We start from the raw sequence: 72,089 nt of genomic DNA on the forward strand, positions 1-72,089 counted from the left end.
ATTAGGTTTTATGATGAGATAAGTTTATAGTATGGAATGGAGTAATGGTTTACGTCACAGATCACATTAAGTTCAATGATATTTTCATCACTTTTAAATACCTATCAGTGAAGTTCATTTGCAAAGAATTAAACGAAAGTAGACCGTTTTAGATGGTTTACCTAATATTAATTAATTATTTTGTCTGTAAAATAATGAATTTATTTATGTTATTTATAAAATAATAAATATTTTTTTATTTGCTGGTAATCTTGACATAGTTCTAATTATTGTAAGAATCAAAAACTGCATGTTTCCGAATCTGCAACTACTACCCGACCAAGCTAAGTTTGCATCGCATCTTAACAAGAACAGTTGTTCTAATGTTTAAAATTCAACATAATAGAAGAAAATTCGTAAGACGCGTATCGGCGACCAAGATCGACCGTAGTGACGCGACAGGGCGATCGCGGGAAGGTGAGCTGGAAAGCGGGCGGGATTTCGCATTCCAGTGAGGTGCAAACTTAGCTTGGTCGGGATATAATGCATTTGGTTTAAGAAATTAAAATATGATAACCAAAGTATCAGCAAGATGCCCGTACACTCGCTGTGGTATTACGTAAAGGCAGAACACTCAATTGTATTCATACAGTAGCAGTAAGGACTGTTCGATCCATTGTTATGCCTCCATATGAAATCGTAGCATTACGTGCGCGAGCGCGACTACTCTGGGATAGTTTTTTCAGAATATGTATACGCCTGACTGATACAAAATTCTTGTATCCACTGAAAAAACTAATAGTTACTAAGTTTTCTGCACATGTTTTATATGTATATAACAATATCTTACATGCTAATGTTTATTTCTTGACTTTATCCGAGGCAATGGTAATGTTTTTTCTATCTCGTTCGCTGGAATCTGTTTACTCCACGCTGTCCGGAATCTAGCCCAATTTTCGCTCATGAATAATGTGCTTCTGGTAGGCTAGGTACTTGTGGTAGCAGCGCAAGCGTGGACACGTGCACTATTATTTTGTTATGTATTGTTTACTGAGCTTCTAAGTTTTATTTCACAGATATTTCGTATGGTATGGCAACCTAATTTATTGTAAGCAAATCTGTAAATCTGGTACTTAATAATTTTGTAATTTCAAGCGTTTACATTTTTTGGAGTTGCTAGTACACAGTAAGCATTCAGAATGATATTTGTTTAAAATGCAGTAACAGATAACTGTCCTTTAGTGAAATCAGTGGAGGAGCCCATTATGATTTCTCACAATGAATTGCTGTCATGGGACACGATTGGCGGTGTCAAAAACTGATTGATATTTTAATATACCCATATTACCTTACCATGTATCACGTATTTTGGTAGAAAAACATAGGTAAGCATCACCTTGTTTTAAGAAGAAATAAAATGCTTAAGTATATTTTTTTTTAAATATGTATGTACATATTTGCCATGATTGATTTATGTTTGAAAATCTCAACAAAAATAGAATGTTCGATAAAAGGATAGGTATTTATTATGTGATCATGTTTTTTTACCTTATTATTTAACATAGATTCATGGTTAAGATTTTAAATCTGTTACTTAAATGTTAAAAACTCGGTCATGGCAGGTGATCATAAGTTTATTAGACATTGTGGAAAGTGCCTTTAAAATTAGAATGAATAAAGTTTATACCAACATAGCTTTTTATGTTAAATTAATGCTATTTATAAATATCAATAATATTAACTGTTTGATGGATTATTATGGGTTTTTCATTTATTTATTTTTTATCTCCTATAGTCTTTTGCACAAAAAACTGCGATGACGATGACATTTAAACTGACAAGATTTCATATTTCTAAGACTATAGTTTCATTCGTTCTCTGTATTCTGTTTGGAAAAAGAAAGACGCTAATAATTTTAAAATTTCACTACGATTATTAATTAATTTATTTCATTTTTTTAAGATGTGCTTATTCCAAAGGGCATAACTCAAAAACTACCACACAATAGAAGATCTATTACTTTTTCTAGTCTCTATTTAAAAAAACCGGCCAAGAGCGAGTCGGACACGCCCGAAATAGGGTTCCGTAGCCATTACGTAAATTAAGTAATATTTTTCTAAGGATTTCGTATTTTATACGGAATCTTCCACGTTTAGGCTGCTATCTTAAACTACTAATAATTCTCAAGCAAACTTAGCCGTTATAGTTTTCCTTACTACAATCCTGAATTTTTTCTAATTTTTCCACCCATCGGTTTACATTTTAGAGGGGGGGGGGACGCTCGATTTTAACCTTTAAAGTTGAATATTTTGCAAACAAATCACTGAATCGAAAAATCGTCTTAGCAAACCAGCTGCATCTTTTCGACTGTCCGATATAGAAACTACCCCAACTACTATCAACCTTATAAACACCTAGTGTTTGGGAGGGTACGATATCCTTGGGCACAGAGTACATATATAACCTTGGGTGTCCTAATATGCCTCGCGACTTTGGCCACCCAAAGATGTCGTTCCCTTCCAAACACCAGGTGTTAATAAGGTTGATTGTAGTTGTGGTACTTCCTATATCGGACAGACGAAAAGAGCAGTAGCTGAGAGATTCAAGGAACATATTTCAGCTGTTAAAAATCGCCAAGTGAATAAGTCAGCCATAGCCGAACATTTATTAGAGTCAGGACCAAACCACTGGATTGAGCTTCACAATCCCAAAATCCTCTCCAAGGAACGTCATTTGTACTCAAGAATGCTACGTGAAGCGGTTGAAATCAAAAAGTACAGAAATTTCAACAGGGACGATGCATATAAGGTTTCGTCTTGGAAACTTGTTATAAATAAGTGTCGGCATCATGATGACTGTTGATGAAGGACGATCCGACGTTGTTAGTCTTGTGTGTCGGTGTGATGGGGTAACAAATAAGTATGACCAAGTGCGGGTAGTTCGAGATACGAGTGCCGGTACTTTTTGTGATCAAGTGCGGGTAGTTCGAAGGGATCGCGCTGCTAGGCAGACTTGACACCCTACACTTCAGTCTACTCGTGACCACGGCCACTGTAATGTGGTTGAAACGTCGAGGTAAATATTACTTGTGTGTTTTAGCGTTATAAGTCCCGTTTGTGGTATTTTGACTATGATTTAGACGAAATACGGTATACAGATACTTTGACTCCCGGACATAGGATAGTTTTTATTCCGGGAAATTACAGTTCCCGCGGGGTACACCAATTTAAATACTTTTTAAAAGCAAACATCACATATAATCGTAATTTCCATAAGATAAAAACACAATTAAGTCATTGCCGTTCGCATATAATCATTACCATTAACACAAAACAAATGGCTATGATGACGATGGTTATGATGAACATGACTTCATATATATATTTTTTTAAATGAATACTAATCCTGAAAGAGCACCGCCAGCGATTTTTATTGTATTATTCATAAAATACACCGGCCTAAATAGTTAATAAATATGTAATATTGGTATTTTCCTTGTTTTCTTTGTTGTTGGTAATGATGCAAAAGTGTGACAAAGCGTCCACAAGCAAATGTAAATCCGAAATTTGATAATTCTGCGTGGGGAAAAATGCGCGGCCTCTCGATCTCGGTAGGTAGTAAGAACATTCGATAAATTTAACTTTGACGGTGCTGCAACGGTGCTGACGAATTTCCGTGACAAATTTATTTTATTCATTATTATTATGTTTCATCAAATTAAATTACTTATTTCATAATTTATTTTGTTATTCTATATCATGTGTACTTTAGAAATATGAAAAGAAACACGGAAACTACGCAGTGAATTTTTAATAAATGAGTCAGGAAGTTAACTGTTCAACTTTTTTTGTAATTGGCGATGACGTTTGTGCGTGTCTTTTGTAATAATTAATTTAATATTTGTCATAGACTATTTATAATACATGCAACTTAAGTAAAAACATGTGAGAAACGTCATGCAAAGTGAAAAAATAACGCAGCCGTGATATTGAATTTATTATTAGCTTAGATGAATGATTGGTCTCGCGCGCTCGCTCGACTAGATACCGCCGGCGTACTTGTCAAATGCGGCAACAAATAGTACGCCGAAATCGGCGTACCTGAGCCCGAGGCGAGTCAGTCACATTACTTTACTCTTTGAGTCAGTCGCGTTGCAAACTGTGCGTAATGTGCATGTCCCGAATTTTTGTTAAATTTTGGTCATAAACCGAAGTAAAATGCCAGTTTTCGCAGTGAAACTGTTTATAAATAATACTACAAGAAATAAGAAGGACACTGGGATTACATAACATCAGTAAATATCGTATAATTTCGAAATTACAAAATAAAATAACATGAACCCTAAACGCCATTCTGTGTTGCCGCGTACACAAGAATCAAATTCCCCGTGGTTTAGATTTTAATAAATTGAATTTTATTGTTATCATCATTAAATGATGATAAATTTTAATAACTTATTTTATTTGTATCTAACGTAATTATTATATATACATAACCTAGTTCTATATTATTTAATGTTAATCTTTGTGATATTATACACTGAAGGTGTATAAATTGTTACCAGACACTTTTTAATTAAGGGGTGAATGTGTCTTAAAATTAAAAATGTTTTTCGTCTTCCCAGTCAAAAGCCCGATCAGCTGATTTACTTAGGTATTACGGGAAACGAAAAAATTTTTTTTTCGTATTTCTACCCATTTTCCTGAAATGTTAACTTTTTACCCGACTGCCCGAAGGAGGGTTATGTTTTTCAAGCGTATGTATGTAAGTAGGTATGTATGTATGCATGTACCTATGTATGTATATTTTGTAAACAATTATTTTTATTTTAGTCTTAATTAACCTGTACATTATATTAGGTTTTACTATAGGTGCAACGTGTTAAGTACGCAAAACTTCTTAGTTGGTGACTCAGTCCATGAATTTTCAGTAATAATTTGTAAATATTGAATGTCCTTAAATATATATTTTTTTAAATTAAAAGTGAGGCCTGATCATTGATATACCTACATCATACCTACCATTTTTTTAAAGAAGAAACCTACGCCTAACCTATACACAAACATATTAATACATTCACTCTTAATTACTTCTTAATTTCTAAGTATTTCCCAAGATACATTTTGTAACCAGTAACTTAATAGACCACAGAATAATTTATTTTCCCAATAATTCGGGTAACAGTGGAGCAGCTGGCAACACAATTCGTCACGCACACTAGCATCCTTGCAAATTGTCTTACACCGTTCTTACGCACACTACAATATTGAGTTGCCGCATTCACGAACGTTTTGTTTTTAGTTAGCGCGGTATCTAGTCGAGCGAGCGCGCTTGACCAATCATTCATCTAAGGTGAAAGGTCATTGTACTTTCTTCGTGCTCCACGACCAGACTAACTGATCTACCCTCACTTTTAGAGCTATGAAACTGTAGTATATTTTAAAATACTACTTACCAATCAAGTCAATCTTCTTCAAATATTTAGTTATGGTCTTACATTTAAAGAAAGAAAGAAAGAAAGAAAGAAAATACATTTATTCACAACACAAGACAACACAATTATTATGTACAAAAAAAAAAAACAACACAAAGGTATGTGTCATTGCGGTTGTGAATCGGACACTGGCTCAGCATAATGCTGAAGCGTTAAAAACACCCGAGCGCTGATTTTCAGCCAGCACCGTCGCTTTATATTTACAGTAATAGAGAGTAAATTTGTCCTATCCCTGAAGAAAATTTCAAAACATTTAAATTACTTTGACACAAATTTGCCTCTGAAAAGAAAATTATTGCGATTGATTACCATAAGCCCAAAGGATTTTATAAAAACAAAAATAAACTAAAAATAAAACACAACTGAGTGAACAATAAGAAATTTATTAGACATAAAATGATGACAAAATGTTGTGAAACTCAAGTGTAAAAAAATACACTTGTTGAAATATACAAAAGCAAACTATTAGGCTATTGACATAAGGACAGACAGCATTGGTTATACACTTCAGTATAATAATTTGTTGTTGTCTCTCCACTGAAACAATGTTATGACTGTGCAACAATTTCAATCATCAAAATTTTGGGACAGCAGGAAGTTTGCTGCCAGGTTTTCATTCTTTTCACAAGCAAAGTAGGCCTGAATAACCATATCTTCTGGAAATCCTAATGCTTTTAATCGTTCAATTGCTTCTTTGTCCTGAGCTGACACAGGGATGATATCATGTGGTGGCTGGGCCACCGGAACATCGGCACTTTCCTCAGCAGCGGCACTAGCACCAGAACTAGGGTTCACAGGTTCATTCAACATTCTTACAAAAGCTTGTTGGTGCTGACTTATAGCCTGTAGTAATGCAGGATTTGTCTGACCTATTTGCTGTAGAACTGCATTTAATAAGTTGGGATTCTGTTGAATAACTGCACGCATTTGCTGAAACTGTGGCTGGTCGCGTAGAAATGCTAAAGGGTCTTCATCAGATCCTTCTTCAACATCTTGTTCCTGGAGCAGCTCTTCAGGAATGCCTGTTATTAAATATTCGACAGCTCTTTCGCGATTGTTGAATGAGGCCCGCAGCGCCTGCTCTACTTGTTGCCGGTTGTAACCCATATCCATAATGCTGGTCACGGTAGCCTCAAAGTCGGGCTCGGTGGCCGCGGCGGGCACCTCGGCGGCATGCTCAGGTTCTGCGGCGGGTGCTGGTTTAGGCGGCTCTTCAGTAGCAGCTTTATCTTTTCCGTCGCCGCTTTCAGTAGACGCACTTTCACCCGCTTCGGGAGCGGAAGTAGATGACGCTTGGACTTCAGACGCTTTAGGTTTCGTTACCATGATAACGATGAATTTCTTTTCGTCTATGTTATAGTTAGTGAGCTTATTATGATCCAGCAAAATCTTTCCTGCGTAGATAAGTCTCTGTTGGTCGGCGGCATAGTCTTTACCTTTTTCGACTTCAATTTTAAGTTTAAGAGCTTTGACGGTTTCTTCGGGATCAATATCTATTTGGAAAGTTTGTTGTTGCAGTGTTTTTAATGTCACCAACATTTTGTTATTTCTGCGTTGTTCTTTAACAACTGGATTAATATTGTAACACTTTTAGCAATGTACCTGACTCGACAAATTATCCAGTAAACATAACCTCTATTAAAATCTTCGTTCGTTTCATTCAGTCAAATTATTGCTAGTCAGTGGCACCAAAAAAAAAATGTCTGGATTGGATTTTAGAAATCAAGTTGCATTCATTTTTGTTCTGTGGCAGCATTATCATTAATGCGGGGGGCTACTACCAAGGAATTTGTATACTACGTACCTGGAAGTGACAAACAAAACTGAACTCTAACCTAGTGGGTATAATACTAATTATAACTTTACAAGATGAAAATCAAAACGATACCGAGGAATTTATTTTATCTATGCTTTATTTTCATGTCCTTGCCACACAATTGCCAACTTCAAAACGTTCTGTAGAAAAGTAGCAATGGAGATAATTACAATTCTTTTATTTCATGGGACACTTGACACCAATTGTCCTAGTCCCAAACTAAGCAAAGCTTGTACTATGGATACTATAGGAAACGGATAAACATACTTAAGTATATAGATAAATAAATACTTAAATACATATTAAACATCCAAGACTCGAGAACAAACATTCGTATTATTCATACAAATATCAGCCCCGGCCGGGAATCGAACCCGGGACCTCAGCTTCATAGTCGTTCTCTAACCACTTGGCCATCCGGTCGGAATCACAGATTACTAGTCGGAATGGTCGGATAGATACCATAGACAAACCTAGATATTTATGGATTTACTTTTCAGGTAAAGGGATTCATCCCTAGAAAAATATGAAGGTCAAATTAAGGTCAAACATATTTTTACTTATACTATTCGTAACTCATGCTACATTTAAGGTAAACGTCCACTTGTCGGTATCGTACGCATCGGACGCATCGCACGCAACGGATCGTAGTATTCTTTGTATAGAAACTCATATAAGTGCGTCCACCTGTCCGCATCGTAAGCATCGCATATTTCTATACAAAGCAACAAATCCGATACGTCCGAAGCGTACGTTGCGGATAAGTGGACGCCTACCTTTAGAGTCTAAATTTTAGACGCTTGCCAAGATTCGGCAAGCTCTCACAAGCACAAGCGTGTAAACGGCCCCGGCTTGCCAGCGCTTGCTGCCGATCCGGGCCGGTGGCGGTTTTTCAACTTAGCAGGGCTACTACAAAACTTGAAGTTCGTTTTTTGCGGTCCCTCTTACACTTATACTATTTAATACGAGAGCGAGAGGGACGGTACGAAACGAACTTCAAGTTTCGAGTTTCGTAGTAGCCCTGCAGATCAATGGAACTTGCGGCAAGCGCTTGCGACGTGTTTACACGTTAGTTCGTGCTTAGTGTCGCTTAGATCACGCCGTACGGAGGATGTGCATATTAAATAAATTTTAGTGACCATTATGAATGCTATTACTTTTTTTTTAATAGCCTATATAGTGTCCCACTGCTGGGCAAAGGCCTCTTTCTCCTTCCACTCGTCTCTGGCTTCGGCAAAATGTTGCCAGTCCGGCTGGAATCGCTCCAAATTGTCCCGCCACCTTCTTTTAGGCATACCTCTGCTCCGGTCCCCGTCGCTTGGAACCCAATCAGTGGTGATTTTGGCCCAACGATCCGGATGCATCCGGCAGACATGTCCTGCCCAGTCCCACTTGAGTTTGGCGGTTTTTGTCCCTACATTAACAATTCGGGTTTTTGAGCGCAGTTCAGTGTTTCTTATTCTATCGGCTCTTCGAACACCTAGGATACTGCGCTTCATAGCCCGCTGGCAAACCTTGAGTTTGGACTTCTGGGCCTCAGTCAAAGACCAGGTCTGAGCACCGTAGGTTAGGATGGGCAGGATGCACATGTCAACGAGCTTGCGTTTTAAGGCTAGTGGAAGTTTACCCTTCATTAGTGCTTTCATGGACCAGTAGCTCCTCCAGGCATTTTCGATACGTTTGTCGACTTCTTTGCCTTGTCTGTTTTCGAAGGAGACTATCTGGCCCAAATAAGTATACTCGTTGACATACTGAATTACATGCTCATCTACCATTACCCTACGTTTGATGCTATTCGTCATCAACTTAGTGTTTGACCGATTCATCGTAAGTCCAACTTCAGGCTTGCTGTGCTTTGTTCTTGAAGCATTTTCTGTAGTTCTCTCGCTGATGTTGAAAAGAGAACGATGTCATCAGCAAAACGAATATTTGTCAACTTTTTGCTTCCGACATCGATTCCCTTGCTTTGCCAAGAGACCGCCAACGCTCTGAACACTTCTTCGAGGCAACTGGTAAACAGTTTGGGGGAAAGTGGGTCACCATGTTTTACTCCTTTTTCCACCGCAAAGGAAGGGCTGGGATTATGAAGTTATATGCTGGCTGTGCTATTGCGATAGATTAGGCCCATGATTGGCCATTGGCTATTAGACTAACGAATAAATTTTATAATTTCTTTTAAATAAACATATGTCAAGCTCAACACAAGAGCCGAAGCAACTTCGAGATCCACATCTACTTACCATGTTTGCATACACTGACGCGCTTGCAAGTGTGTATATGTAGCTTTAAGTATTTTTGGATTAGAATAGGACAAAATTGTTCAAAAACCCTATTCTTCGAAATGGTTTTCGAATCAGGGTACACTGGTAAAATATGAACAATGCCAATTCTAGAACCGCCGGTCCCGCCCGTGCGATATACGATGTTTTTCATCACATTTGCGAGTAAAATTTTACATTTTTAAAAGAAATACTAATACTTTTTTCAAAAATTGCCGATACCGCTGACTGCGCTCTTGGCAGCGCTAGGTCCCCGCTGTTTTCCCCCTCCGCAGCATGTGCATGAAGTGCGCGCGCAGGTGCTTCTGCAGCAGCGTGCGCACGCAGCAGGAGCGCGCGCAGCAGTATCAGTACGGTCAATGACTCATTTACAGACCTCGGACTTCATGACAAAAACAAAAGGTCGAGGGTTTTATTTGCGGGGTTGCAACCAAGGTAGCCTGCATGTTACGACACTGTTTACGACCTAGTGTGATGAAATAGTACATTGTGTTTTAAGGGCGGTAAATAAAGAATTACGAACGAGAGTTTATTAGAAGCCCGAAGTCGAAGACTGAGGGCTTTAATGAGTCGATGTTCGTAATTCTAGTACCGCCCGTGCGACATACAATGTTTTTCATCAAATTTGCGAGTAAAATTATTTATTTGTAAGACAAAATATTGTTTTGGTCGAAATAGCCGATACCCTAGCCTGCGCTCTAGGGCAGCGCCAACGTCTTCCCCTGCACAGCGCGCCCGAGCTGCGGGAGGGGGTGCGCGTGCAGCAGTATCAGTCAGTACGGGCGATGACTCATTTACCGACTTTGGGTTCCATGACAAGAAAATTAGTACGCGCAATGACTCAAGGTCGATGGTTTTATTTGGGAGGTTGTAACCAAGTAGCCTACATGTTACGACACTGCAGGGCTACTACGAAACTCGAAGTTCGTGTCGTGCGATCCCTCTCGCTTTCGTATTAAATAGTATAAGAAAGAAAGAAAGAAAGGTTTATAAGGTGTCAGAGGGACCGCACGACACGAACTTCGAGTTTCGTAGTAGCCCTGCTGTTTACGAACAAGTGTGATGAAATAGTAGATTGTTGCACCAAGCAGAAAGTTATTTATTAGTGCACCGAGTGCCGATTTGGAGCCCGAGGGCAATATAAATTACTTAATGCAAGGAATACTATTACAGGAATAGTAGACGAAAAAAAACCTCGTGCTAAACCATAAATAGGAGACATGTCACTAGCACTCGATGATTCCATTTTGTAAATTTATATTCGCACTCTCAAAAAAAGTCCACGAAAAATTCAAAAAGTTCCCGCCAATTTGTTTTTTTTTTTTTGCCTGAGTTAGTAGCAGATATATTTACCCGCGATCTGTCAAATTTCGGTTGGCCTGGTTTTTTTTTTAAATATACGGCTACTATTGTAACTGTTTTTGGTAGGTTTGGTAGCAACAATTTTTTGTACGCAATCTGTCAATTTCATAAGACCGTCAGGTTGACCAACCTAACACTAGACTTTTTTACACTATGCATGCTAATTTTGTAGCAAAAATACTTGTGTTACCTCTTTGGTGGTGCAAAAATCTAAAACAATTCAATATAGGATTTTCATAATTTTTTTCTGCTCTAGACCAGAAAAGTCCCGCTTTGTGCTGGGTATTTAGTGCGGCTATGATGAAATTAACGCATAGTTGGAAGAAAAATATATAATGGGGATATAAATAATAATACATGAGAGTACATGTGCCGATATTTTTGACCGGCTGCTCCGAAATATCTGATGACTGTACAAATCGACGTCAATTAAATAAATAATAGCTAACATTATTTTTCTGGAATATCGTCATCTCTATCTACACACATCCCACAACTTAATTTGAGTGAGAAAAAGAGAGGTCATCTGTAGGGCTACTATGAAACTCAAGTTCGTGTCGTGCGATCCCTCTGACACTTATACCTACTGTTTAATATGAGAGCGAGAGGAGGTCCTCAATGAACAATTAACTTGCAAAAACATATCCTATTAATAGGGTCTGACTGTATGGGTATGATCTGACTTAATTGTTTGTTAGATCTATGCATATCCTGTAACTTGTGGCACATTTCTCAGGTCGCGCACGCAAGCTGTCGCGCAGGGGGTATCAAAGTCGGCGGCGCGCTCTGTTGTTACTTGTTAGCTGTTTGCGCGCGCGTCCATCCGGCCTTGTTACCGCACCGGTACAGCCGGTACAGTACGGTTTTACTCATACGAGTTTCGTAGTAGCCCTGCAGACCAGGAGGAATTTTCCGGGTGGGGGGAACATATTCATAGTTAGCCTAGGGCGGTCAGAAATTTAAATCAGGCACTGTGTAAATCGCGAGTCCGAATCCCCGCGCAAATAAGGAATTTTACGACACTGGTGTCTACAGGTTTCCTTACGTTTTACTTCACTCACCGTATTAGAATATACAAGTGAAGTCGAATACAAATATTTATATATATTCATTTTATAGATCTAGAGCCGGATAACCCAGCTAGTTGCTTTGCTAGCGACTAAAAAAATAATACCCGCCCGGATCCGAATTCTGGTAAAGGTAAACCAAAAATATATGACTACTAGCTTTATGCCCGCGACTTCGTATGCGCGGATCTAGGTTATCGCGCGGTGGCGCCCTCTACCGGAATTTATCTTTTAAGGTATCCTATGTTGATCCTTGGGATTCAAACTACCTATATACCAAATTTCATCAAAATCGGTTCAGTGGTTTCGACGTGAAAGCGTAACAGACAGACAGACAGAGTTACTTTCGCATTTTTTAATAATAATATATATATATGTATATATATATTAGGAATTGTCAAGAGAGCGCTATTGTTCTTATTTATATGGCAATAATTGAGTATAGTCGGAACAATGCTTTCTTTTTGCTTTGGCGACCTAAAACCTGAGGAGGAACGACCTTCTTTGGTAATTCGCGTAATCGATGACTACGATATATCTAGAAAGTTTATTTATAACTATAATTACTGCTTATTTTTACCAAACTACAATGACATCTTGACTTGTCTACAACGATTACCTGTTAGCTCTGATGTTAATTTGAAAAGGTTTTGTAGCGAAATAGTTTCATTCCCCAAGCGTTTTTTTCCAGTAGTTAATTACGAATCGTTTTGGGATTTTTTTGTTATTGTTCAAAGAAACCGCCACAGTGACACTGACAATCATTGAAATTATTGCCAGTGTAAGAAATTAGTTCCAATGAAATTCCGCAACATGGCGAATAGTCATATATTTCTTGTCAGGCTTTAGGGCCGTCTGGCCGTCAGGCAGTAACCATCTAAAGTAAACATACACTGCATACATTTTACTTAGGATAGTAGATTTGCTAACACTATAATAGATATTCAGTCAATCAATCAATTTCGAGTCAGAGGCCATAATCAATCTTATTTTCTTTAAACATCTTTACAAACATTATTTACGAAAATAAGTTTTCTTAGTTCTATCATTCAAAAATAATAATTTAATTTTCCTACTTATAAAGATAACTAGCTGCTACACGCGACTCCGTCTGCGTAGAAGTATGAAAAATAGTTTACATCCTATTCTCAGACCTATCGAATATACACAAAAAAAAAAATCGGTCAAGCCGTTTCGAAGGAGTTTGGTCACAGATATTTTTGACCCGAGATTTTTATATACTTACTAGATTTTATTTGGTTATGTGTAGGTTGCATCCTACATCATGCATGACCATTCATCCGTAATGAAAGATCGATATTGAAAATGTGCAAGTAAACATAATTTTATAATTTTTATTTTTATAGTTTTTTTTTATATTTGGTTAAGGTTTTCCTACTTAAGTTTTCTTTGCCTTCTTATTATTATTATATTACTTAATCATCATCATCATATTTGATAATAATCTCTTCTATTTAATAATAATAAAAAAAGAATATTTGATTTGTTATTCTATGAAAAGTGAACAGATGTAGAATTATGCTGTTATACTGAGCATAGATCGGGAGCTGTGAACGAAGTCGCAGCCATAACCTACTTCAACATAGATGTGGAGTGGAATTAGGTATTTAATTGAATTTTTTTGAAATATGAAAATACATATTATTATAAAAAACCATCATCATGATGTATATTTTTAAAAATTTATTACTTACATACAAGGTAGGTTTACTTAAGCTATGTACTACTAGAATAACTAAAATAGCTTTGTTATTATTAGCTAACATAAAAGGTACCTTATGAACTGTATACATTACAATAGTTTCTCTGCCAATAGGTTACATCTATAGAACATCAGCTTTCAAGTATGACGCGTGTAATAAATACAATAAATACCTAGCACGAAAACAATGCTGCAATCGTTCGATACCTGTAGAAATTAACTTCATTATAAATTATTCTTTGTAATTTCATCACATACTTTACAATTTACAGGTATTACAGATCACGTAGAATAATACAAATACACAAATCATTTCCATCACTTTGCTAGCTGAAAGTAACTCTTTCAGCAAGCGACTTCTAGAGCCATTTAATTTTAACATCAATAATCCTTACTTTAGACACTGTACACTGGCACTATTATCATTGCGTTGATTCGAATAATTTTTCACGAAAGTATTTAATTTTTTGTGCAAAAAATGCTTCTAGCCCATCTGCACAGCGATAAAACTCGGAGTCTTTAGGATTAAAGTACCGACAGTTGTCGAATATTTTAGTCATATCACCAATAAATTCACTTAACATAACATATGTCTGTTCATTCACTTTTCGTTCCACAGTTTGTAGATCTGAAATATAAAAAAAGATGATTGTTTACAAATACACATCGTCACTACTTTGCAAAAATCTCGTATCTCAAATCAATACGTCATCAAAATTGACCTTTGAAATAATGTTCATAAAGTTCACTTAGAAAAGTATCAATTTTGAGGTACGAGCTTTTTTCAAAGTAGTGACGATATGTACCTACAATATTAAAATTTTATATGTAGAATCAACCTCTACTTGGTGAAAAACCATGAAACATGTACAATGTAAGAAAAATGTGGCAACGCATTTGAGTGATGCACTAAGAAACGTTTATAAATAAATCACTGGATAGGGTAGTAAGCTACTCTTATTATATTATTATTATATTCACGGAGCGACACCGCGGGCACAAGCTGGTATATAGTACATTACTGCAGAGGCCATGAAGAAAGGGATTGATGGACGAGTTCGGGGTAGAACGGATAAAACGAGTCCAGCAATCCCTGTTCTGGCCGAGGCCTGTATAGTGCTTTTCTCAAACAATGTGAGGAAATACTTCATCCATCTATCCATCCATGTATCGATCCATGCATCCATCCATCCATCCATCCATCCATTCATTCATGCATCGCATCGCAATATCGCAAATGCTTACAGACTAGTGGTGATTGGCTGTCTGTAATTTTTCCTTTGTAAGTTTAATGTTAGTAAGCAAATTTAAAAAGTTAGAGCAGCGGACAATAATGGATTTTCATACATACTTCATGGACTAGGCCAAGAAGTTATGTAGGGAGGTGGTAGGGAGCCATAAATGAGAAACTTCAAGTCTCGATTTCGTGACATTAACGCATACATTTCCGAGCATGTTTGAGAAAACTATATTTACATAAATGTATTTTCTTTCTTTCTTACATACCCATAGGTTCTTTAATAATTTTGTAGTATGTAGGAGCTTCTCTGGGGTCGACAGGTTCCATAAACGGCCACGCATTTTTATGTAACTGTATTTGCTTTATAAGCCTCTTCAAGTTTTCAAAGTCTTTCATGGTGAGTTCCTTCATATTAGCATAATTGACAGAGTTATTCTTTTGGCAATTGGGGCAAATGTATTCGTCGATATTATCTGCTTCGGACTGCAAGATACCAACACAACGTCCGTGAAACCAATCTTGACATCGGTCGCAGCATATGTAAAATCTGGAAAGTAAAAATCATGTTACTATAATAGTGATAGGTGGACATGCACGTCTAGAATAGAATAACTTGACATCGCAGCCAAGAAAAATTTTGGATGAAGTCTTTCTGCACCTGACTATAGTAAACTCTTTTAACAAATACTTACTGCGAGTTGTCGTAAGGTTGGCGGCACAGGCAGTACAGTTCTTGCGTCTCCGCGGCGCGGCGGCAGTCAGGGCACACGTACTCCTCCATCGTTTTGCTCATCTCCTCCGTCACGCCTACGCAATCGCCGTGGAACCAGTTGCTGCAGTGCTCACAACCCACGTAGAATCTGTTAAGACAAATATCATATATACTATTTGTATCAATCGAAATGGTGCTCCGTTTGCATACCATATCAGTTACTCTTAGTACATCATTCATTGCATACTCAAAAATAACATATACAAAGAGTTGTTTCTTACTTTGTATTATCATAAGGTGTTCGGCAAATGCAAAGAAGCTTTTCTTTCTTGACGGGTTTTTTCCCGCCGGCGCGCGGTGTGTTATCGCGGGCACCGCCAGACCGCCGCTTCCCACCGCCGCTGCCACCGCGCACTTCCTCTTGTTTGCTTCGCTCGGCTCGCGTCCTAAGCGCTAACTCTGCTGACAACTCCTTCTGCAAGATTACATGCCCATATAATTTTTAGGATTCTATAATGCCAATCATACCCCCTTAATGAGTTTTCGCTGAGGCCTGTAACTTTTGATCTGTAATAGGTAGACACCTGAAATTTTCAGTGCTTAGAATAGATTTGACTGTAATACGGTTGCCACAGCAACGAATAATATCTACAAAATAATATACAACCAAAAATTAAAGGGACAAGAAACATTTGCTGGCTCGTGCTGAGGCACCAACTTCAGACTGGTAGAAAATTATTTTCATGGTATTTTGTAGTCGGCTCAATTTTTTAACCAACTTCAAAAAAGGAGGAGGTTCTATGTTCCAATGTTTGTATTTTTTTTTATGTATGTTCACCGATTACTCAGTCAATTGTGGACCGATTTTCAAAATTATTTTTTTAATCGAAAGGGTATTCTTCTGAGGTGGTCCCATTGTCACCAAGTCAAGATCTGATGATGGGATCTTAGGGAAATAGAGGACAAACCTCAAATTTTATAGGCACACCTATGGCGATTAAGATGAGCATTTACATTCAGAAAGTATCATTTGGTAACCTGGACCTGATGAAGAAGACCGTGATGACTAATGGCACTCATCAAAGCTAAGTAATGCTCGCTTGTCTATAAACGATCATGATTAATATATCTAGATAAGCGACTAAGAAGAAGCTTTAAGTTAATGATTCTTTCAAACTGATCTGATGCTGAAACCAGAAGGTATAGGCAACGGTACTCTGTTATAAAACAAAGCAACTAAGTCGTTTTTGGGTTTAATGGAATCGTTGTGAGATGTACTTTGGCTACGAATCACTAAAAAGTGTGAAATAAAGCAAAGTTTTAACAAAAAAGTAAAACAGACTCCAAAAAAATAAAAAAAATAACAAAAATGGAACCAACTACGAAACCCTTGAAAATATTTTTCTAGGTACGTACCAGCTCTAAATCCGTGACTCAGCACAACCCAGCAGGAGGGATTGAAACCCATAGTATGTAAAAGAGGTGCTGAGGCACCGACTTCGAGCTAGTACATACCTAGAAAAATATTTCAAGGGTTTTGTAGTCGGTTCCATTTTTGTTATTTTTTTATTTTTTTGGAGTCGGTTTTACTTTTTTGTAAAAAAAATTCTTGTTATATATTTTTTTTATTTATTATCATACCTATTTATTAATATATTACGTACCTGTATTTCGATCCCCAACTCCTTCTCCAATAACCCTCGTTTCTTTATGATGTCTTTCTTGAGCATCTCTTTATGTTTGAAGAGAAGCATCTGCATACGCGAATGGTTGGAGGCGGCGCGACGTCGCTCGTCGAGCGCGGAGACGGGTGGTCTCTGGGCGGGCGGGGCGGCAGGCGCGGGCGTGGCGGCAGCGCGGGCGGGCGCGCGGGGCGGGGGTCGGGGCGGCGGCGGCGGCGCAGGCGCGGGCGCGGGCGCGGCGGGCGGCGGCGAGGGCGCACGCGCGCCGCGCAGCCGCTTGCGCGGGCTGCTATCGACCCACTCGTCGTCGTCGTCGGTGTGGCGCGACACGACGCGGCGGCGCGCCGGCGGCGGCGGCGACGGCGTCCTCGCGCGCGCCGCAACCGCCACTACGCGCGGCTCACGCTCCATTTGCTGGGCAATTACGTTCGCTTCTGGCTTCATCTGTTTTTCTTGGTAGCGCTGGAGCTGGAGAAGTTTTTCCTCTATCTCGGGGTTTAAATTCTCTTGTTTGAGTGCACTTTTGATTGCTGAAAAGCCATTGAGATGTTTATTTTTACATTATTCCAAAAAGCGCATATAAATAACAATAGTACATTGTGTTTTAGGGCGGTAAATAAGGAATCACGACTGAGAGTCTAGAAGCCCGAAGTCGAACTATTTTTTTACAAAAATTGCCGATACCGCTGGCATACCGTCAGCATGTGCCCGACGCGTGTGCGCAAAGCTAGTGCTGTTTACGTGCAAGTGTGATGAAAAAGTAAATAATTGACCTGGTGTTTTATAACATTAAAGTATACTTACTCTGTTGAATGTAATCTGGCGTGAGCACGAACTTATTACTTTGTATGACAACGTCCTGGCTGGAATTAACTATATCTGTTTTAGTTTTGTTCTGGGGTATGTCCTCAGGGTTGGAAGGGGTCGCTTCCTTGTGACTGGTCGCCTCCGCTACGCTATCTTCGCCGTTTACCAGCGGTTGACGCTTTACATGATCTTCATTAACTTCCTAAAAGTAAAAAGGAACGGAATCTGTTAATTGAGTCCTTCAATCTAAACAGAACACGAGACCTGACTTCAATGGTCATCACATCATAGATCGCTAATGATATCTTGCAATGAAAATATGATAAAATCAAAATATTAAAATCTATATGAAACCAAATGGGGTGTAAACAAAAGTGTTATAATTAAAATCGTTTGTGGGAATATATCAGTTAAAGTTTACAAAATTGTATTGAAATTATATGATTGGTTGGTTACATTATTCAAGTGAATTTGTAGTACACGCCATTAACGATTTAGTTTATAAAAAATGTATTCAATATTTCTGTTTTTCTCTTAATAAATAATTGCCCATACACCCCCACAAACCGTTTCCGAACTAATGACAAAACAAATTTACATAAATAAAAAGGACTATATAAATAAAACGCGACAGTTATTTTAATAATTTATTCAAATGTTATTATTGCATGAGCCATTTATAAATGCGTGACTTTGAAATTACTAATAAATACACATATAACAGGTGGTGTATGAGCAATTCATGTTAACGATGTTAAAAATTCAGAAACTATAGTAAAGATACATAGAAATTTACGCCTAAAAGTAAATATGAATAAAGACAAAGCCAGGAAATTCTAGCATCATTCATCACTCAAATTTTGCTAATCAACAATAAATAAAATGACGATAGTGTACCAAAAATAATTTATAAGTTTTACCGTATTTTATGTGAAAAAAGTGGTATTGATCTGTCATTTTATATATCGACCTCTGATATGGCATAGATTCGGCGTTAGGCCACACAAAACGCTTCGACGAAAAGTGTTTGACGTTCACTTGAACAGAATATATTAATATTATATTATTGAAAAAATGTGTAAAACTTTAAAGGTAAACGACAAAGAAAATAAGAGTTGTCAGTATTTCATCTAGCGTTTTACTTACACACTTTCCGTCGCATCCATGTTGATATTTAAGGCTCTAATAACATGATATAATCCAAAATCGAAAACAAAAAACATACATCAACATTTGTAAAAATATTATTTTTTTCCTATTTAATTACAAACCTAACGTATCTAAAGTCGAAAACATATATAATATAACATTAAGTGGCTGTTAATGGCTACCCTCGTCAAATTTAATTAAATGCCTTGATTTAATACTGCTCTCGTTTTTATATTACTGCACATGTAAAAATAACCATTTCGATTAATAAATGATAACGTTTATATACTAAGATTATACATAGCAAACTATTAATAATAGCAGTTAGTGCTCTTTGGTGTTATTTTAAAGTATCGAACATCATAACATTCTACAAAAAAAACTTTTCGAGATGCTATAACTATGTCCAGTCTTACAGAAGTATTAACAATATTTAATGAGGCTGATGCCAGCCCAGATCGAGTCGACTATTATAGACGATTGAATATTAATGTAATTTTAAAGGGTTTGACCACCACGAATGCATCGTCCCCGTATTCTGGTTACGATGTCCCACACCCCAAGAAAAAGGTTTCTCTAATTAACAAATAATTCCTATCTTAGCAATAATGAATAATAAGCTAAACTGGGTATGTAACTCAAGATATTAAATATAAGGAAGTTTAAAAACGTTCGCACTGATCCCACCCTGAACTTATAATAAGATTATATCTATTTATTCAATTTGCCATAAACATGTGTGGCCACGGTTCTTGTATTGTATGTATACAACTCTTAATAGTTGTTTATGTATGTTTCTTCATGTATGTTAATGTATGTTTTATTCTAGTCATCAATTTGAAAATTACACGAAAATAAGAAAAAAAAATAGATCAATATTTGAACTACTTTATATACTTAATGTAAAAAAGAAAGGGCAAATTCCAGTTTTTTGTAATCGGCATTGAAATATTGGCTCGAATTTTGGTAAATAAAACATTTCACTTCATTTAGTTGAACTGTTTTGTCTAAGAGCTATTTGCAGAACCATACATTTATGTCACTAAAAACATGGCTTTAAAAAAACTAGATTTATTTTGTAACTTACTATGTATAATGACACGGACAAAGAAAAATATAATTTCCAAGTTGTAAACCCTTTTCAAGAATTGTGATAGAACATTCCTGTCAAAATAACAACATTGAATATTATGTATAATTTCAGTAGTCAATTGTATTATGTATGTTGTAAAAGTGGAAGACAGCAATATTTTATTAAGTTTCCTTTTTTTCCTCTCAGAACTCTGGTCAGAGACCATGACTGAACAGGTAGGTCTGAAATCTGTTCTTTGTACAATTGTTTATACATAACAAAAAATTTCGATAGTTACGTGTTTGACAAAACATTAGGATTTTTTAAAGGAAATCGGGCTTTTTGTCAGGCGCCGCATATTTGGTAAAACTAGTTTTTTTTTGTCTCATTTGTATAGGGAGGCGAAGCCTTTCTAATTCCTATTATTATAAGTGTTAAAAAAACGAAAAGTCAATTTGTACTTTACTATACAGGGTGGCCCATTTATATCGGTCAGTATGGGAAAGTCTGAAACTATACGACATACGAAAATTTCTTCTTAGGAACCATGACATCGATTTTAATAACAAGAAAAACTGCATTCATTCATTTAAAAAAACTTGTACTCAGCTCGGGAATCGAACCCGTTTAAAAAAACACTATTTCTATTTAGATATCGATTGTGTACGTCTTAAGAAGTAAATGAGTCCATGAAACATTATGTCTAAAATGAATAAAATGCATTGTTTTCACATACTTTAATTTATTTTAGTAGATGTTCGAAGTGTCCACCGTTACAATATTCAACAAATTCTGGCATGTAAAATTGTCTCTATGGTTGTTTGTACCTCTTTGCTGGTGTCGAAACTTGTTACATACACCACTTTACCTATCATATGGCATTGGCATTGCATTAAACCTTTCCGATTGATTGTTAGTGTTTGATTAATAGAAGTTAGCAATTGCAGTCATAAATAGATAATGTTATCGCCGATAACAAAACTTCCGGAAAGGTTTAATGCAATGCCAATGCCATATGACAGGTAAAGTGGTGTATGTAACAAGTTTCGACACCAGCAAAGAGGTACAAACAACCATAGATAGAGACAATTTTACATGCCAGAATTTGTTGAATATTGTAACGGTGGACACTTCGAACACCTACTAAAAAAAAAATATAGTATGTATTTATTCATTTTAGACATAATGTTTCATGGACACATTACTTCTTAAGACGTACACAATCGATATCTAAATATAAATAGTGTAAGTTTTTTTTTTTCAAAACAACCGGGTTCGGTTCCCGAGCTGAGTACAGGTTTTTTTAAAATGCATGAGTGCAGTTTTTCTTGTTATTAAAATCAATGTCATAGTTCCTAAGAAGAAATTTTCGTATGTCGTATAGTTTCAGACTTTCCCATACTGACCGATATAAATGGGCCATCCCTGTATAGTAATAACTAGCACCAAAAAATATCCATTACGCTTAGAAAAGTAATGTCCAACATACAACACAAGTTCCGCGACCAGGAATATAACGCGTGAAATTTTACTACTGATGTATTCCCCCGCACAAATTAATAGATAGGTACTTCTACATACAGTAAGTCTTCGTACAAGCCTTATAGTAAATATCACTACATTTACTGGAAAATACATCTACTCAGTAATTAGAGTAATAGACGTATACCAAGGTCAGAAAGACAGTGATGATCTTTTTTATCAAACACAAGTATTGCTTGAATTTTTAGCAGAATACCACCTAAATACGATAACAGTTGGATGCCTAGTAATAGTAAATTACCTGGTGCGTAGGTAGTGGAACAGGTTGCAAGGCTTGTGGAGCGACGGGGGCGAGTGGCGGCGGCGCGGTGGGCGGGGGCTGAACAGCTAAATACATTTTCATCGGCCCCAACATGCCCTGCTTTCCCGTCGATTCCTGGGCTGAAAAAATAATGAAAAATAAGTATAGTTCGCACACCTATGAGTTTTCTCAGAGGACGACTATTGTTACAGCATTTAGATTTATGGTCCATCTATGCCAAATTTCACACCGTAGCATGCTGAATGGTTGTGTTGCTCTGAAAATGAGCTCTGGTTGAGTTCGAAACGCGTCAGTGTAAAGTGGTGGTGGTGATAGATGTATTTGTATGATTTGTGTATTCTTACAGTGTGGAGGTGGAGGAACTGCATGAACACACATTGCATGGGCACAAAAGTAGCTATCATAAAGGTCGCGGGTGGGCAAAGTAATTGTGTCAGGTTGTTGAACGTACATGTAAAATTTCATATCTATGCTATCAGCCCTTGAGGAGTTCCGTCATCAGCAGACGACCCTGGCTGCAGCATCAGGCAGTGTATATAATATAAACGCATTGTCATTGAAATTTAACAATAATGTAAAATCTTTTGCGTGTGCCATTAACTTTTGAGAAGTTCCCTTCTACGGAGACGATCCTCGCCAGGATGAGCAGGATGTCACTGCTAAATAATTGTTACCAGATTTACATCAGTTTGCCAAATCTCCAGTCCCCAGTTTTATTGGATTAGCTTATGCGTTTTCTGATTCAGTTGGTATATAAAATTCTCTTTATTCTTTTTATCCCGTGGGGTATCCGGAAAATCTTTGAAACTGTTTTTACCTATTAGTATTATCTACCTGCATGCCAAATTTGAAGTCTTTAATATTTAATATATTTATAATTACGGAGTTAGGGCCACTTTGAAGCGAAAATATAAATCCCATTTTATTCCCTATCCCATAGGAATTTTGATAAATCCTGAAAATTGTTTTTAGCTGTTATTTTTACCTACTTGCTCGCCAAATTTGAACTCTCTAATAAGTTATAGTTACGGTAAAAGGGTCAATAATTGAAAGTGAGAATACAAATCCTTTTTATTCACTATCCCGTGGGAATTTCGTAAAATCCTGAAGTGTTTTTAGCTCTTAGTACCTATTACCTACTTGCATGCCAAATTTGAAGTTTCTAATAATTATAGTTAGGGAAATAGGGCCATTTCAAAGTGAAAATATAAATTCCATTTATTCCCTATCCCGTGGGAATTTCGAAAAATCCTATCTTAGCGGACACGATGTAATTTTCGAGAATTCCCACGGAAAATTTTGTTTGTTACTTCTTCACGCTAGTATGACTGGACGGATTTGGATGAAATTTGGTATGTGGGTAGCTGGATGTCGGGAATAACACATTGGCTACTTTTTATCCCGATATTCTCACGGGATAGGGATAAAATCTAAAAATTTCAACCGCTGGGTAAACCAAAAGATCATCTTAAGATTAGTCATTACATTTTGGACAGTTTGTTCTTATTACAACGTCAATGAAAACCACGATAAAAATTTTAGGAATAGGGAATATTACTGCAATTTTCTGCCGTCAAAGTGCAGCAGTAGCACAAAACCGTAAATAGTTTTTTGAGTATCTTGTACGAAGGATGCCATAAGCCATAATATCATAATTATTTCAATGAAATTTTTGGACATATAGCTCTATCGTTACTAACGATGTAAATGTCATGTTATTTTGTTACTATATATAAATGGGCGAAGACCAAAAAGTTGCACACCGTTAAAGCTGTGTTAGCAGGTATTTATAATTACTATTATTTTTTTCCATTGTTCACACGAAAATGAATCATACATTTTTGTATCTATGGATAATTTTCGTGTACACAATGGAAAAAGTAAGTGGAAATTTTAACTACCTGCTAACGCAGCTTTAACGGTGTGCAACTTTTCGGTCTTCACCCAAATGTCATAATTTATTTAGGTATACTATTTTGTCATGATCCGTCATGGCGGCATTGCGCTAGTGTCGCCACCTGCGCAGAGCTTTGCCTAATATGCCCTATTCACAGATAATATTTGTAAAAATCCTGGAATTTCATTACAACACTACCAGATCGAATAGTTTACGCGTTCCAAGTCGCGGGCAAACTCTAGTTTAATTTCATATAAAAGTATTTTGAAAATACCCATTTTCTATTTTGTATTTAAAATACTAAAAGCAAAAGTATTTTGTATTTTGCATTTCAAATAGCAAAATTAGAAAAGTATTTGCATTTTGTATTAAAATATATTTTTAAAAGCATTTTGCACATCTCTGCTCAAATTATATAGCTGGTATATATTATATAATATTTTTATAGTCAAATTAATCATATAAGCCCAAAGCTTTTTGTGGTATAATCCAATTACCTTTAAGCAGCTGTTGTTTCACTTGATGTTGCACTAAGGCGAGTTGTTGCGGTGTTAGGGAATATCCATGCAAGCCTTGCAAAACTATTCTTGGACCACTACTTGTTTGCATAACCTGTAACAAAGAAACCAATTGGTTTAGAATTAGTTATTTTATTGTACCTAGCTAAATCAATTTTAAATTATTTAACTTTATTATTATTTATTTATTTAATTCTAATAATTATATAATAGTCACCTGTGCTGTGACAGTCTTAATAACTGTGCCAGGCGGTTGTCCGACTAATAGACGGTTTTCGGTGATTTGGTCCTCTGTGAGTTGTTGTTGCTGCTGTTGTTGTTGTTGTTGTTGTTGTTGTTGTTGTTGCTGCTGCTGCTGCTGTTGTTGTTGTTGCTGCTGTTGTTGTTGTTGGATCTGCTGCTGCAGCTGCGGTAGCTGAGGCGGTGGAGGTGCTGCCGACGGCGCCGGAGCCACCACGGCGGGGCGCACGACGGGCAGTTGCGCCGCGACAGGCGCGGGGGCTGCCGGCTGCGTGATACTCTGGCCTATGTGCGCTACGATTTGAGCTTGATTATTCCCAGTGGGTCGTATTAGCACTTGCTGGCCGTTCACAGTGGCGAGTTGAATTTTGCCAGCGGCGATTTGTTGAACGAGAACTGGGTTGTTGACGACAATTTGTTGTGTGTTAGGCGGGCGGGGCCGCGGCGGCGGCGGCGGCGGCGGCGGCGGCGGCGCGGGGCGTGGAGCCGGCGCGGGCGCCATTTGCCGCTGCATGATCTGCCCCTGCACGAGCACCGTTTGCAGTCGCGGCTGCAACGCGGGTCGGGGAGTCGACTGAACTACTACTTGCTGAGGCTGGACGACTATTTGTCTGTTGCCTTGGAATACTATTTGCTGCGCGGGTACCCGTGGCGACGGTTTAGGTTCTTCTACTACGGCTTTCGGTATACTGACTAGCTTATCGTTGTTTTCGATAGAGGCTGGCTCTGCAGGTTTTTGTGCCGGGGATGAAGCCGCGACCAAGTGACCGGCAATACCATGCTGCCCAGCCATCACGACGTGCAGCTTTCCGTCAGGCATCTGTATAAGTTGCTGGCCGGCGAGTAGTCCCCTTACTGTCAACTTTCCATCGGGTGCTCGAATGATTTGAACTTTTTGCGGACCTTCCTTCTGTGGCGTCGCCGCGGCTTTCACGGTTTCGGCCGGTTGCGGGGTTTTCGCCACCGCAATAGGCTGGCTGACCACTCGGGTAGTGCCGTCGGCTCCTTTAGTCATAATTATTCGCCTAGTGCCAATAACAGTTTTTTGGCCAGTTGGTGTAGATGCATTTGTCGTCAATAAAGAAGTCAAAGTGCTCTTTCCGGAATTCTGATTAGGAGTTGTTTTGGATTTGTCTGTAAAAGAATGAGAAACGGTTATTTTAACATAATTTACGTTTTCGTTTTAATGTTCTGGAAGTGACAGCGAAATAACCCGTTATGAAGCAGTAAGGCTAACCTTGCGAAAGTTCGAGGGCTCTCTTTTGTTGGTGGGCGGCGCGCTGTTCACGCAGCTGCTGCTCCATCTTGTCCTTGAGGTCGGTGGCGGCGGCGGCGGCGGGCGGCGGCGCGCGCGCCGGCAGCTTGCCGGTGGACGTGCGCGTGACGGGCGTGGCGCGCTCGGCCCGCTCGCCGTACTGCCGCACCTCCCACAGCTCCAGTTTGTCCTCGTCCACCCACTCCTCCGAAACCTGCAATCATCCAATTACCGTTAATTTTTATCGACACTTGGGAGCAAGAATACGAAATATGGAACGGACACGTACCTGCGGCTCAGTATTCTGCGGAGATTCGGCCCGCTTCCTTTTTCGTAATCCGCTGCGAATCGAGGTTACCTCGCGAACTGTTTTAGGAAGTTCCAGTGGAATGACGACGCGCCGTCTGAGATATTGCGTTCGTTCTGAGAATTGACCGACGTGACGATGTTTCAATAGCTCCAGTGACACGATTTCGGTGTCGGTCGTCAGCTGATGCTTGCCGTCGGCGGTAGCCGGCTTGGCTGCCATGTCGTCCCATCTCAGACAGGTCCACATAACTCGAAGTTGCAGAGCTGCGCTAGCCAGCCACTGCAGGTTAACAGTACGATACAACCAACAAGTTTTAAAAAGGGGTCTCGCGCATTGGTAAGGCCAAACTGCTTGATTAGGCTTTGCACTGTGACTGAATCCAGATACTGTATTTAGACCTGCTTGCCTACACAGTTTTCTAAGTTCATGGTGCGGTAATACCATGATTGTCTTTGCCTTGCTTCTTGTGTGAAATGTGGAACATAAAGGATATTTTACAGGTGTTCGCTTCTTTTTTTTTTCCACGGCGGAAGTTTGAACTCTCTTTAAATACACTTTACTGCTTGGGTATTCTGTAGAGTACACTCTTACAAATCCGCTTTCAGTTTTTTCTTCCTTTATTTGCTTGTCTTCTCTTTTTAGTGGTCTTGTCTGCCCAAACCGCCTGTTGACTGTCGCACGATACTTGGGTGGGTTATCCTTAGCTGGTGTTACTGAACACTTGTAAGAATCGTTGGCATTATTGTTATGGATTGCTTTACTAGGTGTCGGTTTTGCTGATCTGCCTCTAGTGATTCGTAATTTCGGAATTGGCGGGCGGGATTGATCCGAATCTGCGTCCGCATCTGGGCTCTCTTCGGTCTGAGGATCATTATCAGTTAACTCTTTTAAAGGTCCGATTTCAACTTCGCTGTCGTCATTATTATTGCAAGTAATATCAATATCCATTTCATTCCCTACAGCTGGTACAGCAGATTCTTCGAGAGTGCTTTCGGTTTTAAGAAGACAGGCGGCATTTAAGTCTTCTTGTTTTTCAGTCTTTATGTTTATGTCACAATCTTCACTAAATTTCCTTTTAACAAAGTAATCGGTACTTTTAACGTCACATTCTTGTGCGCAAGCCACTGCTGATAACAAGTCTGTCAATATGTTTTCATTTGTGCTAACCGTGTTGATTGAACTCTTTCCCAGAAGATATTGCTCGAGAATGGACATCCTGTTGCTATCCTTTGAATTGATAAGAGTACTAGTAGAGTTAACCATTTTACTACCCTTTATTAGGGAAAGAAGTTCGTTTAATATATTCTCCTTTTTGATACACGAAGGGGAGTAGCAACTATGTTTGACACCTGAACCTTGTAGCAAATTTGAAGTATCAATTTTGTGACACCCCACTGAATAACATTTGTAATGTTTAGTTACCTGGGTCAATTTCACATACTGATCTCTCAAGTTGTCAATATTTTTGGCAACAGAGTTATTTACAGTTTTGTGCTTTAGATCATTAGGAGGAACGCAGATAGACGTCTCCTCTTGCTCTGGTTCGTCATTTTCAATATCAATATTCTTATCATCTTCACTTTTAACATCTGTTTCTTCTTTCTTCACATTGGCTAATATGTTTGTTAGTTTCTTTTCTTCCATAAATTTCAAATATGTGCGTCGCGCAAGGAAATCATCTAGTTTTGATTTTCTCGCAATCTTGGGATAATATCGTCTTGTTGATGAACTTAAAGCTTTTTCAACATCAATTTCTTCGAAATCATCATCTTCTTTTTCAATTTTCAGGTTTCTCATTGAGGGTGGCACTAAAACAAAAAAATATTTTATGAAATAATTAAATTATGTTAGATATCGGTAAAAAAGATTAGAGCTACTTACATTTCTCCAGCACATCATTACCAGCAGTTTCATATGACATCAAATATTCATGAGTTTTTGGTTCGACAGCCAATACCTTGATGATGCTGCCTTCCCGAACCCTTACAGCAATTTTAGCTGGACCTTGGTTAAGAGTAGGTTTTAAATTTATATTATGTTTTTTGAATTTCCGAGTTGACGAGTTCCACAGCCAACCCCATTGTCCGTGAATTCTGTACTCTTCCCCCTTTTGTTTCCATACCTAGAAACAATGGTACTCTTAAATAGTTTCTTTACTATAGAGCGAACACATAAAGCTAGTACTCTTAAGTATTTGCTTTAGAAAGAGCACAATTTAATCATAGTAAAATAAGTCTTTACCTGATGACGAAGACCAAGAGAATATTTCACAAAATTATATGCTGTTCTATTCCGTTCCTCTTCCTCATCTCTTTCTTTTTTTTCTCTTTTGTCTAGTTTTTTCCGTTCCTCACGCTCAACAGCTGTAGTTCGTATTAGTCTAACATGACCTAGCTGTTCATGCCATGCTGGAGACCACACGACGCTTTTTATACATGCCTGCAAAATATTTTATGATCACTAGTGGATATTTAAGTCCATAAGTTTTTAAATTTTCTGTAATCTTTACTGATATTAGAAATGTGCAAGTAACTCTGCCTGTTTGTCTGTTACTTCTTCTCACTTCAACTGTTGAGCCGATTTAGATGAAATTTGACATGAAAATAGTCTTGAGATCCTGAGCAGGACATAGGATAGTTTTATTTAATAGTTCCCAGGGGATGGCGACAAACAAATTCTTTGCACAGTCTCCGGCAACAGCTAGTTTCAAATATATAACTCACCTGTAGAACACATAAAGCACGTGCGAAATCTCTTGGTGCTTGACATAGTTGGACAGCTTGTACCCATGGTTTTCTCAACAATGTCCAATTAGGATGCATAAACTGTACTACTATATTAGATTCCAGTTGTAACAAAGTCTGTCGAAGTGTTGCTACCAGTAATGGTTTAGTAGCTAAAAAGAAAACATATATATTATTATTAATATAATTTAAATGTTGCTCTAGTGCACAAATTAAGCAGATCTAATTGGTAAGCAAATATTACCATTCAGCAGGCCAATCCATTTAAAATCTTGACCACAGGAAAGAGAAAACTTATGTGACATATAACGCTTCTTGTCTCTTTCTTCATTCCTCTGTGGTTTGTTAAGTGCCAAAGGATTTGTGGTGTACTGGTTAACATAATTTTTGAACTGGTTTTCATTTCCTAATTTAAAAAGATAAGTCCCATTTGATATTTGATTTGATTTTAGCCTTGTAAGACGTTCTGAAACTGTAAAGAAAATTAATCATAATTTTCACAGACAGATATGGTTTTAAGGAATAATTGACTCTATACTTTGTTTTTTTTTATAGCATTAGAAAGAAGGTAAGCGATCTTGACGTGTCTTTTTATTGAATACACTTTTGAAACATAAATCACAGTAAATATGTAACAATTAGCATGCTCAGTTAGCAACCAAGGATATTATGATCATTTATATTCTATTGGTATCAAGTAATATGAACTGTTGTTTTAAAACATTTTTCATTAAAAAGACCCGTCAAGATTGTTTAGCCTTTTTCTAATGCTAAAAAACAAAGTATAGTAAATTGCATAAGTGTTATTAATAAATACTTATAAAACAACAGATAATCACTATAATTTCACAACTATAAACTTGTAGATCAATGGAAAAAAATGTAGTACTTACTTTCTTCAGTTTTCTTCTGAGTTGATGTTTTTAATTTATTAGCAGCATTATTTTTTCTCTTATAGTCATCATCATTGTTCATATCATTGTCATCATAATCCACCACCGGACCTTCTGTGGTAACAGTAACTTCATTCTCTACATCTCCATCAGGTACCAGAGTGGAGTCATTTATTTCTTTTTCATCTTCAATTCTAAGTCCTATATTTTGTTCCTGCTGCCTTTGTTCTTGTCTTAATTTCTTTTGTTTAAGAATATTAGCATTTTCTACTTCAAGATATGATTTGCGGTTACCCTTGGCTTGGTTTGTCAATTTTTCTGTAATGGTCATTTGTCTGAGAATCTCTTCTTTCATTTCCAACAACTCACGCACCAGAGGCGTTTCCATTTCATCGGCATCCAGAACATCCATTAATTCCTGAAGTTGTTGTGGAGATGAATAATACCATACTTCACCATTTTCAGCCTCACTAAAATGTATTAAAATAAAGTTTTACATGTTTCATGGGTACATTATTATTTACTTGTTTTATTATTTATTTACTTACACAAATATACGACGCGCAATGAACCAATACTTTCGGCCATGCCTATCAAACCCCAAGTGTTCATGACGGCATAGCAGGCCTTGTTTTTCAGCATCAGGTAAACAGTCTGTGACCCCTATAGTTTTGTGTTGTCTGCAGAGAGCACACTGCCAGTCTTCAGAAGGTACATCAACTAAGGGGGGATCCACGCATTCCAAGTGATACACAGCAGGGCAAGTTTCACAACAAAGCAGGTCTCCTAACCGGTGGCAGACCCTGCAGTGGTCATCATAGTGTATAGGCACTGCAAATAAAAAAAAAAAATGACAATTATGCTAACATTGTTATTAGATCAAATTCCTAAGTCGATGGCATAATGCCTGTCAAAAATTAGAACAAAAAACGATTTAGCAGGTAGTGAATGTGTGGTCTGTGAGTACAGAACAAAAAGTTAAAGTTAACAGAAATAAAATAAAACCAAGAGCAAGTTAAACCCAGGTGGAGAGGCTTATGCACTGTCCCAGACAATATGGAAAGGGTTTAGCAGGCTAAGGAAGGACATGTGGCCTCTGTGAGGAATAGTTGGATTGGTAAATGACAATTATTTAATCGCCTCATTACTAGTAATCACTCTAGCCCTCTATCTTGAACTGTCACAGAGATAATGTCAAAAATGAATTTTCTTATAACATTTTTTTACAAACTCGTTTATCTTCTAATCCTTAGCAGCTAAAGCATTGCAACAAAATCACAGCTATGTAGTTTTTGTGGGAGTATACCCTACGATTTTATTAATATTTTATTTGTGAAAAAAAAAATTACAGTATTTTTTGACAGCTATTTCCAACGAGTTTTTTTAAAGGTACACCTATGAAAAAAATAATATAAATTGCAAATAGTATTAGCTACTACCATACGAAAAATCAATTATAATTGGTGCAACATACTGAAAAAAATAAAAACTAGCAAAAGTATTATGTATGAAATAACATATACGGGACTTATCACGCTATTTTTACACAAGTAATATAAATAAATGTAAATTCTGTCCACGGAACGTCATTTTTACTCAAGAATGGTACGTGAAGCAGTTGAAATAAAAAATAAGCTTTCATCTTCGTGGAATCCTGTTATTAATAAGTGTCGGCGTCGGGATGAATGTTCGGAGGGATGATCGGACGTTGTTAGTGTTGTGTGTCGGTGTGATAGGGTGACTAATAAAAGTGACCAAGTGCGGGTAGTTCGAAGAACTCGCGCTGCTAGGCGGACTTGACACCCCACACTTCAGTCTACTCGTGACCACGGCAACTGTAACGTTGCCGAAACGTCGAGGTAAATATTACTTGTGTAAAAATAGCGTGATAAGTCCCGTATATGGTATTATGACTATAAGTGAGAATCAGGAAAGTTTAAAACGTTATATTATGTATGACCTATTATAATATGATGACTTGATGACGAAAACATGATATGATCATTTTTTTTTTCATTTGCACTTAATTTATTGGGAGCAAGTTCATTAACTTTTTAATAGTTAAAATCCCACTAAAAATGAGAAATATTTGTATATCCACCAAAAAGCAATCAAAACTATTCTTAAAACAAAACTCTTATTATTTAAGTACTAGCTTCTGCCTGCAACCCCATCTGTGAAGAATTCTACAGGATAGAGTGATGGGCTGAATGTGGTTTAAACCGAATACCAACTTCGGCCGAACATTCAGTAAAAATTTTACCATAGAAACAAAAAAAAAACAGCCGAATTACAGTCAAACTTCGGTTCAATTACTAACCTGCCTCTAGTAAATTTTAAAAACAAGTGGATAGATAAGAAAAAGATTGTTAAATTTGATTGTTAAAAACACCCTTCGATAATTAAAAATACTTCATGTTTCTCAATGTTTAGTTTGTCAAAATGTGAACCAAAAACTTTTTTTAAAAATTTAATCTACAAATTGCAAACAAAATGTTTATTAAAAGAATAGGTACTACTGTCTGTTCAATATAGGAATGGACAGAAGGAAAATAGGAAGTAGTGTACGCTTTAGGAAGTCATTTATGGCAGATGGTTACTTTGCTTTTTATTTTAGATTGGTTGTGGCTGGTTTTCTACCAAACAAGGACAGCTCAACTGCACTCGACCTAAAATTGACTGGCAGTGTCTTATCCAACCTCGACATTGGCGAAATCATCGCATCGTTCGATGGAGCCATTATAATCCCAAAAATTTAATTGAATAGGGAGTCATTTGATGAGTTGCATTTTTTTAGTGTACAGTCCAAACTTAACTCTAATTAAAATATCGAAGACATCAATATTAGTTTCATTTATTCATTAATTAAGCTGTTGCCCGCGACTCATTTCACGTAGAAAATATAACCTTTAATCATGTACAAATAGTCAACTTTTCACAACTAAAGCACTGCACCAAATTTGATAAATTTTGGAATGGAAAAAAGCTTGAACTTCATAGCAGGAACTACGAGTAGAATATTTTTAAACAGGGAATGAGAGCGGGTGAGTCCACAACACGAGTTATCAAATGTATAAAAATAGAATTAATACTATGTATGAGACTGGCACAAGACTGGAAAAGTGGCGTGAAAATAAGAGGCACTCAGCAGTGGTTGTATGTGGGCTAATTTAATTGACTGATGTAAATAAATAAATAAAAACTGACTTAGTGATGGACTATTCTATTTGTTGTTCAATAGAGCCTTCGATTACTACCCAACCAATTAAATTTGAAATAAAAATAAACAAGTCTAATTTCATATTTTCACGTGTTTTTCGTTGAAGGAAAATATCGTGAAGAAACATACACACACCTGCTAAATAATTAATGGTGTGTGCTATATTTCAATTCACACTGGGTCTGCGTTGAAAATAACGCCCAAGCCCTCATTGTGAGAGGAGGCCTGTATGTTTGTATGTATATGGATAATGATTATGACTAATTTTCTCATAGTATGTAAACTGTATTGTAAAAAATAAATAAACAATCGTTGAGTTACGGTTAAGGAAACTGAGTCACATACCAGGGTGGAACCTATGTGCTAATAATGTCATGTTGACATCCCATACATCTGCCAAAGAAATCACAGCGCAATTGAATATGTAAAGGTTCCACTTGGGTTCCACTCTGGTATGTGATTCATTTTCCTTGACTTTGTAAAGACGAACTTATCCCTCGAAGGGATCTCTACCAAGCAACCCTTGAGTGGATGTCAGGAATTATAGTCACATACTTACTGTAGTTGTGCATATTTAGATTCACTTAAAAAAAAATTAAAAAATGTTTGTGCCTAAATTAGGTCTTATAAATTTTTAGCTACACATTTAAAAAAATATTAACATCATTAACTGAGAACTATAAAAAAAAAAAAGCTAAATTTTTACAACGGGTTTGAACCCGAACTTCCTAAGCTGTGGGTAGGGCTTTGTTCATGAGAGCGAAATTAACAAAGACTTTTGTTTACAACAAATTACAAGCATGTGTGCGAAAATATCTGTCGAAACTGCAGTGATCAAGTGAAGGTATTTTCTAAATTAAAATACATCTGAAACTTGGTAGGATATATCACAAATTTCACGCTAATGGCGGTATGTACATTATTTTATAAAAATATCCACGATTTCATTCCTAAAAAAAATAAAATCCGTGGAATTTGCACACTAACATCATCTACTCGCGCTGTAGTGCCTAGCTGACCGTGACAAGCCACCTTAAGTAGTCTGGTTTTTGATTGTTTTTGTACTTTTACTACCTTTTATTAAGGTAAGGCAGGAACAAAAATAATCTTACGTAATAATCAAAACTTAAGAATAAACTGAACAGATTAATATATTAACTATGTGCACGAGAGTTAACAACTTTTGGGAGTACAAATGAAAATGTCTAAGGCTTTTTTTAAGTTTTTTTGCGTGTGTGGAGAATACTAAGCTATCAGTGAAGCTATCTACTTTTAATAAATAAGTATTTTACTTTAGTTATTCAGTCCCCAAAAGCCATGAACAGCGAAAAACCGCATCTGGCGCATTTAAATTTGGAACTTGTGAGTAATTTTTTTCTTATCTCGAGTGAAGCCAAATTTCTTGAGTTTGAGAAAGCTTGAGCAGAAACCCTAAAACTGATACTCCACCCACTCTGTAAGAACTTTGTTTTGTTACTTGTACAGATACAATATCAATTAGGTACAAAAGTTATATTAAAAATCAGTCTAAACTTGTAGAATTTATATTAGTTACATAAATAATGAAACATATTCTGTTAACTTTAAGTATGGCACTTTTATCATCACTTTGTGAAACTTACATGCAGTATTCTAATCTACTATCACACATTGTTTTCAGTCTTTAGGCAATTAATAATTTAATTATATTTAAGGTTATTAAGTATTTACTAGTAACTCAATCTTGTTACCTACTTGAAATCAGTCTAATTCTTTTAAAACACATCAAACATTGTATTAATAACAAAGAAACTTCTTCTTAGTTTGGCACTCATCATCAGTTTACGTACCAAAATCTAAGTTAGTCAATAATAAAACCTTTAAATAAACGCAATAAAGTTTATATTCAATCAAACCTGCAGGACATAAGGGAATGAAATGTTGTAAATATCATCAACATATATTCTGACTAAAAGACTTATGTTACGTACTTCCACCAATTTTGCATTTTATATAGAAAAATAAATCTCACTATTATATATTGAAATTGTTTCTTTTAGTGATAATATAATTTCCCTACCTTATGCAAATATGCAAAATAAAAAAAACTGGCCAAGAGCGTGTCGGACACGCCCAAGATAGGGTTCCGTAGCCATTACGAAAAAAAACAAGTAATATTATGTGCATTATAACACAATTAAAACACTTACTAGTCTTAAAATCTATTACCAGAAAAAGAGCCTATCTTCACGGCACTTACGTCCTTTTGTTGAGAAGCGCAGTTTTTCGGCAATAACTCAAAAACAGTATATCTGATCATGTTGAAACCAATTTTCTTTGAAAGTATTTATTAAGCGTTATCTTTCCATATTTTTTGGACAAACGATTTACAAGATACGAGACACAATTTTTGCTATTTTGGGAGTGATTATTTCCGGAAATCTTCACTTAATGAAAAGTTTTTGATAAACCTTACTATCTTTTCAAAAGAGCTGTCGAACTATGTGCCACAGGTTCATGCGAGTAAAAAAAAAAAAAACAATTTCTGTTACGCCCCCCCCCTAAATATTTATTTTTGTAATTTAACTACAAAACTAAATAGCGGCTTTGACAAGACATCTGTACTCCAAGTTTCATTGATATACATCTTGTAGTTTTCGAGTAAAATGCCTGTGACATAAGGACGGACAGACAGACAGACGGACTTGACGAAACTATAAGGGTTCCGTTTTTGCCATTTTGGCTCCAGAACCCTAATTAGACTATCTTTTGAACAGTAAATTATAAGAATATAACGTTTAGAGAGAACTTAAGCAAAATATTGACGCAAATGCTTTGGTGCTGCTTTTGCAGTTACGCCAGTTTGCTAGTTACGACAGTTAATGTGGGAAGGGCTATAATGTTTGATCTTGAAAATAGGTGTATTGATTTTGATTGAAATTAGCTTTTTCAAAGGTTTTAGAGGAAGAATATGTGTGGGAAAAAACATTTTGTAAAATAAAATGTGTTAAATATACAATAGTGGTTTTACTGTAGCTCCTTTTCATGGATCAACAAATAAATAATGATTAGAAAATAATAAAAGTATAATAAACTCACCTTCACTGAGTAAATCATCTCTCACAGGGTTTGTTATTAAAAATTGATTGCACAAGAATTGCAGCACCGCCAGACGGTCCCCTACATTTGTAAATGGGTATTCACAAGAGTTTACAATTTTAACAACATTTTTGTCAAATGATTTGTCACTCTCAACATAGACTCTTAGTACTTCAGGCCAGGTCATTACATCTAAGAGGAACAGAGTTATGTTAACACTGTCTTTATGGTCCAATGGGCCAAAATGAGTCTGCTGTGCATCCTCTTCTCTAAGCAAGGCTTTTAACAACATAATGTGGATTTCAATAAGTAGATTGCTTTGATCTTCACAACTCACTGCAGCACACAGATCCTCCACACGAAAAGGTGATAATCTGACCAGATGTCTAAAGTGGCGCAGTACTTCATATATACCAACTACTTGTAAAACCAGGTTTTGAGGGATTATTAAATCATCAGAAGACGGAGGCAGATCCAGCGGGGGGATTTGCCTTTCCTGCTGCAGCCAAAGAGGGTCTGGACTTGGTGGGCGCAGGATGTTGCCACTGGCCTTCCGAGGAGTACCCCCAGTAGTGCTGTAACTGCTCACCGAGAAGTCACTGTCGCTAGCGTTGCCGTCGGCAACCGACGCTTCAGAACTGTCGCTACCGCGATCTTCCTCAGGCTCAGATCTGTCGCTATAATCGTCGCCAAAATCAGAGCCATAGTGGTACTCCGATTCATGGTAGTCAGCTGCCTGAGGATTATATCCTCTTCGAGAGTATACACTAGACAAACCTCCTCTTTTAGACTTGTGAGTTTTACCTCCCCTTTGTTTTCGTGTGCTCCGTTTACTTATATCGCTACCTAGCGGAGAAGATGCCCTCGACGCAGTCGGCGTGCTAGCCAGAGACCCGGTTCCCAAGTTTTGCGCTTGTAAATATTTTGGTTTTTTTAATAGATGATACTGAAATTTCCTGTTTTTCTCAATATTTCCAGATTTTGGGGGTCTCCCGCGTTTCTTTGCACCTCTTCCCGACATCATTTACACCAACTGTCAATTATGTAGTTTCGCACGTGTATGGCAAAAACATAGTCTTGTTTACAAAAACAAGATGATAAAATATTTTAGTTCATCCTAAATCCATCGCACTCATGATTCCAGGCGTCTTTAGAGCTTCACACAAATTAAGTCACAACGCGTTCAACACACAAATTATAAGAGTTAACTCAGGATAAACTGAAAACTTTAATTTATTCACTGATATGGCGAAAGATTTCGATTTTCTATACAGAAAGAATGCACCAAAAACTAATGACGCGAAATGCGAGTACATGCAATTCTGAAACGCTCAATGCTGGCTTCTCATTGGTCGATTATTAGTCCGCCATGTCGTTTTCATAATTTAGATATATGGATTTTACGAAACACGAATTTCTCTACAACTATGTGGAATATTTCATGAAACACCTTAATATTTGGAAGTGATATGATTTAAACCTTAAAACAGCCGATTTATGGCCCTAGACAATAATTATATCGCAAGCTATCACTGAAGTGAAAAGAACCGGCGGCCATTTTCTTTCGACAGAATGTTGAGTCAATAGAAACCTTAAACTTGAAAATTGACATAGTTTACATGTTATCAATACTTTTATATGTTAAAAACTAATTTAAGCTTATTATAAGTTTATTTTTTAAATAACTATTTGTTATTGTTAATCAAAATAATTAAAAGAATTTTGTAATACAGGAAGTGCGTGATAAGTTATTTCAAGCTCTTGAAATAAGCGCTGTTTTGTTTTTTACATTACCTAATGAAAATTTACTTAATTAAAATTAATTTTAATATTTCTAATTCAGTTTCTTATCAAAATTACAGCAGGGCTACTACGAAATTCGAAAATCGAAGTTCGTATCGTTCTATCCCTCTAACACTTATACTATTTAATACGAGAGCGAGAGGAACGATACGATACGAACTTCGATTATCGAATTTCGGAGTACGCCCTCAACTACACGATATATAACATTATTTAAGGTAAACGTACGAGTGCTCGTCGCTGTCCCAACAGTTGGCATCCACAGACTACTAAGAGATTTGGCATCTTTAATCTTATGTCATTAGCAAATTAAAATTAGCAATAGAAGATGACAGCAGAGTGTTGCTGCGGCTATTGGGAATTAGCGTGTCGAGCACTCGTACGTTTACCTTACCACTCGAAGTTATAAAAAATAGTTAAATTAGATACCCAGAAGTCAAGAATCGAGTAGGGCTACTACGAAACTAGAAATTCGAAGTTCGTGTCGTGCGGTCCCTCTGACACATAAGCTATTTAATACGAGAGCGAGAGGGACGGTACGATTCGAACTTTACAGTTACAAGTATCGTAGTAGCCCTGCTGCTGCTGCAATAATTAAAAAAAACCAGATTGGTTTTGGCTGGTTTGAATGGCATGGACAAAGAGGAAGGAGAGACAGAAGAAGAAGAAGAAGAAGTTGCCAAACTATCACGCATATTCAAAAAATGACTTAAGCTCCATATTAATTCTGTGCACTACTACATACAACAGGTCATTTGCTTAAGTTTTTCACCTATATTCGGGCTTTTTTGGTGCTAGTAGAATATGTTTTCTTAATATGCGAAAAACAGCAGACATGATTCCAAATGCTTTTTTTACTGTTCGTCTGGTTCTAAAGGGCTACTATGAAACTCGAAACTCGAAGTTTGTAACGTACCGTCCCTCTCGCACTCGTATTAAATAGTATAAGTGTCCGAGGGACCGCACGATACGAACTTCGAGTTTCGAGTTTCGTAGTAGCCCTGCTGCTCAAACGATAAATTTATCGACAAAGTAAGCTGTGACTGACAGTGAAATGTACATGACTATTAGCACACGTACAAAAACTGACGTTTGACGTTTACTAAAAATGTTACATCCTTGAAATCGGATGTCGCTTTTGCAGTATAGTTGCCTTTTTTTTAACAAATGTTAGTAGCTACATGATCGAGGAGTACAACTATATACGGTTGACTTCAGTCATATTTGAGGCGTGTCTATGGATCTCTATCGTCTAAAGCCCGCTCCACACTTAGCCCGCGGAACGCGCGCAATGGCTGCGAAGGGGCGCGAACGCTAAGTGTAGAGCCGTTTCGCATATTCTTCGCGGTTTCGCGCCTTATTCCTCAATTTTGGTCGGTTTTTTGTCCCGCGTCAAAGGGAGCGCGAAGCGCGAACGCGACGCGAACGTGCATGACTCCACACTCGCAGTCCGCGACGGTCAGCATTGTTCGAGTCGTTCGAATGTTTGGACCTGCACCGTCGTTGTGAAATTGGTGAAAAAAATGAGCGTAACATGGACAAACGAGCTGAAGTTACAGTTCTTAGAATATAATATTACATTATTAATATGTACATAGTTGTAGTACGCTAACGCGCATAAAGTTAAGGACGCAGCAACAGCTACTTCAACGTCCATTTCATTTAACGTTGCGAACATAACTGTGAAAATACCGCGAACCATTGCGAGTGTAGAGTCGTTGTTAAATTCGCGGCAAGTTCGCTCCGCGAAATAACGCCGTGATCCGCGGACTAAGTGTAGAGCGCCCATTGGGCATGGATTTGTCCAAATATGGTCCAATCGTAGACAGAGAATAGAGGTATATACTCAATATATCTATACTCCCTCTACGGGTCCAAATGTCCAAATGCTAGTAGGTAGCCAAAGAGTATTGTAATGTAGGTAGAATTTGCTCGATAGTAGCTTGCTTTCGTGCTACTAACAAGCATGTGTAACAGTGGCTTTAGTGTCGTGAGTTTGACCAAACGACTCAAAAAAGTAGCGTCAAGTCGCCGCGTCGAGCAGCAGCAATAAGATGGCTTCTTGCTGGAATCGTAGCTCCCGCCTTAGCCTTCGATGTTAGGTTTTTAGGGTTCCGTAGCCAAAATGGCAAAAACGGAACCCATTATAGTTTCGCCATATCTGTCTGTCTGTCTGTCCGCCCGTCCGCGGCTTTGCTCAGGGACTATCAATGCTAGAAAGCTGTAATTTTGCACGAATATATAAAAGATGTCCCAAAAAGGGCGCAAGATTTGAAATTGATGAAAAACACTTTTTTTTCGTTATAATATATTCGTATATATAATCTTGAAATACGTAAAATAGGGTTATTTGTGGAATAATACGTCAGGCAAATGTCCTCTTAGGCTTTGCTGGCACATTCGCACTCTTTTGTCAAAATTTTCTATGACCATTTTGCATAGATGCGGCTGAATTTATCCAATGCAGCATCGAATTTCCTCTTTTAAAGCATTGACATTTAAACGGCTTGTTTTTGGACGACCAGTGGAATGAACATCATGAATTGATCCACTCTCCCTGAATTTTGCAACCACTGCTCATAGTTGATGAAGTCAAGTCAATATTCCGACCACATTTTGCACGGAATTTTCGAACCGTACACGCCAAACTTCTTTTGAAATATTGTTCAATAATAAAAACGCGTTGATCTTTCGTAAAACCCGCCATTTTTACAAACCCTCAACATTCAGCTATCAAATAGTTTTTTGTTAGGGTTGCCAGCACTAAAATGCAAAAATGTTGGCAAATTGAAATCTTGCGTCCTTAATGGAACATCCGATATGTGAACTACGCCGACAAAATGGTGCAATAAAATTTAAATTTTTTTTTAGTGTACCCCCCATACAAGGCTCGGATACCGGAAAATTTCCAAACCGTTATCATGTACTTGGCGCAAAACCTTTTAATTTTGATTTCGTTCGCGAAACCGTTATTTTTAAACCGGTTTTTTAAGGAAACATTTCTATAAAGTTCTTGTCAGATTAACCGGTTTAGAACAATAAAACCGGTTTATTCCGGCGCAGGATAAACGTCGCCGCCTGCCGCCGGCCGGCCAGCTGTTACGGTAGTACTATAGTTATTCTGTGCAGCTGTCACTGGTCGAATAAACCGGTTTATTTAGATTATAGTTTAGTTTTTAAAAACGTTCACGTTCTTATGAAAGTTCGGAGTTAAGCCGAAATAAACCGGTATTTACCGCTATTTTATAAACCGATTCCGAGCCTTGCTCCCATAGACGTAAAGTGGGGTGATTATTTTTTCTCATCCAATCTTGTAGTGTGTTGTATCGTTGGATAGGTCTTTAAAACCATTTGGGGGGGTTGCTAAAACGATTTCTCGATTCAGTGATCTGTTTGCAAAATATTAAACTTTAAAGTGCAAATTTTAATTTAAATCGAGCGTCCCCCCTCCCCCAGTTCCGTACAATACAAAATACGAAATCCATAGAAAAATATGTTATCTTAATGTTTTCGTAATGGCTACGGAACCCTATTTCGAGCGTGTTCGACACGCTCACTCTTGGCCAGTTTTTTTTTTTATAGCAATCAGCATAACTGCCACTAGGAAAGTAGGTTGGATGCCATTCAATATGTTGCTAAGATAAGATATGGCAATCAATGCATTTTGACCAAAACATAAATGACATCTTAATAAAAACCCTGTTGGCACCCTTTGGATACGGAACCCTAAAAATGGACCTCACGCACGATACGGGTGACACTCTTTCCCGGCCCGGATAATACCGGGTTGGAAATACCGACCCTGTTTTTCTTGTACTCGCCCATAGAAGCTGCTGTCAGTTTCTATGGGCATGTACATACATGAACAGATCCGGTATTTCCAATCGGTGTTATCTGGGCCGGGAAAGAGTGTCTCCCCACGCACAGTGTAAAGCCCGTTCCACACTTAGCCCGCGGATCGCGCGCAATGGCTGCGAAGGTGCGCGAACGCCAAGTGTAGAGCCGTTTCGCATATTCTTCGCGGATTCGCGCTTTGTTCCCCAATTTTGGTCGGTTTTTTGTCCCGCGTCAAAGGGAGCGCGAAGCGCGAACGCGACGCGAACGTGCATATGACTCCACACTCGCAGTCCGCGACCGAGTGTTTGGACCTGCACCGTCGTTGTGAAATTGGTGAAAAATCGATTACGATGGATACTTGTCATCCACCACCTTCGTTTTCTCCACCGTTTCTTAATTTGCGTTTTATTTTTAATATGTACATAGTTGTAGTACGCTAATTCGCATAAAGTTAGGGACGCAGCAACAGCTACTTCAACGTCCATTTCATTTAACGTTGCGAACATAACTGTGAAAATACCGCGAACCATTGCGAGTGTAGAGTCGTTGTTAAATTCGCGGCAAGTTCGTTCCGCGAAATCGCGCCGTGATCCGCGGACTAAGTGTAGAGCGCCCATAAGAAAATGTAACTTTGCCCCACGATACTTTTTATTTTTTTTTTATTTGAAACGGGCAACGTACAAATTTGTCACATTAGCCCATAGGGCAAAACATTAACTAACCAGAAAAAAAAATACATATCACAATTGATAATCCCACGATACTTAACTAGCGCCAACTACAACTAGTCTGCTTCAATGAACGCAGTACGCAGTCTCGGCAGTGGGCAGTCTGTGCCAAAATGGTGCCATGTCAAATAAAATTGTCTGTCATTCCTCTTTCATAACTTTATTAGGCAAGTAATACTAAGACTTCGGTTGCAATTTCAATTTTTAATTAAATATTGCTTTAACTTAGCTGATTACTCCAACGCGATGTATCACATGAGAAATATTGTCAATCATGACAGTGAGATATTATTACCCAAGTGCATGTATAATCTAAAAAATATTTATAGTTTCGACCCTCCCAATAATTTCAATGAATTGCCTGAAGAAGAAATCAATATCGATGTTAGGAACCAGGTTATGAAGTTTCTAAAGGTTTATTTTTATTAGACTTATTATATAGCATGTCATTTTTTTAAAATTTGGATTTATTGCTTACGTTAAGGAGGTTAAAATATTGATAGCCAGTTTATTTAAAATACCTACTTCCAAGTTTACCGCATTGCAGCTGGCTCGTACTAAATTCAACTATTAGTTTTGTTCTAATACACATAGTAGTATAACTAAGCCCAGTACTGCTAGTTATGGTTACTATGCTATACTACTTATTGGTACTATAGTGAGTTTACTATAACAATGTAACAGAGCCGCTTATTTTTCCGATTAATCTTGAAATATCTCTAAACCTTTGCTTTCCTTACCTTAATTGGCAATATATGTAGATGTAGGATCACTTTTTTACACCTTACCAAAATCTCTGTAGATCTAAATAAATTAGTTTATAGTGCTTTGGCCAAGTTGATTAACACACTTTTACCTCATTTTCTTATAATGTTGTTTTAGATTCCAAGTGGAGAAATGGCAGACTTGGAAGTAAGACAGGATTTACTTCTGAAGAAACTTGACATACTTTATGATAGAATTAAAACTATAAGTGCATTTTGTAGTGTGGACAGTGTGCAAGAGACCAAAATCATTAAAAAAGTACCAGTTGTAAGTACATAATTGAACAGGCAGGCAGGCAGCATAGAGCGAGGGGGGGTTGGGGTTGTAGGTTGCCATCCACCATTGGTACCAGCATAAGGGGAGCTTTTATTATTTTTGATGAAGAGGATGGGGGTGGGGTGGGGGTCAACCCATGCACGCCACTGCAAGAAACAATCTATGAGATCTGTCTATGGTGCTTGTGAGACATAGTGTTTGTTATAAACTATAATATCCCTACTTAATATTGTAAATGTGAAAGTAACTGTCTGTCTGTTACACTTTCACGGCAAAACAACTGAACCGATTTTTATGACATTTGGTATAGAGATAGTTTGAACCCCAAGGATCAACATAGGATACCTTTTATTCCGGTAGAGGGCACCACCGGGCGATAACCTAGATCTGCGCAGATGAAGTCGTGGGCATAAGCTAGTTATATATAAATTATAATATTTAAATCTTCCATTATAATAATATTGTGATTTGTTTTAAGTCTTTGACATTCGTATGACATGTGCTTTTACTTCCTGTAGAAGTCATCGGAGTGTCTGCCAAATCGGGTCAGCTTGACAGTAACTGATTTCCAACTAGGCAACAAACCGCGCATGCTAGGCGGACGGATATGTAGATACTGATTTACATTTAATGTTTGTAATGTATGTAATCTCAAGGACTACATAGGTACCTAGAATTCAAGAAATATAAAAAAAATTACATTCAAAAAATAATGTTGTTACAGATGGAGATACCGGAAGAAATTGTTTTGATATATAGCCCAGACTGCTTACCATGGTTCCTGAAAAAGATAATTAAGGAGTCTGCTCATCCTGTAAATGTTTCATGGCATATTCACTCTTCTGTACCCAGTGAAAGAGTAAAGAAAATACTAGCTTTTGTAAAGACATTTCCCAAATTTGTAAACAACTTAAAAGTCAATATAAGGCTGATATTTAAATGTGGTAAGTTGTAATGCAGTTTTCTAAAATGTAAATGTATAAAATCTGGAAATCTGTGTAGCCATTTAAGTCTATTGCTGTTTTTTTAGTTATTCCACTAATTTTCTATTGAGAACAGAATATCTATCTATTGTTGCAGAATGGAGATTAGAGTATAAAATTTATGCCTATTTTATTATAATTTAATTATTAATATCTTCAATCTGTTTATTGCAGTTTCAGCTGATCCAGAGCTAAAATTGTCATCTCTGGATGTACCAATAGTTGGAAATGTTAATATACTTCGATATTTGTCCCTTGCTTTTCCATCAGTAATACCATATGACTCGGAAGACTATAATGTGGACAGTCTTCTGGACACCTGCCATGTCTTAGAAAGAACAACTGAGAAGAATAAAGAAGTTTTAACCAAGAAAATATTCTCACAGAACAAAAAATGGATCAATAAAGACGAGTTCTCTATTCTAGATGCAGCTACATTTAATATACTTAAGCAATGGCAAAACAGTGCTAAGTATGCTCCGAAGGATTGGTTAGCAAAATGTGAAAAATTGTTTTAATTCCTTGATCAAATAAATGAAACCAATAATTATGCATGGTATGTTATTTAATCCAATTGTAATTCAATTTTCCTATTCTATTACTTTTCTTGATCAAATTAAAAAGGTATTGAAAATTACCGACATGGGGAAAACTGAGACCCTAAGTCCAGTAAAGTTATACAGAAATTATTCAGGAACATTTCAGCCAGCAGATGCTTGGGTTAGTTTGAGTGAACATCTTGTATGTTTTTAGAGATTTAACAGTGGTTAACAAATGTTTCCATACCATATTCCATATAGGGTTGTTCAGAACTTGAAATATGAAGAGGCCTAATTATTATAGTTTAGATTCTAGCCATCCAAACGCCACCACACTGTAGTTCAAACAGAGGTCCTTCAGTGTCCTTCACCTTCATTACGCCGGAGTAAAATTCAAGTTTCAATAAATGTTTGTAAGAACTGTCAAGTCTTTTCTTCAAGGTTACATTGTAACATGTATTTGACGCAATGGCTGTATATTTTTTATGCCTTCGACTGTACATCACCATAGTGGAACTAACCAATAGAGCGGTGATATAGCCTATTAAATTCTGCAACACAAATTGGTCAATACTTAGTCAAAAAAAAATGCGTTGTTTCTCCGTTATCCCCCTACGCGGAAAAAACAGTTTAATAGAATTGATAACGTATTCACTTTTTTTTCACTATGCCACGCAAAAGCTAATCTAATATACAAGGTGTTAATTAAATAACTAAACCAGAAAGTAGTTTGCTCAGAATCGAGAGAAGAATCGATTACACTATGTCTTAAATGAGGGCTATCGTTTTTTGTGTCACTAGATGGCGCACTGTTGCGTGAGGTTTTTAAGTATAGCTTTCAAAGTCTGTTATTACGGGCGTGAAAACAAAGTTTAGATTAAAATCATATTTAATACACCTTAAAACCGTACCATAAAAATATCGAGCATGCCACAGTGTTGCATAGTCCCCGTTTTGTTCGGAAAAAAGGAAGGACAAAGGTTTCCGAAATACAAAACTGTCTCAAAACACAGACATTCATTGCTCCGGGACGCATATTTGCCATAATTAATTTCAGATATTGCAAAATATTCACAAAATCTAATCTAATTATAAATTAATAATTATAAATAAACCCGCGTAGCTCACCCAAAAACTATGAGATTTGACATTTCGGAGACCTCACGCTACACTAGCGCATCTAGCGGCGAATTCATACGCGATAGCCCTCATTAGGTTGTGTGTTTTTAGATCCGTTTTTTATTGTGTCCAGTCTAAAAGTTAGGACTGCAACAGGCGCCAATTATAGTACATTACTGTAGAGGCCGGGAAGTAGGGGGGTTGCCGGCCGAGGCGGTCGCGGTGTTGTGTACGCGCGTGTCGCGCTGGCTGCTGGCGGGCGGTGGTGCTGGGCGTGGGCCGCGTGCGTGTCGCAGAGCGCGCGTTGAAACAAAAGACGGTCGCATTTACGGCCAGCGGCCTGCAAGGTTGTATGAAATCTCTTTGCAGGCCGCTAGAGGGACCGCGCGCAGGCAGCCGAGCCGCAGCGCCTGCAGCGCGTTACTTCTCAGCCTATTATTTATAACACAACGTCAATATTTCATGTCATGTTTGAGAAAAATATTTTAGCGAGGTTGCATACTATTTGGATAATTTAATACTGGCCGATTTGCTGTCACTGTGATTTCCTTCTAAAAACGTCAAAACGCAACTGACAAATACAAATCATGAGTGTAGAGCAATGTAGAGTTAGAAATGAAATAGAATTACTGACTGAGTAGAACTCCTCAGATATTGAAGTAGCTTATGGCTGCGACTTCGTTCACAGCTCCCGATCTATGCTCAGCATAACAGCATAGTTCTACAACAAAACACACGAATATCTTTTAAAATAATGAAGGTATCAAAAAATTATTGCAAGCAACTAACTTTAAATGAAAAAATATTTTTGGGGTGTCTGAGGTTTTAGTTATTTAATTAACACCTTGTATAAAATTCTCGTGTCACATCACAATGTTTGTAACCAAACTCCTCAGATATTGAAATAGCTTATGCCTGCGACTTCGTTCACAGCTCCCGATCTATGCTCAGCATAGCATAATTCTACATCTGTTTGCTTGGAAATTTCAATATCGATCTTTCATTAAGGATAAATGGTCGTGCATTTTGTAGGATGCAACCTACACATAACCAAATAAAATCTAGTATATAAAATTCTCGGGTCATAAATGTCTGTGACCAAACTCCTTCGAAACGGCTTGACCGATTTTCATGTTTTTTTTGTGTATTTTCGGTGGGTCTGAGAATAGGATGTACCTAAACTATTTTTTGATAAGTATACCTACTTGTACTATTACTTATTCTGTGCTTCTACGCGGACAGAGTCGCGGGCAACAGCTAGTATTTACTATAGATATTGATGTAATACTGCTGAACCAACGTTACCCTACACAACTTGACTTCAAGACGACCCATCAGAGCGCAGCAATCACCGAAGTGGCCTGGCAATTTCGAATGATAAATAAATAACTAAATGATATTTCCACTCTATTGATTGATTCCTCCACGATCTTTGCTTTATCCTAAGGATGGCAGGGTAATTTATTGAAGGCATTACTTTGCAGAGATCTATTTTTACAACTACTTAAAACCAATTATCTCGCTACATTATGACCATACATAGTACAAAGACTGCTATGTACATATATTAGGGTAGATATACAGGACAGAGTTATACCTAAGTCAGACATACGTACCATTACGACACGACGAGTCTCCATGCTAATCCCCACCATCCAACTGTTTCCAAACAAGACACATTATTCACACAGACCCAACTATTAACCCTTTACCAGGCCCTTAGAACAAACGACTTATATACTGTTACAACCGTATTTAACGCCTTGTAAAAAATGTATTTACGAAAGTCAGATATGTTCCTTTAAACCAGAAATAAAAATGTGGGTTACGGTTATCCCAACGCCTGTCTAAGTAATTAACTGTCATACTGGATTTTGTCTTATTATATTCTTGATCAGGCGTAGGGATATATTCCTCCCACATCTTATTCTTCAGGAAAAGTCTTTAAAAGGAGATTTTACAGCTATGTACATGAATTCGTTGAACACAAAAAAACAGTTTCATTACTTACGCGAGTTTTTATGACACGACAAGACAATTTACTGGGCCATGGGAAGAATAGCTCCCGCACAATTAAACTCTAATAAGGCCATGGGATAATGTCAACCCACATCCTAATTTTGGTCATACACAAAAAATGCATGAATATTTAGCAATGTTTAAGATTACATTACCTTTCAACACTCAAAATCTATAAAATATCAAAAAATTATTCGATCTATGTACTTCTGTTTCATAGAAATTAAAGAAAGTGTTCCAATTTCTCTATTAAGCGATTTAGAAGCGTGTTGTGAATGAAGATAATAAAATACTATTTTCAGGGATCGACAAAATATTTTGTAGGAGGTTTGGAGTTAAAACCTGACTACGGTAACCGATATAAGATGTGGGAGGAATATATCCCTTCGCCTGGTAAAGGGTTAGTACTACAAGATAAATCCATACTTAGAGATAGACAGTTTTGCATGTCTGTCGGACGACCTTAAGAGGGTCGCTGGCGGCGGATGGATGCGAGAGGCTGAAAAAAGAGTGTTGTGGCGCGCCATGGAAGAGGCCTATGTCCAGCAGTGGACTGCTGTAGGCTGATGATGATGATGATGAAAGAAAGGTTGTCAAATAAAAACAAACATGACTGTATGCTTTCATTCTGTATTGTTACAAAGTAAATATCCAATTTTGTGTTCCAGTTTTATTGCCTGAGAAATGGCATCTGTGCGATCCATTTGACTTTGACAAAATAGGGTAAAAAAGTAGTTTGTGAGACATATTAAAATATCGTCAGCGAATTCGGCTAGCTATAGCTGCCAGAAAACCAATAATGGTTTAGTCTTGGTCTCATAATTAAAGGAGTTTACTATATAAATGTAAACCAAGTAGAAAATTATTATAAAATAATGTACAAGTGCATCTTAATTTAAATATATATGTAGATATCACTAACAATGCTGCCGTATTTAAGTTTATCTCGCACATTCCTACATAATGAACAACTAACTTTAATTTACTTAAATAAGTATATTGTAATAGTTAGTTGAATTTTTTTTCATTGAAAATTTATATTACAATAGATCACAGTTATTTTAATTAAGTTGTGCCTAGTTCATTAAGCTTGTTCTTAAAATTCATGCATTTTATTAGATTGTTATGATTTAGTAATACTATTTATATTTACATAAATCGCAGTTATAGTCTAAAATTATCAGTCGATATCTTTGTTTCATATAAAACTGTTAAGAAATTAACCTAAATTATGTCTCATATTCAATCTTAAACATAATTTAATTAACTAGCGAAACAAATACTGTTTATTTCTGTTTCTATGGCATACAAACGAATTGAAAGAGCTTGCTGCTAGCTAGCTTGTTGAGAAAAATATTTGGATATACGAGTACATACATATTATGCGTGAATAGAGTAAGTAGCACTCTAGTGAAAAGTTTGGTTAATTCACTCAGTTATTGTATGAAATTTATCATTTATTATGTAGTGTTTTGGCCGAAATAAAAAAAATAACGGTAAACTCATTAAAGAAAACACTATTTTCATTCTTTTAAAACTCACATGCAATAATATGAGTTTATTAAAAAAAACAGGTCAACTGCCTTTAGTTAATATAGTAAAAAATATATTTTGAATAAGTACAAGTATGGCTTTATAAAAACTGTATCTAGCTCAGTCATAAAGAGCTGCGTGGCTACTGTATTTTATTTTAAACACGTACTAACTATGTGCAATAGAACTAAGTTGAGTAAGTAAATCTTATTTTTTAAAGCTAAGCTTTTTTATGGCAATACTTTTTAAATCTCCATACAATTGTTGTACACCACAGTTGTACACGAATTGCTACACGTGGTACTAATCTTTTGCGGTATCAACGTAACGGATGCCGTACAATCGTCAACAATTCTTAAAGGCTGCCTATAGCATTACATAATGAACATTTTAATGTCTAATCAAAACATTTTGAATATATCGAGATCTCTAATTTCGCTACTAACATAATTACATTGGTCGTCATCACTATTCCAATAATATCAGACGTAAGATTGCAATACGTCTCTTTAAGACACAAACAAATTCAACTTATTTTAACTTTTGTAAAGCTAGTATTTACTGATATGTACATTGGGAATAACAGTAACTTATAATAGTTAAAGATAGAATTAGGAATGGGCAGTGAAAGATAAGGCAATCAATTCATCTCGAGTCGACGTGAGAGGTGCATTCACAAGTTAAACTGAGAATTAATTATATCACAGTGTAAGATATGAATGCGTTATTGATATGGCCTCGAGCACAGTGAGGCCTTCACATGTGGCAGGCCGCGGGCGGCGCGGCGGCGCGGGCGGGCCGCTGTCATACGAAGGACGAGAAGCCGGGCAGGGGCGCCCGCGAGCGCGCCATGTTGTTCATGACGATCTGGCCGCCGTTGAGGCTGACCACGGCAGAGCCCTCGGGCTCCGAGTCCGTGTAACTGGAGTAGTTGCGCACGGGCCGCTGCCGCTTCCACGACTGCCGCAGCGTGTCGTTCACGTTCGCGTAGTGGTTCACGAACGAGTGAGGCTCCGATCTCACGCTTTCATTATCGCTCTCGGAATTCTGCGCGCAAAAACAAGTCTATTAACCGTGGTAGCTAAATTTTAAGTGGATAAAAGATGAATTTCGTAATCTCAGGCGTGATTGAAACCCGCTTCCGGCAGTCCGAGCTGCAAGATACCGTCGCGTGAGCCCACGAAAATTTTCTTCTAACACCGAGATAGTGTTAATTTTCATGCTTAGTTTTGTAACCTGTATTCATTCCACGTATTTCTATTTTAAAGCTTCTTTTTATTGTTAATGAGATGTAATGTGATCTTATTTATTTTTATGTATCATTAGGAGTTAAGTTATCAAAACAATAGCAGACTGTAGCCTACGAAGGTAATGTTAATACTAAGAAGGTAATACTAATAAGTAGCAAAAACGAAAGGAGACGCATATTTAATCATACATAAAAAATTCGATATCTACATTTGACAGGATTAAAAACAGGTGATTCTAACACAACGATGTACTCGTAGAACAGTACACTGCGGTGGCAAACCTACTATAAACAGTGCCGAATAAAGCGTGACGAAAAGAAAATAGCGATATATCGTTATATTTACCATACGGTCCAACGTGAAGATGGGGCAAAAACAATGTTAATTTAGTCACACGTGAGGGTAGTTAAACGACGCTTATTTTGATGGTGATCACCTGAGAGTCAGAGGAGCTGATCTCGGAGGGTTTCTCGGTGACCGAGGAGTCGTCGGGGTTTTCGTCGTAGGCGCGGAGAGACTCCTCGTCGCTGTGGTAGGCAACGGAGGCGGGCGAGGGCCGCGGCGGCGACTTCCCGAGCTGCGGCGGCTTGGCGCGGCGCAGCGTGGCGCCGCCGAGCGCGCCCGCGCTGCCCGCCGAGTTCTGCCGCGACCGGTAAAGGTCCAGGGCCAACGACCCGCGCTCGTCCGTTTCGCCTGCCAAGGACTCTTCCAACGTCTTCTGCGCTTCTTCTATCGATACAAATAAATTTGGTGAGTACAGGTACTTAATTTTTTAAATGTTAAGAATAATTACGAATATTGGGAGTATAGTGGTTATGATTAGCAATTAATCACGTCATTTAAACTCGTATAAAAATCGGTTCACATTAAATCTATTCAAATTAGCCTTTATAAACTTGTTTCAATCTAAGTTTTCAGTAGCAATAAGAACTTGAAGAACTTACTTTTATACTTGTAACTCTTGCTTTTCACACAGAGTATCGCAATCACCATAATGATAATGACGACGGAGGCAGCAGAGAGTGCCACCATGAACCAGGTGCGGCGATAGAACGGTTGGTACTGCAAATATCCATACTCCAAGTACAGCTTCGACGGCGTCACTATTACTTTCTCGTTGTACGCTGGGTTACTGATCCCGTACATATTGTACGCTATAACTCGGAAATTGTAAGCAGTAGAAGGCAGCAAACTTTGGTAAGATATCGTGAACTCTTCTAAAATACCGTTGCTAGTTTTAGTGATTGTCTCCCAACGCGTATCATCTGAAATTTCCACAGTGACAATTTTCAGGAAGAAAGTTATAGGAAGCTACTATTTTTAGGTTAAAATGTAAAAGTTTATGTGCTAAATAAAAACTCTAGGTAATTGTGCGAAATTGTTTCTCTAGTAAACTTACAGGCTTGCCAGGTTTCCTTGGCTGCATCAAAAATTCAATATTCGTAAATAAAATAAAAATGAGATTATGAAATGTATTTGTTAGCATTAGATAGGTTTAACAGTTCGTTATAAAGAGTTCGTACAGTAGTTTCGGCACTAACGAATTTCTATTACAAATCGTAACATATTGAAATTTAAAATCCATTCAAGTCGTTTATCACACTCACCTTTAAATTAACCATTCGCCTCTTTATCTTAATATATATATATATACACGCGTCGATTACACACGCACATATAAATATATAAGTATATAATACAATTATATACAATATTATTATTATTGTATATTTTAAATTCAATTTTACGCCTGTTTATGTGCACGATTTTAACTCAAATAATTCCAATAGTTTCGGAGCAAATCAGTTGTGACAGACGGACAGCCAAACAGACACAGTATGATCATATAAGGGTACCCTTTTTTCTTTCGAAGTACAGAACCCTAAAAACCGCGTAGAGAGGCTGGACATTGTCGGGCTTGGTAAGGTACCTTTCTTCTTGGCTTCGATGTAGTATCCGAGCAGCGGTCCCCGGCCGGAGGCGGCGTTGGTCCAGGCGAGATGCAGCGCGGCGGGCAGCGGCGCGAGCGCGAGCTGGCGCGGCGTGGCGGGCGAGCCGGGCTGCGGGCCCGTGCGCGCGCGCGCCGTGCCCGCCGGGCCCGCGCCCAGCGTCACCGCGCGCACGCTGAAACGGTACTCCACTTCTTCGCCCAAGTCGCCCACCAGCAGTCTCTGTTCGGTCACCTTCTGTTTTACTTGCTTGCTCGTTTCACCTGCAAAGAAATGATGATGATCAAGTTCTCGTCGTCTCTCCCACACATCCTTATTCTTACTGATATTACAAATGTTTGAATAGTGGGATACTTATGGTCATGTATGGGAACCAATATTTTTGACATTAAAGGATGAGACTTGGCACACTTGTTCCTTAGGTGGACCAGAGTGGAAAACGCCCGGAAGCCAGCGGGAGCCACCCTGCAGGGGGGGGGGAGGGAGTAAAGTTTACTTACGCCGCGCGTACTGTTGGTCGTAATAACTGCTAATTTATTGCTACTATGGCAAGTTGGGTATCATTTTTACACCTCGATTATGCACCTCGCATTAAGTAATTTATATTGCTATCGTGCTTTATAAAGCCCTGGCTGACGCTCGAGCTCCAAATCGTCACTCGGTGCAATAATAATAACTTTCTGCTTGGTGCAACAATCTACTAGTTCCTTTTACAGGGCCAGAAAAAGCGAAAATGCTCCCTGTTCCACGCCTTCACAGGGTGTGACACTGTCTCCTGTTTTAACGGGAAAGGCTAAAAAAGTGCAATAGAGACATGGAACACATTTCCTAATGCTACAGGAGGGTTTCTGGCAGCATATGAGGGAAGGACTAGCCGAAGACTGCCGATGCATGCATGGGAATGATTCGATGCAGATGCAAAAAAAGTTGCGGTGGTTCGAGGTCGTGTTTCCAGCGGCAAATTAAGTGCACGGAATTGTGCGACTGCGGGGGAAAATGTACATAATAAACAATATATTTATAAGCTCGGGAATCGAACTCGGTTGTTCTAAAAAAAAACAAAAAACTTCGAACACCTAGGTACTAAAATAAATTAAATTATGTGAAAACAATGCATTTTATTCATTTTAGATATAATGTTTCATGGACACATTTATTTCTTAAGACGTACACAATCGATATCTTAGTGTAAGTTTTTTTTTTTTCAAAACAACCGGGTTCGATTTCCGAGCTGAGTACAGGTTTTTTTTTAAATTCATGAATGCAGTTTTTCTTGTTATTAAAATCGATGTCATGGTTCCTAAGAAGAAATTTTCGTATGTCGTATAGTTTCAGACTTTCCCATACTGACCGATATAAATGGGCCATCCTGTATACTATACTCGTATACATAGTACATACAAAGTTATTGTAATTAAAAAGCATCACATTTACATTGAGCTTTATTCTATCAAAAAACCGGCCAAGAGCGTGTCGGACATGCCCAAAATAGGGTTCCGTAGCCATTACGAAAAAATTAAGTAATATTTTTCTAAGGATTTTATAAGAAGATTTTTATGAAGGTATTTTATACGGAATTTTCCAAGTTTAGGTATATTATTTCTCATAAAGTACTAATAATTCTCAAGCAAACTTAGCCGTTATAGTTTTCCTTAAAAGTTTGATATACTTACTATACCATCCTGATGTGTTTTTTTTTCCACCCACCGGTTTAGATTTTAGAGGGGGGACGACGCTCGATTTTAATGAAAATTTGCACTTTAAAGTTGAATATTTCGCAAACAAATCACTGAATCAAAAATTCGTTTTAGCAACCCCCTAATGCAGGGTTTCTCAAACTTATGGCTCCACGTACCCCTGTTAAAGCTTCTAGACGATAGCGAACCCCTACCCCCCCAAAGAAAGTAATAAAATTGACTGATGGAGAAACTAAAAATAAAAAATACAAAAAGTGTCCAAAAACTTGCAAACCATCTTGCTAGTCTTGCAGCCTGGTGGTTTTTGGAGTCACGTAAACCTTGTCGCGAACCCCCTACCGTCGAATAGCGAACCCCTAGGGGTTCGCGTACCCCACTTTGAGTAACCCTGCCCTAATGGTTTTAAAAGAGCTATCCAACGATACCCCACACTAAAGGGTTAGATGAAAAAAAAAATCACCCCCACTTTACGTCTATGGGAGGTACCCTAAAAAATTTTTTTTTTATTTTTTGATTGTACCATTTTGTCGGCATAGTTTACTTATATATCCGTGCAAAATTACAGCTTTCTAGCATTGATAGTCCTTGAGCAAAGCCACGGACAGACAGACAGACATGCCGAAACTATAAGGGTTCCGTTTTTGCCATTTTGGCTCCGGAACCCTAAAAAGACTGTATTTAGTTGTTCTTTAAGTATGCCACTGCCGCGATGTGTATAAATATTTTTTAAACGCATTTTTTTCTAAAATTGTTCCAATAAAGCTTATATTTTTGGAATCTGTATGAATGTGGCTTTCTTAACATATTTTTTTTGCCATTATCGGTATTCGTTCGAGATATCGTCGTTGCTACTGCTGCTGCAATACCGCGTAACTAGCATTTTCCATAAGGTACAATTTTCATTGTCAGAACAGTACAATGTTAGTACTGAACGACGATATCTCGTTACAGGAAAAAAGAAACAAAATTTTCAATTATCGGCCATAATGTAATTTTTTTGTATGATATTTTTGTTGTTTTTTTTTTGTTTCGGATAATGATCGGCCATCTTTTATTTACCCGAAAATGATACCCAACTTGCCGTAGTAGCAATAAATTAGCAGTTATTACGACCCTCCCCCTCCCCCCTGCAGGGTGGCTCCCGCTGGCTCTCGGGCGTTTTCCACTCTGGTCCTTCTAAGGAACAAGTGTGCCAAGTCTCATCCTTTAATGCCAAAAATATTGGTGTTGTCCTATTAGTAGGTATCCCAATAGAATATCTGTCCGTTTGTCTGTCTCTTACCTCTTCAGGCTTAATGTTTAAAAGGTTTTAAAGCTTAGTTTATGAAAGTGTGGTCGAACGAACCGTTTTTCAGTAAATATTTCTAACTTACGTTCATCCTGTTCTATAGTTTCGTAAGTGACAATATAGGACTGTATGAGGCCATTGCGGCGATGCGGCGCCTCCCAGGAGACCACGAGACTGTTCATAGTGATGTCGGTAAAGGTGATGTTTCGCGGGGCCGAGGGCAACCCTTGGTGCGTGCGGACGAGTACAGCACTCGAGCGGGGCCCGTCGCCGGCCGGGTTGAAAGCCAGCATCTGTCAATTTATTATCTGTAGTGATATACGTACAAATATAACTCCTTTTTGAGGCATAAGGCAACTGCCTTAGGTCAGGTCTTCGGTATTTACGGTCGGCTAATATTTGTGTGCACAAACCTGCGAAGCAATTCAATGGTGTAATTCAGCAGTGGGACGTATATAGGCTGGAATGATGATGAAGTATTTGAAGCAAGCTATTTTAAGCAAAGCCCAACCGCAATGTTCATTGCATTGCAATCGCTTAAAGGTTGTTTTTTATCCCACCATTATAAATGAAAAAAAAAAAAAACCCTCGTTCGGGAAGTAAAACACACTTTAATGGTAAACCTACCAAACTGCTAAATCATCAGACCCCGGATACCACTCTTGGTCAAAGTACACCCTAAGGCGACTCTAACACATCTAAACATACCTAGGTTACATTGTTCTTTCCTGGAATTCCAGTGTCGACCTTCCGATTCTATCATCAAATCAGCTCGATGGTTCTATATCATTATAGTATGGACATCAGAATTACGTATAATTGCAAAGTTTCAAGTTAAAAGATTCCGTTACGTACATGTAGATACATAGTTAGGAAATTGACAAGTGGATTTGAGATAGAGATAAGTTTTTTCCCTACTCACTGGAGGGACTAAATCTAAGATACTGGCCTGTAGGTATTATTCCTTACCTGAATACGATACTGTGTGAATTTGTCGAGGAAGACGAGGGAATGCGAGGTGGCAGTGGCGGCGACGACTTCGATCTCTTCCTCGGCACGACGTCCTGGCTCCAGCTCTTCTGGTGACTCAGTCATGAGGTAAAAAATCTGAAGAAAAAAAATCTATTAGCAATTAATGAAGACTCCATCCATACTAACTTTACTATGAGCAAGCGTTCACATTATTCGAATGGATTACAATTTACAACTGATAAAAATTATATTCCTCATATTGCTAGTTCTCTGGCCGCAAGACAGGAATAACATTAGTTTAATTATACTATTATTTTGGATCTTCAGGTGTATGGAATTTATGTGATAAAATAAATGGATTAAGTATTATGGCCACAGCTCTCCACATAGACAAATGAGTACTTATACCATGACCAGAAATATTGTGACTTCTCCCATGAAGAGGAGAGGACGGGTGCTTTCCTCATTACATTTAGCACAGCCGCAACTGTTGCCATTATCGTTCTGATCTACGTCTAAATAGAACATACACACAAACTTTCTAGCGTCCACGTGTTTGTTTGTGAAACGTAGTAACATCATAGAATAAGATGAAAATAGCATTTGCTTGTTCATGACTGCGTCGTGTGGAATGCCAAAAGCAGAGTCCACAGACCCAGCACAACAGGAGGAATCACCTTATATCCCAGTAGGTCGCCATTTTGTTGAGCGAGCAGCGGCGGCTGCCAGGCAAGCGCGACTTCCGTGGGCGAGAGTGGGTCAGCGCGCACGTCCCGCGGCGGCGCGGTGGGCACGGCCTCGCCCACCCACACCACCGCCGGCGTGCCGCCTGGGCCCGCGCCCTGAGAGTTCACTGCGCACACGCTGATCTCATAGTTGCGGTCCAGCGCTAGATCTGTCAGCACTACTTCCTCACTCTGAAATTCGAGGTTTAGTAGTTAGATACCTATAAATTAACCATGGATCTGCTCTGCATTGAAGAATTATTTCGACGTATACGTATATACTTCGTTAACCTTAACACTAACATAAGAGCCTAATTTTATGAGACAGAGACAAACATTATACAGTATATTACAAGATATAACGGCCAATAAATGATATGTCACATATAAGTAATTTATATAAAAAAAATGAAAATGATTTTCTATTGTTATTTATGTTTTTACCTTGATTCCAGGCACTTCTTGCTTCATGGTGTGGTGAAGTGGCGTCGGAAAGTCTGTGAGAGGTTGGTAATAGACCCGGTAGCCACCCGTCTGTGTGTCGCCGCTCCAATATTGCTCCGTTAAAGGAGTCCATTGTACACGCACGCTACTCGGCGTTATCGGCACAACGTGAAGCTTTTCAACTGCCTTGCTTGGGGCTGTGTAACGACGTGGGGAATTTAATTAGGTACTAATTATATTATATTGTAAATAAAGTATGAAGCAGTATATGAAAATTTTTGAATGGTCGTGAAACTTATTTAGTGAAGAAATGAGTTAAAAGTATTTTTTTTTATGTAGCCTGTATTATGTCCCACTGCTGGGCAAAGGTAAAGTAACTTACCAGTAGGTAAAGTACGGACAGTCTCAGTAGCGTTACTGTAGCGACTCGGCCCGATGTCATTGGTGGCTCTTATGCGGAATTGGTAAGCTGTGTACGGCTTCAGGTTTTCAACTGTGAATGATGTCGCGAAAGGGTCCACGCGTTCCGGTATTGTTTGCCAAGTCGCCCCTTCTTCTTTCTGTTGTACCGTATAATATCTGAAATGCGAAAAAAAAGCTTAAATAACTGCTATATAGCCTATTCACATCCAAATAAGTGTATGTTACGAATTCGTACGTCTAAATTGCCTACAATATCGTATCTCGCGGACTTGTACTTTTCAGTCATTTAAATACCATGTCATGTTTTATGGTGATCATCTCTGACATGTAACCTCAACTGAGCGTCGGTCAGTCGGAGTCAATAGTGCTTTTCCGGCTACAACGAAAATCCGTAAACCACTTATGAATCATTTTATTCGATAGAGCAGAGTTGCCGTAATTTTTGTCTAGTGTTTTTTTCAATACATAATGTTAAATCCAAACACGAAAGTCACTTTTCTTCATGTTTGCAAACATCAAATCGATTATTTTTGTTTTCATTGCTGTAAATAAAACTAGCCATGCGAATTGGCTAAAAATAATAAACAAACATTATTCAATTTGTAAAAGCAATACCCTGAATTTGATTTTTACCATTTTTATTATTAAGTAAGGCATCGACTTTTGCGTGTAAAATTAACACAGGCTACATGTGTGAAATGAGTTATAGTACGCTCTAAATATAGGTAAATAGGTAGTACACAAGTGATTGTTTTTGCACTGACCTTAGCGGAGCATAGCCATCATTGCCAGGCGTCCAAGAGAAAGTTATGTGATGAGGCTGTAACAGCGAGCGAGAGACGTTGGGGCGCGCGGGCGGCGTGGGCGCGGCGCGGTTCACAGTCGTGAGCACCAGCGCACGCGCAGTGGCGCCCCACCCCAGACGCGTTTGAGCCGTCACCGAGAACAGGTAATATCGCTCCTGGGCTAGCTCTGTTGCCCTGAAACATAAATTTACCTCGTGTTTACCTTTTCAACATATGTCATGCATTGCTCAATCACTTAGACCGGGGTTATTAACACGAGCACTATTAAATAATTAACCGATTTCTATTGTTTTTTAAACGACTTCAAAAAACGAGGTTACCTATTCGGTTGTATTTTGTTTGTTACCTCAGAACTCCGTCATTTATGAACCGATTTGAATTTTTTTTTTGCGTTCGTCTAGGAATGCCTTCAATTAGGTCCCATAAGCACCAAATTAGGATCTGATGATCGGATCTTAAGGAAATCGAGGGAACTCTTCAAATATTGTAGGAACACCTATGGTAATTTGGATATATTTAGCTGTAACTCGTGCATTTGCTCTTGAAAATCATAATTTGGTGCAGTGGAACTGATGATGAAGACCACATTTGACCAACAGAGCTACTACTCAATAACAAGTACTTCACGGGTTGAATTTCAATTACTTTAACACAGTTGCTAAGCAATTTATGCTCGTAATGCATATGGAACGGGTGGTGAAGCACCAGGACTCCTCAATAATGAACGTCTCTGCATCAGAAAAAGCAATCTTTCATAAAAGGTTTCGAGCAGTTGACATGAAACTATTGTATCTTAGATTATTTACCCTAAAAAGCGTGACAAAAATTGTATATCAAAAAATTGAGCCGACTACAAAAAACCGTGTAAATAATTTTCTACCAGTCTGAAGTCGGTGCCTCAGCACGAGACAGTAGGAGTGATTAAAATCTAATATATAATTAGGTATGCAGGTGAAGTAGACGACTATAGGTCCACTCCTGCTGGCTTGTGCTGAGGCACCGACTTCAGACTGGTAGAAAAATATTTTCATGGTTTTTTGTAGTCGGTTAAATTTTTTGTTATAAAACTTTTCTTTAGAGTGTATTCTATAATAGCACTAATATTCTACGCTAAGGTTTTCCGAGTTCGGTCGTCGGTTGGGAAATGAAAAATGGGCTTTTGCGAGGTCTAGCTAGTTTTATTTTTTACCTGAAAGTCCTATCTGAAGGTAGGAATTCCCTGGAGAAAATGTGTTGCGTCGTACTGTTGAGGTGGTAAGTCACTTTGTATGCCAATATTTCACCGTTCGGATCCTCTGGCACATCCCAAATGATACGGGCGGTCGTGAAGGTAACATCAGGGAACGATACGTTCGACGGCGGACCGGGAGCTGAATTGAAAATATAAATGAGTAACTAGTCTAGTATTTTATTCAATAAATATAAATTGAGAAGTGATAACACTTACTGTCTTCGAAAGTTCGCACTGTACCAGGTGGGTCACTCAGGGCTCCATCCCCCAATCTGGTATACCCAAGAACTTGTATTTGGTATACGACATATTTACGGAGTTCTGTTAGTGTAATAGTGTGAGTTTGATTGGAGGGTATGGCTTGGCATTCCACTTTTTGATTGTCGGGTCGGGGTGGTGGTACAATGGCTGCGAAACAAACTTTATAGCCCTCAATCAATCCGTTCTGATCTTTCGCTGGAATATCGCCCCATAAGACCACAACAGTAGTGGATGATGTTGCATTAGCTGACACGTCATTGGGTCCGCTTGATGGGACTGTAAAAATCAACACACTAATCTAAATCACGGCACGCATATATTTATTTTAAAATTGTAACATGTCAGTGCGGTTTTTTGAGAAAAACTGTTAGAAAGGTTATTTGTTAAGGCAATAGAACTCAAAACAAGGTCTGTGGGGTTGAATTTACATTGTTTCAGAGTTACCTAGCTACAATTATACTACAGCAGAAATGAGACTATTTCGTTGTGGCTTGTGGCCTATATCTGAATTAAACTTTTAAGATGTGTCTTTTGTAAATCACTTCATTATTCTTTTTGTATTTAAAATATAAACTAATGCAAGCGTGTTCAAAATTAAGAGGGAGAGCACATTGCATTGTAGTAGTGGTATCATTAGACTTATTTACATATTTAAATAAATTTATCGATAAAGAAATAGAAAAACAGTGTTAAAAATAAAACAGTATGATAAAAACCATACTTACCAGCTTCTCTCGTTCTTTCAGTAGCCGTCGGACTCGCCGAAGATGTTCCGACCTCATTGATTGCGGTCATCTGAATCTCGTACACCGACCATTCCTCCAAATTGGAAAGTATGTGTGAATTAGCGGTATGATCATCTATGACGCTAAAAAGCGTTTCGTTAGCGCCGCTACGTTTGTAGGTGATGTTGTAACCTTTTGGGTTGCCGTACCACTCGCTTTGCTGAAGAGGCTGAAAAAATATTACGATGTACCAACACATTTCTGAAATGAAATAATTTATGGAATCATTTTTTTTTGTGATGCTATACTTACAATCCATCTAACGCGTAGATTATTAGCACTGACTGCCCGTACTGTCACGTTTCTGGGCGGGTGTTGAGGAGGCGCCTGGATAGTTTGGAATTCTTTGCATGGCTCCGAAGGTGGCGAGGTGCCCACGACATTAGTTGCAATGATTCGCAGTCGATACGTGGTAAAGGGAACAAGGCCTGTGACCAGTATAGACTGGGCATCTGGAGCGCTGAGCTCGAATATTGTAATCCATGATGAGTTACGTGCTGTTTGAGCCTGTTAATAGTGCATTTAATCGTCAATAAGTATTGTGCTGGAGCTGGCAAAGGCGGAAAATATCAGAACCAAAAACGTCGTAAATGACTCCGAAAACTCTCCGGTCTCCAGACTGAAGATCCATGATGATCTCCAAACATTAATGAAATTTAACTTAAATATTTTTTAATCTGAAATCCTTTACAGATAATTTAACTAAATAAAACCTCGATCCTGTTTTTACATTGATGATTTTTCATATTTTTTTTGTTGAAGTGGAAGAAAATACACATAGGCGTGCCTATGGCTCGGCGTTTCGGGCTTAAGTGATCATTCGAAAAGATATACATAAATCACCTGAACGGTCCACAGGGAGATAGAGGAGTTGCCATCGAAGCCGGGAGTAAATTGTAACAGCACAGAGAAAGCCCCGATGTTGGAGAGCGCCAAGCTTCGCGGAGCGGCCGGCAACACAGGCTCGACTCCCGACTGTATAGAGGCCGCACGCGCGCTTCCCGCGCCCACACCAGTTAGCGCGCATACCCAAAACTTGTAGTGAGTGCTTGCCTGTAATACCACAATCATATTCAGTTTTTACTTCTGAAAAGTTTCAGTCCATTATTTCAAACTATGGGGCAAAGTAACTTATTATACCTATCTCCAAATGTGTTTAAACTTGACAAAAACAGTCACCGTCTATAAAGATAAGCTTTAAAATGTTGTTACTGGTCTAATCGAGACATGCAGGTACAATCGAGTTTTGTATTGAAGTAAAAATGTATCAAAAATACTTTACAACTTTTTCTATGTCTTTATCGTCGAATCATCGTAATATATGTAACTGAGATGAAGATACAAAATTGGCAAATTTTCATCTATCAAATAACTATCGAATTTAACGGTTCGGCATTTACTTTTTTTCATCCTTACCATTATAAAGGGGAAAGTGAGTTTGTTTGTTTGTTACGTTTTCACGCCGTTACTACTGCAACGATTCCTATGAAAGTTTGCATACGACATATTATTAGAACTCCAGAATAAATAATAGGATATTTTTTGTCCCGAAATAAATTGCCGTTCCCAAGGGATGACCAAAAGTTTGTTTTGTATTCTAACCGCTGACACACTACATAGAACTATGAATGCACATTAGACAAACTTTTTTTAAATAATGTGTTAAAAAGTATGCTTGCTTGCTTTCTGGCTTACATGTTTGCCTGTATGCTTGCTTGCAAATTTACATTCTCACTTGCAAGGTTGCTTGCTTGCATGCTTGCTGGCATGCTTGCTTACTTTCTTGCATAATTATGCTTGCTTACATGCTTGCTTGCTTGCTTGATTGCTTGCTTCTTTTAAATGTTTATGGTTCAGGCGAGCGAAGTCGCGGGTAAAAGCTAGTAAGAAATAAATTGCAACCTAAAAAGAAGCTAAGTACAACGTACATATGTAAAAAAGGGATAACTTGTTTGTCATGCGTTCAAAATATACATTATTAGTTATTACCTAATCAGTTTTCTGTTGAATAGAAAGCTATTTAACTTATGATGTCAAGTGGTTTGTCACCTGATTAAATTATGATTACACATACTAAAGCGCTTTGTTTTCTTTCATTCTTCAAACAATTTTTATAATAAAATACCTGTAAATGTTCTACTCTGATGCTGGTGACGTTTGCTGGTAGTATTTCTTCTTTGTAAGTGTTGTTGTCATCTTTTACTTGATAGGATAATCTGTACGCCACTAAAATCCCATTTGACTTTTTAGGTGGTAACCAAGAAACTCTTACAGCACGGTCAGATATGTCGTCGAATTGTAAATTGGCTACTTCATCAGGAACTAAAAAGAGAGAAACATTTTAAAAACCTTTAATTTTTGGTACATGTCAAACATTGGCTGTGTTGAGACGAATTTTACTTACTGTCTTCTTTGGTTCTGACTAAAACATATTCACTTCGAGGTCCATCTCCCGGTTCAGTGAAACATAAGACTGATATATTATAGTCCGTGAACTTTTCAAGGCCACCAATAATGGCAGTCTGTTCGGTTAGCGGATCTAGGAGATTTGGAGGAACACTGACGAGTTTTTGTTCAATATTATCCGCTTCATTGTCTTCCCATCTCCACGCTTGAATTTTATAACCCTGCAAAAAATTATACACGCATTAGTATTTTCCATTGCATCTTACGTCGAATGTATGACGCTACTTCACCATAAATACATGTACAAATTACACGGACCTGATTGATTCCATTAATTTTTTGAGGATTAGGTGGAGTCCACCAAACAGTGATCGAAGTAGAATTGTTAGGTTCACATCGAACGCTATCAGGAGCCGCTTCTGGCACGCCCTCTTTTGTTTTGATTATATAACTGTCGGTAAATACGCCTACACCTTTGTCATTGTAAGCTGCTATTTGAACATTATAATCTTTCCAGGTAATCAGATCTTGGATGAGGAAGTTCCTCTGAGCTTCGTTAGTGATGTTTTGGTTAGTCCACGGGCTGTTGTCGTAGCCTCGTAGCCTGTAGCGGATGACATAACCTAGGATGTGGCCGTTTCGATGCTCTTCAAGTGGAGGTTGCCACTGGGTGATTATTTCCGAAGACGAACGAGCAGAACCCATGAATCCCATAGGAGGACCCGATGGTGCTGGAAATTATTGGTCAATTTCTTACTTTTTGCTAAAGAAAAAATGGTTTTAAAAGTTGCATGCCTTGTAAACGGGTTATCAAGTATAGTAAGAAAATAGGGTTATTAAAGCTCCTTTCAAACAACTATCACGCAGAAAATATCATTAGGAAGAGGTTAACAAGGAGCAGTTTTGATAATTCTGATAAATATTGGTGTTCATGCAAATTCGGAGAGATCAGTAGATATAATCTTTAATGATCGTGCATACGTTTAAGTTGAAGTATCTAAATGATGATGCGGAGATCCGTATATCATGCCAATGGTAGAAGAACCTAAAACTATAAATATAAAAAAATAAAAATAGACGCATTCAATAAAATAATAGTGTTCCTTTAAATAAGTCTGAACGGAATACATAGAACACATACACATAAAAAAAATAACTTGTCAACATATCGCTTAATCTCAAGTATTTCTGCATACCTTGGCAGCATATAAGGTCGCTGGCAGCTTGATCACAAAGAGAACACTTTATTGTAGTGAGAAGTTAGCAAACCTTGGGTATTGAGGCAACTCGTCAACATGTTAAACATAAAGTGCGCAGTATGCCAATGATGAAACTAACAGTGCACGTGAGTTGTTTATTATTAAAGTTCCGTTAGCTATTTTTAAGTGATGCATTCGTCAAATTTGCTATACTATTTGTTAGTAAATTGTTAGTGTTAGTTGGTCAAAGCGAGTTTACAATTTTGTGGCTTTATTCAGGATATTTTTTTCAATAAAATATTTTATATGATATGAAAAAAAATTATCTTACCTTCTTGCGGTAAAGTCAAAACATCTGTTGGGTCGGACGCCGGGCCTTCGCCGACAGTATTCACAGCGGAGACACGAAACTGATAAGATGTGGCCGCCTTCAGGCTGGTTAACAGAACCCATCGCTGATTGGCAGACACGTTCGTCGGTTCAGTCACCCAGTTTAGTAGAGGATCTGGTGTAGGACCTGGACACATTTTCATGCAGATTACTTTCTATATGTAAGAAAGTAATAATACATATAAGAAAAAACTTTTTGGATAAATGTTGCTTACCAAATTCGGGTACAACGCGCCTCTGTACAATAAACTTCTGTATAGGCGAATTCCCGTCAAATCCAGGGGTCCAGGACACGTTGATGGCTCGCTGCGGAGTGGATTCTAACCTAACTGCGCGAACGTTGGTCGGTGCGAAGGGAAGCTCGATAACAGAGAGCACCGCTTGTCGGGTGTGGTTCCCGCCTGGTGACGTCACCACGCAAGAGTACTCGCCGGCGTCGCTGGCGCGCACAGCTTGCACTTGGAGCGAGCCATCTGCCGATACCCACACCCGGGAACCAGCTGTCATCGGTCTAAATAGTAAAAAGAAACCTCCGTTAATATGACGCAGGTTATTAAAATACTCAATGAAATGCAAATTGAATCATACTTACTGTTTATTATGGAACCAGTCAATATTGTATTTCACGTTTGGGTCATTCGAAACCTTGCACTGCAATGTAGCTGTGTGCCCAAGCAAAACGCGCGTATCGACTGGTGGTGCGATGATTTGAGTTCTCACTGTAAGTAAATACAGATAGTTAAGTAGATGATCTAAAGTGGACTTGAAAGTTGGAATAAGATGTGGTAATAATCTGATAATTATTTGTTACCTAATACGGTAAGATAAGCCTCTCCAGAAACAGACCCGGCGTCGTTGGATCGCACGCATGTGTATTTGCCGCTATCGGCCGTGGTCGTGCTTGTTATCAGCAGATCACCTGCCTCCAATCCTTGCAGTCTTCCGGATAGATTTATAATAATGGAATCTGTAATTATAATTGTTTTTGTCTTCGGAGTGAAAAGAAAACTGTTATCAAAGAGAATGTTTAAAATTTTATATTTTAATTAGGTACAAACAATTCTTCTAAAGATAAACATAAAACAGTTTACCGTGAAAGTGAAGTGTCAGTTACAGTTGTCTTATTTATAACATGTACATAACACGAGTTAGAAAATATATAATTACTAACACCTAAATTTTAACGTACCAAGTACGTCAACTGTTTCATTTAAACCATCCAATGTTAACGGACATTATGTCACGCCGCAGCTGAAAATCCGTATCCGTATTAAAGGAGCGGCCACACCGCTGCTTAAAAAACGGTGACGGTACAAAATCGCAGTGTCGCATCGTATGCGCACCGTTTTTATTGCATGATATCCACACCGCTGGTTAAAATACGCAAACGGTGTGGAATCGCAGTGACGTGCTATAAACGTCACGACTTTTGTTCGGTAAAGTCACTGCGATTCGGTACCGGCATCGTTTCTTAAGCAGCGGTGTGGCCGCTCTTTAAAATATTATTATGCGCGAAAGTAACTCGAGGTGGAAATTTGTATGGATTTTTTGTGCTTTTGAAATTAGATTGTGAAACTTAGATGCTGGCTTAAATATTACAAATAAAGAATTACCTATGTATCTTTTTTTTTTTTATTCGATTGGATGGCAAACGAGCAAGTGGGGCTACTGATGGTAAAAGATCACCACCGCCCATAGACACCTGCAACACCAGAGGGATTGCAGTTGCGTTGCCAACCTAGAGGCCTAAGATGGGATACCTCAAGTGGCAGTAGTTTCACCGGCTGTTTTACTCTCCACGCCGAAACACATCAGTGCCCTAAGGGGGTCTGGGGATGAAGAAGGTATAAAAATGAATTTTGTTTAAATATTTTAAAAGTACAGGGCTAAAAAATACTACATGTGCTCTATAATAAGTAGTACTTTAGTAACCTGTAGAGTCTACAGGTACTACAATTTCACTTTTTTTTATCTAAGCACATTTTAAACAATCACCTTCTCTAAGGGTATTTAAGGGGTGGTGTAGGGGTATAGGTATGAAACTTCCGCAAAAGCTGGTATAGCATTAACTAGCTGTTGCCCGCGACTTCGTCTCCGATGAATTGGTTTAACGATATCTTAAGGTAAATACGCAAATTTCCGGGATAAAAACTGTCCTACGTCCTTTCCAGGATTTCAAACGATCTCCACCCCAAATTTTATCTAAATCTTATCAGCGGTTTAAGGTGACAGGCAGACAGACCGACTTGCTTTCGTATTAGTATGGAGTAAATTTTGCTTGTGACTTCGACCGCGCATAGTAAAAATTTATTTTTCCGCTAGGTAATATATGTAGATAAGTAGGCTAGGTAGGGAGGTGGTAGATACTCGTAAGTGTGATGTGAAGAGGTAGCAAACAGAAAGACAGACAGAGTTACTTTCGCAATAACGATATTAAGTACCTATATGTAGGAAAGCCCTTTTTAATTTCCTTATATTTGAGATTTCATTGGTTCAGAAACCACCCAGTAGGTATGTGTATTTTATACTCACCATTGAAGTACCATGTAACGTTAGGGGTGGGCGCGCCGACGGCTCGGCACGCAATGGTGGCATCTTTCCCGTCCAGGACCGTAAGATTGGATGGCGGGGACTGCATTACTGGCGGGGACGCTACAAGCCACACGCACTCTCGTTAGACACACGCTAGCGACAACATAAACTCCTACCACATTATTATTAACACACCTACAATTACTGTGTTAGTATCACATGAAAACATGCCGAATGTGTTTCAGAAATGTTTAATAAATGAAATTAATAATAGAGTTCTTAAATAGAGGTCTTTATGTATCGGTAGTTGAGAAAATATTTAGTAACTATAAAATATATTCATCGTTATGTACAATAGGATACTTCATTAAGCTATGATTATTTTGGGCGCAACTAACACATACCATTGATTAACTGTGGGCTTGGACTGCAATTCAAATTACAAGTAATGAATAGTAAGTAAATAAGTAATGATTGATTTGTGTTATACTTATTAATTATTTTTACCCGATTGCCCGAAGGAGGGTTATGTTTTTCGAGCGTATGTACATATGTATTTTGATTATAACCTTTCTTCATTATACTCGCAACAATGTACCGTCATAAAATAAGTAGAAGTACATTTCAAATAAACTACAAAAATATTATCATATAAAAAGGTTAGTATAATTAAATAATCATGCAAAAATGTGAAACATTGCTACCTACAAGCTACATAAACAAGACAAGTAAATAATCGTAAAATCAATGAAGTGCCAACAATTGTAGCACCGTAACACAGAACATTATAAAAATTATAATTAGCGGTAACACTTGGTGCTGTAAAACTCATTGCTGTTTGAAAATTGTGCAGAAAGACTACAATTTTTCTTACTGCCGGTATCGAATTTGAACGTTTTTGCCTTTTTATCTGCGGTCCTCACTCTTATTAACTTCATGTTGCGCGGTACACGGATATTCCCTTTAGCTGTACGACAGTCACAATGGGTTAGTGTTATCTTTAATCTAAATGTAGTAACTTAAGATTGGGACTAATTGTTACTTACTTTTGATCTTCAACCAAGTATATATAGATGATTCGCCCGCTTCATTATTCGCGATGCATTGAAAGATACCCATGTCCTCCATTTTCAGGTCACTGATAACTAGAGAGCGGTTGACTTCGACCCTGTACCGCCCTCCTCCATCGTCCACGTCGATGTTGTCAGGCTCTCCAGCTTCGGCACCAACGGTTGAAATTTTCCGCGCGTCTTTATACCAAGTAATGCCAGGTATAGGAATCCCCTGAACGTTGCATTCTAAAACTATCGTACTTCCGAATTCGCCAAATGTTTCAGATTTTAAATTTGTTAAAAAAATTGGCTTTTCAGTTACTGTTACGCTTGCTGTAGCAGTGACGGTTGCGAATCCTCCCGTTTTTGATCTCGCTTGGCAAGTGTATTGGCCTGTATGTGATAAATTTGCGGATATCAAGCTTAAGGTTCTATTCCATTGATCAGGTAAGTCATAAGTAACACCTGCCAAATCTATCAAGACGCCATCCTTGAACCAAAGTGTCTCAAGCTCATGTAAAGGTCTGGCATTAGCTATGCAATATAAATTAGTATATTCTTGGCCTTTAGTGATTTTAGTGTCTTGAGGTTTAATTATTATTTCCGGTGGCATTTCTTTGTCGTCGTCGCCGAACACATTCAATTTGATGTAAGGACTATTTTCAACCTTTCCCAGTTGCGTGTTTATCGCTCGAACTCTGGAATTATTGCTTGCCGTAAGTTAGTAAGTTAACGAGGGTACACGCCTAAATTTGGAAATACGAAATTTATTAGGAATCCTTCTAAAATTATAATTAGTTATTGTAAAGGTGAAATTTTGTGCGTATGCGTGTGCTTGCGTGTTTGTTACTCGTAACGCTAAAACGGCTTTGATTTGGATGAAAATTGGTACATAGCTGTACAGTAAACGTCATAAATAAGTGATCACTTCGGTACCTATAGAAAAACGCATCGCATAGGCTACTTTTTATCTCGATAGTCCCACGGGATCGGGATAAAATCCCGAAATCTCAATCTATGCAACGTTGACGAAGACCAGGATATAATTTATGGGAATTCCAACGGGAATTTTCGTGAAATTTTAGAATTCAACTACATAAATACTAGATCTAATTGTAAATGCGAGCAAATCCGCGGGTAAAGGCTAGTAAAATAATAAAAAATAAACCTGTATGGCCGTGCATCATCCTTTGATGCTGAGAGAATGATTAGCTGGTGTTTGTCGGTAAGGGCGTACTTTTGATCGTAACGGAGAACCCCATTTTCATCCTGCCATATTACTGAAGGTGGTGGATCAGATTCTATTGGTGGAAAATCAAGAATAGCAGCTTTACCAGATTCGATAACAACTACATCCTGTTCAATGTTTCCGAATACACCCATATCTGCAAGTAAAAATAATTAAATTTATGATCACGATAAACACTCAGAGCATTTGGCTTAATTTTTTATTGCTCCTCTTTGAGAAGCCTATAAAACTTTAAGAACTTAGTACTTAAACTTGATGCAAAAGTTTAGTCATTGCTATTAAGTAATTGTATTAACTTGTAATAACAAGTAAACTACTTTATGTAATGGATGTTTTACTCCGCCCTTCGTAATAAATTTGCTTATAATATTAAGAAAAATTACGGAAATACATAAAAAATCACTTATGAAAATGAACTTAACTTACACGCAACGATAATGTTATTTTTTTCGCTAAAAATAGCACCGACGTCGTTTTTGGCGATGCATTGATACGCTCCAGCATCACTTCGTTGAGTATTGAGGATTTTATAGAAAAGTTCTGATGAATATTCTCCAAGCGGATAACCGTTTTTTAACCACCTGTACATAGGTTGAGGGACACCTGCAATATTAAAATTCAGTATTACAGGATAAAGATATGTATTTGCTATGTTTAAGTAGGTATTTATTTAACACTTACCGATTGCAGAACACTGTAAAATTTTTGTAGTGCCTTCTCTGACTATGCTATTTGAAGATGATGGCTGCATACTAAATCGTGGTGGCTGCATTTGTACTAAAAAAAAAAACAAATATTTTTTAATTCAAAAGTTAAGATTTAATAGGAACATATACCTACTTGTTTTTGGTATTGTACTAACTTCTTGCGTACGTGCACGTTTGAGACTGGCAGCATAGTTCCATTTTTGAATAATAATATTGAACGGACTCAGGGGGGAGTGATGGCCAACTGTTGGATCTAAAGTCAGTGAAGCACTGTGGTGCGACACACATCATAAGCGATGCTGTGTCTGTACTGCGGTGTGGAGCTAGCTTTACATCCGATGTGAAGTTTGCATTGCATGGTGGTGCGACACACATCATAAACGATGCTGTGTCTATACTGCTATGTAAGGCTAGCTTTACATGCGGTTGTCTTTGGCAATATGTGTCATAGACACAGTAATGTTGGAAAGTGTCATAAACACTTTTTTTTTTGCCTTAGCCAAACATAAATAAGCACTTAGTTTAGCTACTGCCATGAATGATCCTTTCGGTAGGTTTTGTTCATTCGAGCTGCGGGCTTGTGAGTTGGCCATTTAAGGGCATGTTCCCAATGTTTATTAAGGCTGGTCTCATTTAACCTGCAGGTCAACTCTAGCAGAGCTATGGTAGACCTTTGTTAACTATTCCTGCCTAGGTAGGTTAGTCCTAACCTCAATAGGAGGGAGGGATATTGTACTAACTTCTTGCGTTTGAGACTGGCAGCATAGTTCCATTTTTGAA

At 38.0% G+C, this 72,089-nt stretch overlaps 5 protein-coding genes across 13 annotated transcripts in view; 2 read left to right on the top strand and 3 right to left on the bottom strand.

Annotated features, from left to right (window-relative positions):
* CrebB (Cyclic-AMP response element binding protein B) overlaps nt 1-1,735 on the top strand; it is a 16,603-nt gene extending 14,868 nt beyond the window's left edge. For all 5 annotated transcript variants that reach the window (XM_074087930.1, XM_074087932.1, XM_074087931.1 and 2 more), the window contains one exon: nt 1-1,735. This exon is cut by the window's left edge. The gene's annotated coding sequence lies outside the window, so the exon portion shown is untranslated.
* A 4,105-nt stretch (nt 1,736-5,840) lies between these two features.
* Rad23 (UV excision repair protein Rad23) lies at nt 5,841-7,188 on the bottom strand. Its single transcript, XM_074087936.1, has one exon. It carries the CDS (start codon nt 7,010-7,012, stop codon nt 6,041-6,043), a length of 972 nt encoding a protein of 323 aa, XP_073944037.1. The 5' UTR covers nt 7,013-7,188; the 3' UTR covers nt 5,841-6,040.
* Nucleotides 7,189-13,653: 6,465 nt separating this feature from the next.
* E(bx) (nucleosome-remodeling factor subunit NURF301 E(bx)) lies at nt 13,654-37,897 on the bottom strand. The gene is made up of 18 exons (XM_074087935.1): nt 36,342-37,897; nt 30,592-30,874; nt 30,044-30,513; nt 29,395-29,622; nt 29,130-29,302; nt 28,648-28,845; nt 28,288-28,528; nt 26,386-28,214; nt 26,079-26,310; nt 24,819-25,975; nt 24,581-24,695; nt 22,166-22,305; nt 18,159-18,363; nt 17,337-17,884; nt 15,954-16,147; nt 15,653-15,820; nt 15,227-15,507; nt 13,654-14,348 (listed from the first exon to the last, which is right to left on the bottom strand). The coding sequence occupies exons 1-18, from the start codon at nt 37,363-37,365 to the stop codon at nt 14,143-14,145; spliced, it is 7,692 nt and encodes a 2,563-aa protein (XP_073944036.1). The 5' UTR covers nt 37,366-37,897; the 3' UTR covers nt 13,654-14,142.
* Nucleotides 37,898-42,765: 4,868 nt separating this feature from the next.
* AIMP2 (aaRS-interacting multifunctional protein 2) lies at nt 42,766-45,283 on the top strand. Of its 3 annotated transcripts, none has more exons than XM_074087939.1 (4): nt 42,766-42,876; nt 43,592-43,741; nt 44,475-44,694; nt 44,908-45,283. In XM_074087939.1, exons 2-4 carry the CDS (start codon nt 43,607-43,609, stop codon nt 45,249-45,251), a joined length of 699 nt encoding a protein of 232 aa, XP_073944040.1. In that variant the 5' UTR covers nt 42,766-42,876; nt 43,592-43,606; the 3' UTR covers nt 45,252-45,283. The 3 variants fall into 3 exon arrangements, with proteins under 3 accessions (XP_073944040.1, XP_073944038.1, XP_073944039.1); XM_074087937.1 differs by having other exon boundaries at nt 42,803-43,123; XM_074087938.1 differs by having other exon boundaries at nt 42,806-43,105.
* Nucleotides 45,284-49,024: 3,741 nt separating this feature from the next.
* Nucleotides 49,025-72,089, bottom strand: part of sdk (sidekick cell adhesion molecule) — an 86,711-nt gene continuing 63,646 nt past the window's right edge. The window contains exons 2-29 of one of the 3 annotated variants that reach the window (XM_074087940.1): nt 71,284-71,379; nt 71,029-71,205; nt 70,522-70,738; nt 69,348-70,051; nt 69,176-69,268; nt 68,302-68,421; nt 66,581-66,736; nt 66,362-66,488; nt 65,985-66,280; nt 65,711-65,896; nt 64,499-64,911; nt 64,179-64,401; nt 63,900-64,096; nt 62,618-62,827; nt 62,027-62,281; nt 61,715-61,943; nt 60,945-61,265; nt 60,687-60,867; nt 59,456-59,671; nt 58,651-58,847; nt 58,269-58,465; nt 57,777-58,016; nt 57,097-57,234; nt 56,213-56,420; nt 53,124-53,405; nt 52,138-52,458; nt 51,630-51,922; nt 49,025-50,990 (exon numbers count right to left, since the gene is read on the bottom strand). In XM_074087940.1, coding sequence (XP_073944041.1) covers nt 50,748-50,990; nt 51,630-51,922; nt 52,138-52,458; nt 53,124-53,405; nt 56,213-56,420; nt 57,097-57,234; nt 57,777-58,016; nt 58,269-58,465; nt 58,651-58,847; nt 59,456-59,671; nt 60,687-60,867; nt 60,945-61,265; nt 61,715-61,943; nt 62,027-62,281; nt 62,618-62,827; nt 63,900-64,096; nt 64,179-64,401; nt 64,499-64,911; nt 65,711-65,896; nt 65,985-66,280; nt 66,362-66,488; nt 66,581-66,736; nt 68,302-68,421; nt 69,176-69,268; nt 69,348-70,051; nt 70,522-70,738; nt 71,029-71,205; nt 71,284-71,379 — 6,536 coding nt within the window. In that variant the 3' untranslated portion in view covers nt 49,025-50,747. Of the gene's footprint in view, nt 50,991-51,629; nt 51,923-52,137; nt 52,459-52,487; nt 52,614-53,123; nt 53,406-56,212; nt 56,421-57,096; nt 57,235-57,776; nt 58,017-58,268; nt 58,466-58,650; nt 58,848-59,455; nt 59,672-60,686; nt 60,868-60,944; nt 61,266-61,714; nt 61,944-62,026; nt 62,282-62,617; nt 62,828-63,899; nt 64,097-64,178; nt 64,402-64,498; nt 64,912-65,710; nt 65,897-65,984; nt 66,281-66,361; nt 66,489-66,580; nt 66,737-68,301; nt 68,422-69,175; nt 69,269-69,347; nt 70,052-70,521; nt 70,739-71,028; nt 71,206-71,283; nt 71,380-72,089 lie in introns of those variants that run through there. The other 2 variants (XM_074087942.1, XM_074087943.1) reach the window with 2 other exon arrangements.

The sequence above is a fragment of the Choristoneura fumiferana genome, chromosome 5 (assembly GCF_025370935.1).
Source record: "Choristoneura fumiferana chromosome 5, NRCan_CFum_1, whole genome shotgun sequence".
Classification (NCBI taxonomy): Eukaryota; Metazoa; Arthropoda; class Insecta; order Lepidoptera; family Tortricidae; genus Choristoneura; species Choristoneura fumiferana.

Bases quoted from the DNA above. Each gene is read 5' to 3' on its own strand.
- Rad23 (XM_074087936.1), bottom strand. From the start codon at position 7,012: ATGTTGGTGACATTAAAAACACTGCAACAACAAACTTTCCAAATAGAT.
- AIMP2 (XM_074087937.1), top strand. From the start codon at position 42,956: ATGTATCACATGAGAAATATTGTCAATCATGACAGTGAGATATTATTA. The intron at 43,742-44,474 runs GTAAGTACATAA...ATGTTGTTACAG, and splicing joins TCATTAAAAAAGTACCAGTT to ATGGAGATACCGGAAGAAAT. The intron at 44,695-44,907 runs GTAAGTTGTAAT...TGTTTATTGCAG, and splicing joins AAGGCTGATATTTAAATGTG to TTTCAGCTGATCCAGAGCTA.